Source organism: Lotus japonicus, chromosome 4, assembly GCF_012489685.1.
Source record: "Lotus japonicus ecotype B-129 chromosome 4, LjGifu_v1.2".
Taxonomy (NCBI): Eukaryota; Viridiplantae; Streptophyta; class Magnoliopsida; order Fabales; family Fabaceae; genus Lotus; species Lotus japonicus.
Window position 1 is genome coordinate 12,994,677 of NC_080044.1, and position 72,089 is coordinate 13,066,765.

Below are 72,089 nucleotides of genomic sequence, written 5' to 3' on the forward strand. Positions count from 1 at the left end.
TCAAAGCAAGTGACTTCCTTGATTGATGACTTCTTCTGACCTGAGGATTCAGACTTTCCTCTTGCCTTTCCAGAGCCTTTGAACTTGCTCTGCCTGTGCTTCCAGATGCGGTTGAGTCTCTTGGAGATCAGAGTCAGCTCATCTTCATCAGAATCTTCTGATGCTTCTTCAGATTCTTCTTCTTCAGCTTGAAGAGCCTTTGACTTCTCAACCTTAGCCTTTTCAGATTTGGATTTCAAGGCTATGGACTTTTTCCTCAGATCTTGCATCTCTGAGCGCTTCAGCTCATGGCATTTCAAAATGCTGATGAGTTCTTCTAAACTCATATTCTCAACATCTCTCGTGAGCTCTATTGAAGTCACCAAAGGCATCCAACTTTCAGGAAGACACCTGATGACCCTTATGACGTGATCTTTTGTTGTGTAGCTCTTGTTGAGAGGACGTATGCCAGCTACAAGCAGTTGAAATCTGGAGAACATTTCTTCAATGGACTCATTTGGCTCCATGATGAAGGATTCATACTTTTGGATCAAAGACAATGCCTTTGATTCTTTGACTTTCTTGTTTCCTTCATGAGACATCTTCAGAGAATCAAAAATGCCTTTAGCAAACTCACGATCTGTAATCTTCTGGTACTCCTCATAGGAGATAGCACTTAGAAGAATTGCTCTTGCTTTATGATGTTGTGAGTACAGCTTCTTTTGATCTGCAGACATCTCTGACCTTGGGATCTTTTTGCCATCTGCATCAACTGGACGCTCATAGCCATCCACAATAATATCCCAGAGATCTGCATCGAAACCCAGAAAGAAACTTTCCAGTCTATCTTTCCAATATTCGAACCTTTGACCATCGAACATAGGAGGCTTTGCGTTGTAACCATCTCTTTGAGTTTCACTGGTGGTGGCAGCCATTGTTTTTCACACCGGCCCGGATCACTGAACACTGTTAGGTGTGGTAATCAGAACTTGCGCTCTGATACCAATTGAAGGTATGAAAAACGGTAGAAAGGGGGGTTTGAATAACGTTTTCAGTACAAAACTACCACCTTAAAGATTTTAACAAATCTTTTCGAGAACTAAGTGCAAAGGATAGAGATAGAAAAGCACACAAGGATTTTATCCTGGTTCACTTGATAAATCACTCAAGCTACTCCAGTCCACCCGTTAAGGTGATTTCTTCCTTCTTAGAATGAAGGCAATCCACTAATCAGGTAAGAGTTACAACTGCACTTGAAACCTACAAGTGACTAACAATTACACTGACTTAGCTCACACTAAGATTCACTCTCTTAGTCTTCTCTAGGATCCGATCAACCTTGATCTCCTAAAGGAAAAATCAAACAACTGTTTGAGGTTGGTGTTTACAAGGGTTTGCTTCTGAATAAGCTGAGTGTAAACTAAAATAAATTACAAGATGAAAGAAAGCTTAGAATATGTCTTGCGCGTGTGTATTGCTTCTTGTATATTTTTTCTTCTTCTAGCCGCTTCTTTCAATCTTCAGCCTCTATATATACTCCAAGGATTAGGGTTGAGCGTTGCATGGGAAATGCTACCGTTGGAGGGCAGTTCTGGAAAATCCAGCTTCTGCTGTGGCTGAGAACGTTAGGTAGGTCGTCAGGAAGGTACACTTGCTTTTGTACTTGGATAGCGACTTGACCTTTTAACCTAGGAGACTTCTGATCAGAGGAATGCTTCGTATTGGAACTTGTGAAGCCGGTTGATCAGAGTCAGAGGGATAGCACAGATCCTCTGACCATTGTATCTTCTGATTCTGAACTCAGAGGGAAGAACATGGCCTTCAGAGTTTCTTGCTTCTGGACTTCAGAGTATCCACTATTCAGCTTCTGGATCTTCAGAGTCTTCTACACCATCAGAACATCTGAACCTTCAGTGTTTCTTGGTTGTCAGAGCTTCTGGATCTTCAGAGCTTCTAGCGACTGAGTCCTCATCAGAGTTTGTATAGCTTCAGATCTTCTGAAGCTTTTCCACTGTTCATACTGAACATGGTGAATGCGAAAGCGTTGCTTGGGTTACCCTTTATACACAGTGCTTCTGATTTGTGTGAAATTGAGTCAGGGTCAGAGCCTGTAAATAGCACACTCAGAAAAGCACGTTAGAGTACCACAATTGTTCATATCAAAAGGTTAACTTGTAATCATCAAAACATAGAGTTGTACTACTAGATCAAAACTTGATCTTACACATAGTTGATAAGCGTATAATTGATGCACTTTACGTGTGTCTTTCTAAGCTTCATTATGTACATTCTTGTGCTTAATTGTTATGACTTAGCCATATTTTGACCATTAGTGTTTATTTGGATTATTCATGGAAAAGTGCTTAATTCTACACTTTTAGTTTCTGTGACTGTTTTCCTAGAACAGGTTGAATCTAGAGCTACAAATATCCAAATAGGGCTAATAATATGTCGTTGGAAAGCTAACTCGAAGCCCTACAACTTTCATGTTCAGCATAATTCAAGAATCAGCCTCAAACTTGGTCAGAATGTCCTTCCAAAGTTGCTGTCGCTAATCCTGCGAGTCTGGAACAGTCTGCACTAAAATGATCATATCTTGGGCTATAGAATTCCGAATTAGGATCCGATTGAAGGCCCGCGAAGCTGACTTAAAGAGCTACAACTCTCATGTTCACCTCAATTGAAGATTCAGACTTCTTGTGGGACCCGCAAATGCCTGATTGTTCAGCAGCTTACTCCTTTATGTGGGCCCGATTTTGTGAAGATTTAGAAAAGATTTAGATAACAAAGATTGTTACTTGATGAACAAGTTTATTTATTAGTATAAATAAGTGAATTTAGGCTTTTGTTAGACCTCACCACCTCACCACCTCACCATCAAACCACCATCACACCACCTCACATTCTCCTCCTCCTATCTCTCCCTCTTTTCTAATATGAGTTGCTAAACTCTCTAGTTAGTCTTAGGATTATTAATATTCTTGTGTTTGCAAACTTGAGGTTCTGTTCTTAATGCAAATTTCTTCTTTATTAATTATCTTCATCTCTATTTCCGATCTAGGGTTTGCTTAATTCCTTAGTTTTAGAAATAAGAGTTGATGCATGTTCGCTTAGTTCATGTTAGTTCGTAACTGTTTCTTAATCGCTTAGTTTAGGAAACTGTGAATTAATTTCCGCTTAGTTAAATAGTTCTCACGAATTAGGGAATTGATAAGGAAGAATTAATCTTTTGTAACCAATGAAGGTTTGTTGCACTTGAATGTTATAATCCGATGACTAACGTTTTCTCTCTTCTGTCTAGTCTATTTAGTTATTGCTTTGTTACTTTTCAATCCAATCAATCAACCCCCCTTTTAGGTTTTTTGTTTTACTCTAATATCAATTAATAATTTATCAAGTCTTTGTGAGAATGATCCTGGTGTTCAACACCTTGTACTGCATTCAAAAAAAAATACTTTGACACGCACCCGCGACAGTGCGTTCGTCAATAGTGTTTGAAATTTCAGGAACAAATCATTCAAAGATTATATTGTCTATAAAGAAAAGAAAATTGTTTGGGTTAATGGATCTTGGTAGGCGACTAAGAACTAGACGTATCCCAAGCATTAAAGGTGAACCGAAATAAGTTCTCTTCTATCCTTTCTTTTTACTATTATCTCTTTGTTATTTACTCTTATCATATTTCCGCTGCTACTAACAAAAGATTTTTTTATAGAAAGAATTTTTCAAAAGAGTTAGAGTTATTGATTTAGTTTGTGGAAATTTTTAAAACACAATTCAACCCTTTCTCGTGTTTCTTTATTCTGTTCGAGTTGGCACTAGAACACATTTTGTTGCTTTTCGCAACAGTTAAAAAGTGTACCCAAAGATATGGAAAATGTTTCCTAAACTTTACGCAAAAGTTTCTGACTGTCTCATGTTCTAGTGTTACTTATTCCTCTTAGTAACAATTTCTCGTACTATATAATAGTGCGAGAAAATGTAATCCATTGTATGGAAAATGAAACAATTTTCACGTAATAACTGATCCTTATTCCTTATTGTTAAATACAAAACACTTATTTAGTCTTGTTCAAAATGTGTTGCCTAACACAAACTCTTTATGGCAACAATCACGAATTGACTCCTAATGCATTTTAGAAAACACTTTTTGCATGTTGCATAAACCAATGTTACTAACAACAAAAAATATTGGCATCTGAGCTTCCCACTCGATTGAGCACTCTACCAATTAAAGAAGGGATGCACGCAGAGCACGCCGCCCTCCAACACAGAGTGACAGTGACCGTCAACGACGTCCTCAACTATACAAGCAGACAAAAAATTACGACGTTAACTCAACCTCTATAGAGCTAATGCACAAACCTAGGCGCCCCTAACCGCATGGTCATCTGAGCACATGAAAGGTCGAACAACCCATAGTGGAAGGCGATGCAAGAGGGATAGGAAGAGACAGCGACCCAACCTTAATCCTACCCCCGAAGAGGAGCCAAGGTATCTTGATGACCCTATTTTAGTAGTGTTTTTAGGGTCATTTCTTTGTGTGTTTTGAGTCTTTTTGTTGAGTCTCATGTAGTGTTTCATGCATTCTCATGCATTTTTATCTTTTCTTTAGTCTTTATTTTGTTTTGGTAATTTAGTAGTTTTATAGGGAGTTTTCTTGCATTTTAAGTAAAGTTTAGGACTTGCATGGTTTTGTTGTGTTTTATGAAGGACCTTTTGTGCTAATGAGCTCTTGGAGCTTCTAGAATCTTCCTTGACTTGTTGGTTAGGTTTGGAGAGCAGAAACTGAAGGAGAAAGAAGGCCAAGAAGCATGGAATTGATGGAGAACTTAAAGAGGATTGAAAAGAGGAGTTTCAGAAGCCAAAAGGTCCTTTTCAGGCGAGCTTAAGCGCCTAGGCGCTGGGAATGGGCGCCTAGGCGCCAATTAGGTCCAGAGGCATGTTTTTCAACATGCAATTGGCGCTCAGACGCTCTGAATTGGCGCCTGAGCGCCCAGCCTCGTTTATTTTGCCTATAAATAAGGCTTAGGCCAATTTCTTTGGGAGTTAGACATTTTTTACTCATTTTTGATCAAGTTTGAGAGCTGAGGAGAAGTTTGGGGCCAAGGGAGGCTTCCAACTTGTATTTTTCTCAGGTTTTCATTACATTTTCTGCATGAATTCTCTAGCCATGAGTGGCTAGTTTACTTTTTTGCTTTGGGTTAAGAGATTCTATGAAATTTTAGTTTGTTAAATCCTATCTCTATGCATGAGTCTTGATTCAATCTTGTATTTCAATTCCTTATTGCATGCTTAGCTTTGGTGCACCTTTGCTATAGGCTAGATTATAATCAAATGGAAATTTGTTATGATTTAGGGACATGAATTGGAATAGATCCTTCTATACTTGCTTCTAGGCATAGAGTGAGGGTAGGGTTTTGTTGGCCTGAACATACATGCTTATTTACCTCTTATGAATGTTTAAGTACACAAGGAATTGGGCTTAACTTTCAATTTGAGAGAATTACTTTTGTGAGGAATCAACTAGTAAGTACATAGGCTATAACAACAAGAGTTAAATCAAGGTTTCACATGCATAGGATAGGTGGACTAAAATGGATTAGATGATCAACAACCCAAGGCAATTTTCCATCAATTGTTATTTCAAACTTTACCAACATTGCTCTTTTGCAAATCTTTTGTCACAAACAACCAACACCAATCTTTGAAATTTACTGCTTTAAGAACTTGCAAACTTTAGGCTTAAATCAACAATTCTCACTCACAATCCCTGTGGTTCGATATTTTAAAACCCGGAGGTATTCGTACACTTGCGAATTGACCAACATATCTCTTATTTTCTCTTTCTCCATACTCCACGCCACTCCTTCATGCATTGACTTGGGTGTCAGAGTCTCTTTGTAGGTGTCACTCTTGGCGGGTTGCGACTGCGAAAGGAGAGCGACTAGGGTTCGACACAAGGCACAACGGAAAGTTCCACCATTGTTGGTTCTCAAAATTAAAGAGTAGAAACACTCCATTGGGGTGATTGGTCGAAGAAGTTTCGATCAAATACATACACCTTATATATCTTATTTTTCTCTTTATCTCCAACTTCTTATCAAATCACATCATAAATCATATCCATAATTTTTCTCTCTACTCTTCTTCTTCTTCTCCTCTCTTTTCAAACATTTTTCTTTGCTGATTATGTGTTGGCACGTTGGAGCTTAGAGTGAGCCAAAAAAGGGTTAACTGCCTCAAATCCCTCCCACTGCCCACCATTACATGACAAAATCCCAACTCCCAGATACAAACAACTTGCTGGCCGGCTACTTCACATGCCACCAAAATCCAACACGAGCAGTGCTCCGAAGCCTACAGGTACTCACTCTCTCTTCTCCATCTTCTTATATCATCACACCCATCTCTCTCATCGATCCCTTCTCTTTCTCTCTCTCAACAGCGTGCGCGATCAATTACAAGGAGAACCACCTTTTGTAGCCATGAAAGTGATGTTGATACCCTCAAACCCCTATCTGCCTCTGGTTGTTAATATAGACATCTGAAAAGCCTGAAACTTTGCCAAGAAGGGTCTATTTTGCCCAATTTGACTTCAAATATGTTTCTTGGGATGAGAGTTTCATTTTCCCCCTTCACTGATCAGTCTCTCTTTTGGGTAGAACCATAATATACATATACCCCCACAATAAAGCTGAAATGTCTATTTTCCTTTGATTCATGTGCACAATTCTCCCTATCTCACCACAAATTGGATTTCAAAGGTACCACCCACTGCTCCTACATAGTCAGGTCACTTTCTCTTTTCCTCTGCTCCTTTTTCTGATTTCTCTGATCAGTCTTTCAAATTTAAACCTTGTTCTCTCCATATTTGCTTTTGCTTCTTAATTTTTTTTGTCTTTCTAATCTCTTTCAAACTTTTTGTCAATGATGCAATTCACACCCCCATTACCCCCTTTGCACCAAATCACACCCATTTTTTCAAACCCATCTTCCATGAACAAAAATAACCAAATTCCTAGGAATACTAGGCCATGGCCTGCAGGGTTCCCTACTTCCAAATCCCTAAGTAGCTTCGGAGACGCCAACTGCATGGAGCAGTTACTTGTTCACTGCGCCAACGCCATCGAAACCAACGATGTAACCCTCGCCCAGCAGATCCTCTGGGTCCTCAACAACATAGCTCCCCCAGATGGTGACTCCAACCAGCGCCTAGCTCACAGCTTCCTCAGAGCCCTAACTGCCCGAGCAGCCAAGACCGGAAGCTGCAAAATGCTTGTAGAAACTGTAGCTGTCCCTCCCAACAATAACAACTTCACTGTAGACACGCACAAATTCTCAGTCATTGAACTAGCCAACTTCGTTGACTTGACCCCTTGGCATCGCTTCGGCTTCACTGCCGCCAACGCCGCTATACTTGAAGCAACGGAAGGATACTCAGTCATCCACATCGTGGACTTAAGCTTGACACATTGCATGCAGATTCCTACTCTCATAGACGCCATTGCCAGCCGCCACGACGGCGCGCCGCCGGTAATCAAGCTCACCGTACCCGGCTGTAATTATAGCCGTGAAATCCCGCCGGTTCTCGACCTTACTCACGATGAGCTTGGCGCTAAGCTGGTGAATTTTGCTAGGTCAAGGAACGTGATCTTGGAATTTAGAGTGGTTTCTTCAAGTTACACTGATGGTTTCGCAGGTTTGATTGAACACTTGAGAGTGCAGCGCTTGATTCACGCGGCGGAAGCTCGTGCTGCTGAAGCTTTGGTTGTGAACTGTCACATGATGCTTCATTACATCCCTGAAGAAACCCTATCAACCTCTTATAATGCTTATGATTCTTCTTGTGCTAGTTCAAGCATGTCTTTGAGATCATTATTCCTTAAAGCATTGAGGGGTTTGGATCCAACGATTGTCGTTTTGGTGGATGAAGATGCAGACTTAACATCCAGCAACTTGGTTTGCAGATTGAGGTCTGCTTTTAATTACCTCTGGATCCCTTACGACACTGTGGACACGTTTCTTCCAAGAGGGAGCAAGCAAAGGCAGTGGTATGAAGCTGACATTTGCTGGAAGATTGAGAATGTGATAGCGCATGAAGGGGTGAATAGGGTTGAGAGGGTGGAGCGTAGGACTGTGTGGGAACAAAGAATGAGGAATGCGAGCTTTCAAGGGATTGGTTTTAGTGAGGACTCTGTGGTTGAGGTGAAGGCTATGCTGGATGAACATGCTGCTGGGTGGGGATTGAAGAAGGAAGATGAGCATGTTGTGCTCACTTGGAAAGGGCACAATGTTGTTTTTGCTTCTGCTTGGTTGCCTGCTTGATCATTTTTGCACTCTTTGTATTCTGAATAATAAAACATATTTTCTTATTTAGTGTTTTTGGTCATCAATCTCATGAATAGTTTTATTGTATTTTCAAGAGTAAATAAGTAGATGAGAAGTTGTTTGTATGGTCTTTACTCTTTACTAGAAATATTGGGTAGACACACAAAGTGAGAAAGAAAAGAGAAGATGAAATAATAAATTTGATATATGATGTAATGTGATAAAAAAAGAACATAAGAATAAAAATATGATATATGTGAGATTTATGTAGTGTTTGAGTGTCTAAAGTATCATAACTATCTAATTTTATCTTATGGTGTAATTCTTATTTATAAGCACAATGTCTATAAAAGGTTGTAGAAAAACTAAAAGAATAGTAGTAATGAAAATAAAACCTTGTTGAAGATATTTGGATGTTTTATATATCAAGTTTAATTGTGTCTTCAAATATGAAAATGATTTTGAGTTGATTGGCGAGAAGCTCACGAGTAAAGTAATAATCAACAAACAAGTGTTTCATTCAAGAGTGGAAGATAGGATTGACACAAAGATAAGCGGGAGTTTTGTGGAGCTTGAATAAGGTTGAGCATAAGTCTAATTGTCCACACCTGGTGTTCTAAGGTTTTAAATTACGGTTGCGGTTGCGGTTGCACATGTTGCGGTTGCGAATTGCGCTGTTGCGGCGTGAATAACCTATTGCAATGGAAAATATGTCTCATTCTCAATAAACACCCAACTCAAACATATAGGTACAATCCATAATTACCTGGTTTGTCATACGCTCCAGTACGTGGGACGTGTACGAGTACGCGACTTATAAAGTATTCGGTACAAAGAGGGTATACAGAGTCGGTTGTATATATAATTTGATTTAAAATTTACTTTAAAAATTCAAAGATGGTGGTGTGTAGCAGAGGGATGCCAGAGAGAGTTTTATCACACTAAAAAAATTATATATTTGGGAAAAGTTGAAACCAATATAACATTTTATCAGTATTAAATATATTAAATCTGATCAAAAGTTAAAAATACGATAAGAATGAGTGAGGTTATTAAAAGGCTGACAAAGAAAGCATATGCGATCAAACAATCATCACGTTCTAGCAAGTGACTCTATTTTCTTTCATTAGCGTCTTCTTTTCTTACAAATAGGGGCGGAGCTTGAGCCAAAATATTGGGGGAGCCATGAACATAAATATAATGGTTTAGACTTTAGAGTATGGTTTGCTGCCAATTCCCTTCTATCATTATACCTACAATATTCATACCCCACACAAAAGAATATAAACATCCTTCTCATAAAATGTAATATCATATTTTAAGAGTATACACCAAGGCAGTGCATTTTTTTTTACTATGCATACATTTTTTTTTACCGTATACGAGTATAAATTTACTCACAAAATGTATGTATAATATCAATTGTTTGCTTGGGTCCAGCCCATAAAGTATGCCTTCTACTTCTAGGCCGTAAAAAGTGGCCAAGGGCCTTAATTTTTTTTCTTCAAAAAATTTCAAAACCCTAAATATTCTATTTTATCCTTTTTCTTACTTCATCTTCTTCCAGCGTCGTACTTCTTCTTCCAACACCGTCTCTTCCTATTTTCTAGCAATTTCTAAATATTCACCCACACCACAAATCATCTTTTCCCATGGCCCCTTCTTCCCCGCGCCCTCTCTAACCCAAAATGCCCATGAGACCCTCTAAAGTGCTCTTCCGGATATGTGGCCCTGTCCATGTTTGAAGACGGAGCCAGAACAGGGAGCCTGGGCAAGTGCCCAGAGTTGTCGGGCGGTGGCTCTGCCACTAACGCAAATATTGTTTTCACACTCTCATTTATTTTGTTCTAATCAAAACCTCGTTTTTAAACTACTCTTTCTCTTTATTAACATTTGGTTCTTTTTCAAGGTGATAAAATTCAAACTTGCACCAACAATCCAGTTATGACATGTTTCTACAAACAACTGCATCATCTTCCTTACATGGTTTGTCTTCCCTTCGAAACACAGCCAATTGCAAGCTTTCCAAACATAATATGACAGCTAACACAACAGCTCTGCAACTTCATTTGGACCCTGCAATATCAGATCAGAGAGCCGAGACGAGAAACTCACCTCAGCAGGAAAAACTTCCCAGTTTAGACCTAGAGGCGATAAGAACCAATGCTCCTTACTCCATTGATACAGGCGGAATAAATGCTCAAGCAATTCTTCCACTTATGGGCAACGCAGACACCAAAGGGGGCAAGAAATTCCACGGTTCCACAACTTCCTTCTAGTGGGAATAGTATCCTTAAGAATTCTCCAAGAAAAATGTGAAACCCGCGGGGGAATATACAACTTCCAAAGCTTCCTCCAAACCTAAGAACTTTGAGGAACAACAGAAGAACCCGCCAACCTTGTTTCGCAAGAAGCACATCATTGAAAGCCCTAAAACTTCGAAAACCCATTCCTCCATCTCCCTTTGCTTTGCAAAGGGCATTCCAATTGACCCAATGAATTTTCTGTTCCCCATTCTTACTTCCGCACCAAAATTTGCTAATCATGCTCTCTATATGATTGCACAAGCCCACCTGTAACACAAAACAACCCATAACATAAGTGGGAATTGATTGAGCCACCGGTTTAATAAGAACTTCTCTAGCAGCAATATAAAAGAATTTCTCATTCCACCCCTTCAGCTTTTTCCAAACTCTCTCCTGAACAAAATTGAACACATTTTGTTTAGAACGTCTCACAAATGTAGGGAGACCAAGATACTTGGAATGACTCTCAACTGCCTTAATTTGTAATCTGTCCTGAATGACATCTTTCCTCTCTTCTAGCACATTTCGGCTGAATGAAAGTTCTGACTTCTCTAAGTTAATCAATTGACCCGAAACAAGATGATATTCCTCAGGAATCTGTTTCATAACAATTTCTTCCTAAAGGTTTGATCGGAAAAAAACAATACTATCATTTGCAAAAAAAAAGATAAGAAATATCTGGCGCTCGTTTTGCAATATGGATACCATGAATTGCTCCCCACTCCTGTGCTTTTGAAATAAGCCCTGAAAAAACTTCAGCACGTAAAATAAACAGATAAGGATATAAGGGATCTCCTTGCCTCAACCCCCTTGAGGATTTAAACGATCTCCTTGGGCACCCATTAAGAAAAACAGAGAAACTTGTAGTGGACACACAAGCCATAATAGTAGAGATCAATCTCATAGGGAAACCCATCGAAGATAGCACACCAGCAAGAAAGCTTCATTCTATGCGATCATAGACTTTTGCCATATCAAGCTTCAACCCCACCACACCGTGCTTCCCTTTCCTCTTCTTCTTCATATAATGAAAGGAATCAAAAGCAATGAGCTCATTATTTGTAATTATTCTGCCCGCGCTAGGATCCATTCCATGATTAAGCACACCCAAATACACATCAGCAACCTCCAGACCCACCACATGCCAATACCTCTGATACAACAAGGCAGGAAGGCCATCAGGCCCAGGTGCAGCAAGCGGCTTCATTTGTTTAAGAGTCATCCAAACCTCCTCTCGAGTAAAATCTTCCTCTAAAATTCTTTTCATCTCATTCGTCACTCTCCCCCACACCACGTCATCATATAGACTACCCATATCTCCAGGAACAGATGAAGAAAATAGGTTCTGATAAAACAAAGCCAAAACTTATGCAATATCCTCTTCTTTATCAACCTCTCTCCCAGACTGATCTTTAAATTATACCACTTTTAATAACTTCAAATCATTACTAACCATTATAAACATTATAAATTGGATTTATTGATTTACAGAATTGGTTCCTTTTTATATCCTATCAAAATTTATTACTAATAAAGGATTTATACATTACGAATAATTCATTACTAATTATGAATATAGTATTATTAGTTTAATTGAGTTAAGGAAAATTCTTTCTCATGTTGGCATATACCTTCAAAGGTCATAAGTCATCTTTGAATTTGTCTCCACCATGATCACAGGTTGAGAAAGGGTGGAGGCCAACCTAATGCCTTTTAGATCACCCCAGAGTTCAACACTAAACACTTACCGAGTTACATAAGTCTAAACAAGAATAAAACTCAGCAAGCACCTTCCCTAAGCAACACAAATCAAGCCTCCACACGTAGCTCGAAGATCCGGTTGGAATACTGATCCATCAACATTTAATTTGAAAACATCAGGTTTAGGGAACTTCCAGACTATCAACTCTCCAATCAGTCTCTTTTTAGCTTAATTGGCTTATCTCACAGAGATTGAAACTTAAAATAAAGTTGAATCAAATCATAATAACCAATAACCATAAAATCCGCAGCCAAATTTACCTTCATGCAAACATGCAACAAATCAACCCTAAGGAAAAAAAACCTTGCAAGGTGAACACACTCTTTGACTAATGTCTCTAGTTCCATTGAATTGGAAGTACTTTTGGCATCTTCTATCTTAAATACAAGTACACACCAAAAAAATTTAAAAAATTCTGATTTTAAGTAGGCATGGTGGCATGAGATTCTTCAAAACCTTTTTATATTAGTTAGCTAGTACTACCACCATTTCCTTTCCTATGATTGGCAGAAAGAGTCCTAGACGAAAGTTAACCATGTTAGAAATTGACAAAAAAAAAAAAACATGTTAGAAAGCATTTCAAAAGCCACGTGCCTTTGACCAAAACGACTTCCAACTTCGAAGCTTCGGAAAGGTCAAGGTTCCATCGTATCAAACCCTAATCTTCCGCTTCAGAACCAAAGCTTCTACTCTAGTCTTCCAATTATTGCAATCGAATCAACCGGATCAATCTCAATTTCCACTTTAAGGTTGTTCCTCATTCTCCTTTTACTCCATTTCTCTGTTTTTCCAGCTTCATACTGTGTTGTCAATTTTCGTGTTTTGATCAATTTTAGGTATTGAATTTTATTCAATTTGCGATTTGAGTTAGCTTAGCCACTGTTTTGATGTATAAATCGTAAATTATTGCTTGTTTTTACTTCCTGCTGTGAAAAACAGCGCATTTTGTAGTTCAATTTGTGATCTGTGATTTTCAATTGTGAACATAAACAGTGATGATTTGACCATTAAGTTATTGGATTTTCAATTTTTTTTAGCTTTGAAAATATTGAAATCTGGGTTTTGGCTAATTTGCTGTTTTCAATTCAATAGCTGCTTGCCTGCTTGTATCGGTTGTATGATTTGTTTTTATTAATATTTGGTCAAGTAGGATGCCGGCAGCGCGGTATTTTTCTCCCGTAGACACGTTAGAGCAGAAGTTGCAGATTGAAAGGAAGCTTGGAACTGTGAAAGCGTGCAAGTACTTCAATCTTCTCACGAGATTTCTCAGTGTCAAGATAAGCAAACATGAATTTGATAGACAGTGCAGGGCGACTATTGGTAGGGAAAATATCCATCTTCATAACCATTTCATAAGGTCAATCTTGAAGAAGGCAAGTCTCTCCAAGAGAGGCAACATAATAGGAAGTTCTTTGAATGTGAAAATTCCAAATGGGTGTAATGATCTTCAGTTTCTGTGCAAGGATTTTCTTCAATCTCCTCGAAAAGTCAGGACTCCGAGTTTGCGTGACCGTAGATTCAAGGATCGTCCCAGCCCTCTTGGTCCTAATGGGAAGAACGTGAACATTGGGTTTGAGGATTCAGTTCGTGAAATTCATGAGCAGCAAAGTAATAAGGAACTAGATTCTGCAGCTAGCAGGATTCCCCTCTGCGTGGAAGATGGGGAGGAGGTTGATCAAGATTCTGAGAAGGTGAACATTTATATGAGGAGTCCTATTCAGCCACCTCTTGCAATTCCTACCTACAATAAAGGAACTCGTACACTGTTACATAATGGATTACCATCTGGCACTGATACCTGCCAAAGTATTGGCGAGCTACCTGATACGCCCTCTTTGACAAAAAGGTTGGAGCAGAAATTGGAAATGGAAGGATTTAAGATCTCTGCTGATGCAGCGGCCTTGATGAATAAAGCACTTGACACCTACCTCAAAAGATTGATAAAACCATGTTTAGATTTAGCCGCTTCAAAGGCTGTAAACAGATCTAATGGTCCAATACAACCTGGCTTGAATGAGCAAATTGGATCTGTTTCTGTCTCTGACTTTAGAACAGCAACAGAGTTGAATCCTAACATACTAGGGAAAGATTGGTCCCTACATTTAGAGAAGGTTACAGGCTCAATATTGTATTGAACAAAGCTTTATGAGTTTTCCTCCAAGTAATAATTAATAATATTGGAATGGGTTAATTTACTCTGATATTGATTTTTAACTCTAAACATTGCTGACGTACAGTGGAAATAAGTTTTGAATGTTTATTGAATTGGTGGGAATGTCTTTTTGGTGTCATAGCTCTTGATTTTATTAAGATTTTTTAATAAATCACATATTCAGGTTTTCTGGGCTTAACTTGTGTTCCTTGGCGTTCTGTATTTTAGGTATCATTGATGAGGTTGTGTGAGAAATTGTAGTTTCTTTCAATTACATGGTTTTTATATGTAAACACTATACTTCTGTTTCTCCTCTATGTTTAGTTTATGTATTTTTTAGAGGTCTGAAATCTGAATAACATAATAAAAGAAAAAAGAGGACCTTAAATAAACAATAGTTTCTCAATAATGCATATTTAAACAGTAACAACAAGTTTTCTGATTTTAGCTGTGCTAGTTAGGTCTCTACAGATGTGAATGTAATAGTGTTCTAATTTAAGTTTTTATCACAAGAGATATTTAAGTAATATAACTATTGTAGGGGAGACATGTTTCCTTTTCACCTGTAGAATTTCCTCTTACAAAATTGCATTTTTTGCTGTTGGTATAGAAGACATGAATGATTACATACTTTGACTTAGAATACAAGCTCTTGGTTTCTGGTCTTCTGCACTCTTTATTTGCATTGGATATGGTATCAGCATGTTTATTTTAATTTTTTTTCCTTAAACTGTCTATTTTTTATTTATGAATGTTCAAGTTTACCTCAGGTTGAAATTAAATCTAACATTATAGTCTAATAGATTCTAACCTAAAGCTCCACTCATCTATTGAGTTTTATTTTAGTGGTTGGGACATGATTATCATTTTGAGATGCCTATGTGATTGCAATCTTATATAATTAAGAATCTTGAAGGTTAACTAAACGTTGGCACTATGCTTGAAAAACACATTAATTTTAGATATTGTTACCTTTTCTATCATATATCACTTATGTCTACTTGAATGTAAATTCTTTATTGGATTCTGATTATTAGTGTATGAATTAGTTGTTTGATTATTTTTCTTCCTTTTTATATGTGATGTTTTATGAGTATATAATTGCTTCCTGCATGCTTTTGTGCTTGTCTAGTCTTTGTAATTGCCCTACATATCACATTGAAAGGTCTGCCTTGTGATGTAGAATTTGGCCTTTAAGTCAGAAGAATAGGGTATCCTAGCCTTTCTCAATGAATTTATGAACTTGATTTGTGGAGAATTGATTAGAGGTAGTGATTTTATCTTTTTAAGGGTTATTTACCAAGTAAATGATATGTCTCTTCCCTAGTTGCAGAGTGTGCCCTTCAACAAATTTAGAGCATTCCTTGCAGATTGTTTATGTTAAGTGATGATGTTTATTTTTGTTATGGGTATGTCATTTCAACATTGTCTTTTGAGTGTGTTGATTCTTGGTCACGCCAGGCATCAGCCTAACTGTGGCTTCTTAAATTATTTTGTTGAAGAGTCTTAACTCACAATGAAGTTGCATAGGGAGCATGGTAATTGAGAAGGTAAGCTTGTTGAAGAGTCTAGACTTCTTTCTCTTCAACCTGAGTTGGCTCAACTAATTGAAGGGATATATAAACAGATCATCTTATGTTTATTTTACCTGAACTTTTCATGCGGAAATTGTGGATATCTTCCTGTGCTGTTCACAAAATTATGATGAGGTGCCACTTATTTATTATCTATGAAGAAAATCCATTCTCTTGTACACCCTATGTGCATGAGACAAAGCCCCATTGTACCACTATCACGTGTATGCAACTCTAATTCTGTAAGCACTGAAAACTTTGTATACTGATTTAGAACTTAGCTTGTGTTTCTTCTTTCTTTCTGCTCCAGGGTTTCTTCTTTCTGCTCCAGTATTTGACAATAGGGATTGTACCAGTAAAGCTTCCTAGACCTTGCATTGGTTCAATGTATCTCTCCATGCTCATGCACTTCAATGATTTGAAGGAAATTTCAGGTGCTCTTTACCTGTTAAGAAGCTTACCGAATCTACAAGAACTAGAAACTTTGATGAGTACTCATTACAAGTTCTGTTTAACTTGACTCTGCTTACTGATTTGCAGTTTGAAACATTCTAATCTTGTTATTATTGAGTTATTAAGCCCTAAAAATTTCCATGTGGTTTTGTTTTGAGAATTTGTCGACTGGTTTTCAAGTTCTGGATCTAGTGTTTTGAGTTTTTCTAAGGCTTTCACACTATTACATTATGATTGCTTGTAGGCTCGACTGAAAAGCAAAAAACTCTCAATAAAATGAGTTGAAAAATAATTCCACTTGCTTATACAATGACTAGGACCTATTCAGTTGGACTCTGTCTAAACAATTTCACTTATTCATGACAATTTTAGTTACCTATGTTGAACGCACTAGTTCATTTGTTTTTGGATACATTATATCAGCTTTATTAGCTGAGATGAAAGAGTTGGACCAAACTGTCTTAGGATATTTGGTACGCACTCTTTGTTTCTTCTCTTGTCTTTGTCATTTCAAATGGTGGTGTCTAGTTCTTAATTCAATTAATTGTATAAATTGACTTCAATTAGTTGCATTTTGAATTCAATTGTATAATTGGTGACGAAATCTGTCATTTCAATTAATTCAAGATGCCTTAGGAAACAATAAATTGGTTGTATCAAAAGACTTTTCTTCAAAATGGACCCATTTCAATTAGTGAACACCCTTATCTTAATAGACTTAAAAAGGAAATTGGATATGCTCAAACAATAAATCCATTCATTCATTCATATATATTTCTGGTAACACTCTCTTATTCATTTTTTATGAACAATTCAGGGAGAGTTCATAAATTCAGAGGACTTCTAATTATTTGAAACGTCACACCAAAGAGAAACTAAAGCTTATTCTCCCATCCCATTAAATCCAAACAAGCCACCTCAATATCCCTCACCGATTAATAACATCAAATAATAATCTAACTACCACTTGCAAATTTTTCTCCATCACTCACATTCCTCCACAAAATACATGCTATTTAAAGCACTGAACAATCAGTACGAATCTTCCCATTTCTGGCGGTCTTAACTCCGACGCGACCCAATTTGATCATGGCCGCCGCGAAGTTGGCATTGAAGGTGTTGCTGTTAGAAGCAAATGAATTAACGGTGGCCTTGGACCGTTGATCCGTGAAGAGGATCTGATCAGAGGTGAAGAGACCCTTCCCTTGCTGAAGGTTCTTGTAGTAAATGTTGTCGAATGTTCGAGGAGTCGTAGGGTCCATGTTGATGGCGATCTGGGGGTTCACATTCTTGGGGCACATTTGTTGCAACTGGGTTGCGTAGTTCCTGTTGAGTGTTGGGTCCACTGGGGTGCTGTATATTCTATTCGAGAACCTGTTGCAGTGGGAGAATCCGAGGGTATGTGCACCTGTAAAATAGTTGCAATTAGCATGTTGATAGAGAAAGAAAATTCGCAAGAGTACAAAAGTTACAGCAATGTTTGGTTCTGATTTTTTCAGAATGAATCTTCGTTTTCTTGCTTTTGCATGTGCATTGTGCATGTACCTAATGAGCTTGAAGTTCGGCTTTAACACTGATAAGTTTACACAGTATTTCCAATTCCATTTTATTTTCACTTGCATTTTCTTCTCATGTTACTCTTTTTCTTTTTTTTTTTATCGCATCACTTGTTATCTTTTAGTTTTCTTACTCCTCTTCCTGTTATCTTTTTATTAAATAAAGATAGATTGATGTGAACAAGTCATTTTCCATTTTCCATTTAGATTGGAATATTCTCAGGAGTTAGGACATCTTAGTTCTCGATAAATTTAATATAGATATACATATTATAATGTGTACACCAAACTCATAAATTAATCATGACTCACTTGATAAGATTTCAATTCAAAATTGACAAATAATTGTGTTTTTTTTTTATATTCAATGCACAAATAATTTATCAGATGGTGTCGAACAGAATAGTCAAGCTAGTGATATTTCAAAAAGTCACAAGATATTTTGTGTTTGCACTTACTAATTTTCTACATCACACATTTATAAATTTATGTTGTAGGATTAGGATTAATTCGAGTCATATTTCTTACCAAAATCAAATAGTAGAAATATCTTATAATTTTAGTCGTCTCATTAAAAGATCGGATAATTAAAAAAATTTGGACTTATTAACAACGCACAATCTAAATTCGAACATAATAGAGTAGAGCATGTTTTATTGAGATTTACAATACAAACTTGGTTAATATTTAGTATCAATAGTGTTACTAACACTTAATTAGTTTAGTTTGCTATTTTTTATTAGTTGAAATCCATATCAGATCAATTAAATTATATAGAGTTCATAGTAATTTGATGAGACCTGACTCATAATAATAAATATTTTGCTAGAAAATTTCTTATTGAGTGTTGGTCGTATTAGGTATATATAACACATTATGAGTTTGTTGGCATAGTTAAACTTTGAAATAATTTGCTAGTGATACTAATGTCAAGTTTATTTCCTTCTATATATAGTGAATTGAAATAGAATTTTAACTTTAATGTATTATTAGTGGGGATAAATCATACTTAATAAATTCAATGGTGTTGTCACATCATTTAATTGATTTGACATTTCGTTAGAGTAACTAAACTAAACTACTTATGTAAGTGAAATTTTAATGGAACAAAAGAATAGTAATTATATTAAAATTAAACTCTAAAACTAAACTCGCAGCTTGTTCGGTTTAGATGTTCCCAAAAGCAAATACAAAAACAAAAATCACATATCTCAATGCCTATTGGATATTGTAATAATGCATAACAATATGAAAAAAATGGCCTGATCTCATGAACGTCGGTGGAGAATAATGTACACAAACTCTATCAAAAGTTGAAATTAAGCTTGTTTAGTGTATGTCACTAATGTTAGTTAGATGTATGACGCATTAGCCCATCATTAATTAATTTCTTTCATAGTACAATTTAACATAAACAAATTGTGGTAGTAGATAGATGGTTATATTCTCATTTAGCAGGTGGAATATTTTCTTACGTGTCATAACTTAAATATGCACAATTTCATTGTGTGAATCATCATCATTTTCTTTTTTGATTATCATAAGTTAGATGATAAATATCCAAGATAAACACCTAATTAATTAAGAACTTCTATATGTCAATGGTACACATTTAATAAATAGAAGCAAACGCAATACCTGAGAGTGCAATCATGTCTGTTTGGGTGAGCCCTTGTGACGCAAATAGGGAATTAAGCTGGTTCAAGTTGAAGTTTGGCTCAGGAAGCCTCCCATTTACATCAGAAGCTCTTGAAACTAGCCCATCAAATCTCCCCAATTCAACAGTGTAGGAAGGTCCACCAGCCTGTAGATGAAATTTAATTTACTAATTAATCAATTAATTAACTAAAGGTCCTCACTAAACTCCAAAATCACAGGAATCTCTTATTTGGGTTTTGGTTCTATGCTCCCAAACAGAAAAGCTTGTTTGGAAAAAAAAGAATTTGGTTGTATAAATGTGCATAACATTTTTCTATCAATGGAAGTACAAACAAGATTAAAAAATTAAATATTTATATGCATGTTTACAAACTCATTCGAAAGTCATGGTGAAATTAAAATTATAGTAAAAAAAATATATATCTTCTTAACGTTTGCTTCTATCCAATGTGATTTTATTTTCACTGCGATTTTAAAATGAGTTTCCAAACATGCACTATAAGTCTCTAAACATAAAAGTAACATTTTCAATGTAAACCTTTTGCGAAGAAAATCTAATTTGTGTATACGAAAATAAAAGGTTTTAAAATTTAATATATATTAATAATTTATGTTTATTATATTACTATTCAAATAAGATTTGTTTTGTTCAATGTTAAATTACCTTTTTCTAATTAATAATTCTAAAATCAAATTCACTTTAACCAAAACAAATCAAATTCAAACATGTTCGCGACAAAATCACAATGCACAGAAGTAATTCTCCTCAGCTTTAGTTCATGTCAACTGCAATATTTTTGGCTTCACTATGGTTTTCCACCTTACATCCGAAGATGCTGTCACATAAATTTCTTGTCATAAGTGATTTTTAGCTCTAGAATTAATTATGAAAGTCTTTGCAAACATGTGTTTCATTTATGTCCTCAAGTACAAAAACAGAGTAGTGAGTGATTGAAGTACAAACCAGAACAACAACATCCCGGGTAGCCAAGGCGAGAATATCAGCACACGAAACCTTGTTCCTGCACTGCGGAACAGCGTCCACGGCGGCTTTCGCTTTGATCACGGTGTCGAACCCATCACCCGCCAGTGACAGATTATCAGGGTGATCCTTCTCTGCTTTGTTATTCCCACTAGACGCCACCATAACAGAAGCATCACAACCCTGCAAACCAAAAGCCAAACAGAGCAACATTAGAATTAAATTTCAATTAGCATTAATTAATCACATTCACATTATTACTTAATCAATTGATTGTTGATCTAGTTACCTGAACAAAGCAATCGTGAAAGAAGAGACGAAGGGTAGCAGGAACTGTAACAAATGTTTGTTGAAATTTCTTCTGAACAACACCTTTAACGATGCTTTGAAGATTGGGGCAGGTACTAGCATAGTGGTTTGGGCTAAGCTGAGCAAAACAAGTGTAAAAACACAGCGTTAATGAGAGTGACAGCACAAGTACACGATTAATCTGACCCATTTTGCTGGTTTTTTTGCAGGAAGACAAGAAAACACAGAGCAGAGAACTAATGAGGATGGTGTTTAAGTGGAAAAGTATGAGGGAATATATATATGTGTTGTGAGCTAGCTACACATAGAGGACGTGGTCACGACTCACCAGCCAGTTGTCATTAGAAGCTTTTTATTTTTACAGAAGGGAAAGTTAATTATTTGAATGATAATTGAAAAGGATGGTTGGCTCTGAAAGGGACATGGTTGAGCTTTGGCTATGTCTATAGCCGCCTTCGTCTCATTCAAATGTTTGCTTTAATTTTTGTCAAATTAATGCTTCAGGTTAGGACCACGGGTGGGGGCTCATTTACATCACAAATTCCCAATTTCTAAAATTGAGTGACTATTGACTATATCCAAATTTAGATGAGAAAGAAAGGATGGGAATAGAGATATTTTAAGGAATAGAGATGTAATTGTTGAGTATAGCTCATGCGTAATTTCAGGTGGGCACGAAATGTCTCTGCTTCGCCCTCGCGGTATGGTTTAGGAGTATTATTGTAAACTGGATCATTAATATCCATATATATATGCTAATAACACTGTAACCCACAAAACTATAGCTGCTATATAGTCGCAGACGTAGGCAATTTATCTGAACTGCGTGACTAAAGTCTTGTGTGTTTCTCTCTGCTCCGAATCTATATTCGCGTTACTGATCTAACATAGATGTAATATATATGTATGTAATCAAGAAAATTTACATTAAAAAAAAGGTATATGTAAGGTATGTACATTATTTATTTATCTTCAAGTTAGTTGATTTATCCGTCAACAATATATGAAATTCCTTCTTAAATCACACATAAATTGCTTTTGTGTCATCAAAGTCATTTCAAATAACGAAGGAATCGATTAATGTCCAAATATCTCGATTCGAATCAAGCAATTATTGTTACTAGACCTTAATTAAAGTGAAGCAAATGCTACAAGAGAGTCCTAACCTATTTCTATATAAACACATGTAATTTCAAAGGTAAAACATACGAACTACAAAACTAGCAAGAAGAGAAGGCGAGTTCAACCGGTCAACCTTGTCTCCTAGAACTTTTAGTGAACAGTTACTAAGAACACTTTCAAGTAGAAAAGAATTTACAAAGAGGTACTAAAAAGTTGTTGAACAAGTTGATAAAAAACGAAATAGAGAGCAAAAGTGAGGCTGCTAAATTTAGCACAATAACAAGACTGTTTTTCACTTTAAGGTTAGTTTACCTGAGCTAAGGTAGTCCCTGGTAGAAATAATGTACTTCATTACTATATATCAAAGTTGTTTGGAATTTTCCATAAACTCAAATACATGTGCGCTCCCAGTTTTAACGAATAATCAAAGGGGTCGAATACTCATTTCACACTCCTTTTGTTTTTTCCCAATACCCTTTTTCCCTTTTCCTTTGGATCACATGTTTAAAGATTCCTGTAAATTTAATTGAGTTATCCCCTGCAACCTACCGAATTAAACCCAATTTGACCAGTTACAAGCTTGATTTTGACCAATTCCATTTAACTATTAGGTTGTGTTTGGATGGCGGAATATTTGAGGGGAATATAATTTTAGAGGGTATTTCAAATCCCTTCAATTAAAATACCTGTTTAGATATCTAATGTGGGGAATTCTCAAATTACTAGTAATTAAATGAGTTATTTTACTCCATAGGATTTATAGTTATTGAAATCACCTCAAAATATGAAGGAATTTCAAATTCTCAATCTCTCCCTTAACCCTATCTAAATTCAGTCAAAAAAATTAATCTCGGCTTAAAACCCTAAAATCGGCCATAAACTCGAAAGTCGGCAAAAAACTAAAAAATCGGCCCAAAACCCTAAAAATTGGTCTGACTCTCAAAAATCGGGTGAAAACTCGAAAGTCAGCACAAAACCCTAAAAATTGGCCGATAACCCTAAGAATTGGCCGAAAACGTGAAAGTCGGCCCGAAACTCAAAAATCAACCCAAAACCCTAAAATCAGCCGAAAACTAAAAAATCGGCACAAAAGCCTAAAAATCGGTCGACAATCTTAAAAATCAAGAGAAAACGTGAAAGTCGGCCCGAAACTCAAAAATCGACCCAAAACACTAAATCGGCTGAAAACCTGAAAGTCGGTACAAAACCCTAAAAATCGGTCGATAACCTTAAAAATCGGCCGAAAACGTGAAAGTCGGCCCCAAACTAAAAAAATCTACCCAAAACCCTAAAATCAGCCGAAAACTCAAAAATCAGTCGAAAACTCGAAATTCTGCTGAAAACTCAAAATCGTCCCGAAACCCTAAAAATTGGCCCAAAACCCGAAAGGTCAGGTTTTAGGTTTTTCGGTTAATTTTTGAGTTTCGGATCGATTTCTAGGGTTTTGTGCCGACTTTTAATTTTTCGGCCGATTTTTTAGAGTCGGGCCGATTTTTAGGGTTATGGGCTGATTTTTGAGTTTCGAGCCGACTTTCACGTTTTCGGCCTATTTTTAGGGTTCTATGACCATTTTAGGGTTTTGAGCCACTTTTTAGGGTTTTGTGTCGACTTTTGAGTTTTCGCCCGATTTTTTAGAGTCGGGCTGATTTTTGGATTTTCGGGCGACTTTCGATTTTGCGGCCACTTTTTAGTGTTTTGTGTCAACTTTTAAGTTTTCCGTCGATTTTTTAGAGTCAGGCTGATTTTTAGGGTTTTCGACCGACTTTCGGGTTTTCGGCCGATTATATTAAGATAAAAAAAAAAATTAAATGAAGGAAACTCAATTATATTATCCAAACAAAAAAATTTTACAATTGAGGGAATTTCACCATTTTATCCAAACAAGAAAATTTGAAATTCAAGGGAATCAATTGAATTTCCTAGCATTTAAAATCGCTTGAATTTCTACAATCCCTCATCCAAATACAACCTTATTGACGAATCTCATAACTAAGTTGACCTATTGCAAGTGACTTGCTGAAAACGTAAATGCAGCAACTCAAGATTCTAGAAGAGTACTCTAGCACATATACATGCGGTATCGGAAACTCGAACTTGGAGTTGATCACTTGGTTTGTATTTGAACAATTAAACAGATTTTCATTTTAATTTATATGAAGAATTGCGTTTACTTTTAAATTTAAGGTGTTTGTGAACTTGTTCTTCAAATATATCATAAACACAAATGAAAATGGAGAACTTATGATAATTATGATGAACCTTGTTTAGAATTTACTGACAGTGACAGGTTTAATTGTTGGAGACAATGGTTGATTCCATTCCATACAGCTGGTTACCGAATTATTGTATACAAAAATAATTGGTGCCACACTACAATAAAAAATATTTGGGACACCGGAGACCGCACCAAAACACATTTTATCGGTTTTCTTTTAATTTTTTAACGTTGTGACTGTCTGAAACCACCACAAAATGAGTATTTAGACACCTTTTGGTGGTTCACAAATCACCATAATGCCTTCTCTTAAATTTAAGAATCCCCACGTTATAAGAGAAAAGACATTCATCCTTAGTTTTTTTATGAAGACATTCATCCATTCACCATCAATAGGTTTAGACATACTCCAGAATCATATGTCGCTTCACACCCTTTGCAAATCATCCACCAACACATTTTTTAAACCACTTTATTAGGGAAAGTGTTAAGTCCTATCAAGTGAGTTATATGTGTTGGCGTTAAGTCTAAATGTAAATACCTAAAAATCTCTTTATTTAGTTTAACAATAACAGTGATAGAGTTATAAGTATATCACACAAGCAAATGACTAACTACGATGTTTTGAAATTTCAGAACACTAAGAACTAAGTCTTTGAGAAATCTCAACATCGTCAGATAAAAAAACATCTTCATACTCTCACAAGTGAAAACACATCTGACAAACTGATGCAATATCGTCTGACCAAGTCAGCATGATCGTCTAGTCATGTGTGCCACATTGTCTTACCCATATGTAAGATTATCACATGACAACATTGTCTGATCAAGTACACTGCACACCAAAGTGAAGCAAGTCTAACCCTATTTTTCCAAGAGTCATTCACCTTGGGGTTCTAAACTGAATCGGTCTGAATCGAACTCGAGAAAACCAAACTCATTTTTGTCGGACCGAAAAATTGGTATGACGGATGAAGAGAATTGGTTTTAATGGTTTGGTTCGGTTGGTTCCGATTTGGACTTTAGCCCGACTAAGCCAGTTCTTATAAAAAACATACTTCGCCCAGCCCATTATATGCAGTCCAACCCTAGTTTATAAATAATCATGCTAACTCAGTCTTCAACCTTTGTCGCACTACAAACCCTAGCCACCAACCCCACCTGGCTACACCTACCTTTCTAAGCAAACCCTAAGCGTTGCACCAGCCATCGCTTCTCCTTTCTTCTTTATCGTCACGATGGACATTAGGAGCCTCCGCCATCACCACTAGTCCATCACCACCACTTCTCCTCGTCGCTACAGACCCTAGAAATCACAGCCACCACCACCACTTCTCCTCTCTTCTCCAAATATGAAATTACCTCTCATCTTGAAACATATACCCTAGAAATTACCACCGCCCTTGGATATTGGTTGGATGTTCAACCTTCAAGAACACACCCATCGAACCCGTAAACCTTCAAAACTGAGCCCGAACATCCCGTAGTTATTGGACGATCATGGTGGGCCTGGTGGCTGGTTGTTTTTAAACCGACAATATCGACGTTCTCTGCAAGATTATAACTAGAGGACTTGAAGAAAGTTGAAGAAACAAATGAATGAATAAATTATAAAATTGGATTCAAATTATATAGGGGTTGTCTAAATGACTCATGTGAGTTATTAACTCACAACTCAATGGACCAATATGATTTCTGTATAAATAAATTAATAAATAAAATATAAAAATTCTAATCTACTTATCTTCAATGTGATTGGACGATGAGTTATTTAACTCAAACTTTCTTATATGTCATTTAATTAGATACCCCAATATTATATAATTATATAATGTTCGTGTTTAGAGACTAAGTTAGTGTCTGGAGACTCACTGAGATATATATATATATATATAGGATGTATCTTATGAGAAAGGTGATCTTACATAAGAAAATGAGAATAAATCACGACCGTTAGATCTAATCATGAATGGTCTGGATTAAAACATGAAGTCATGTGACTTTTTTAAAAAGTCACATGACTTTTTTAAATGATCACATGACCATTAATTTGATTTAATCTGAACCATTCAAAATTAGATCTAACGGTCGTGATTTATTCTCATTTTCCCACATAAGATCACCTTTCTCATAAGATATATATATATATATATATATATATATATATATATATATATATATATATACACACACTTTTTGAGAACAAAGTGGTATCTGTAATCCAACACATTACAATTTCTAGGACTCCTTGTGATCAAATGATAAAAAAAAATATCAATTGGACATCGAATGCGACTGATCAATAAAATATCAAATAAGTATGTGGATATATAGTACTATAACTTTCCTTTTAATTTCAAATTTACAGTTGTACCCGTACAATTATTAGGCATCAAATTAAAGGAAAGGACAAATACTAAATGTAGAATATATCATTTTCCAACAAAGGAAGTAGTAGTGTGGAAGGAAATATCCTTAGTTTTATGGATTACATTGTCATATTTCGATTTATTTCTCAAACTAGGTTAAAAAAATAGACTTATAATTTCAAACAGATCAAAGACTATATATCTTAGAGTTAGCTCGGATGTTGTCGGCAAGGACAGGATTGCCTCTAAAGTATGACACATTTCTCACGCAAAAAAAAGGCGATTATATATCTACGTTAGGACTAGAGAGAATTTACTAAGAGATTTCTGGTAGCCTAACTAATTAATAGCTTGATTCGGATTCAAAATTGTAATCTCTATTATTCGCAGCAGACTTTTTCATAATTACATGATTTTATAGGGTTTCTAGGTGGTTTCCTTTTTTCTTTTCTTTTTTGTAGTTTTCTAATGAGAATGTCTTATCCCTCTAACTTCTTACTTTTGTTTCCTAAATATTAAAGAATGTCCTTTCAGGTCAACTATATTGCCACTTGAAGCAAAAATTTCCACACATTATTTTTTCTTGAAAATAATCATTGTAGATTGTCTCATTCTTTTAATTAGAGAATTTAAAATTGAGAGGATTCCAATGATGATTTTGATTAAATTGTAAATTCTCATGCATTGTAGTACATATTTATCTTTTTCTATAGGCTTAAATATGTTGGAGGTCCCTCTAAAATAGGGGTCCTTTGGTTAAGGCCCTTACAAAAGTTTTTGGGTGGAATAAGCCCATAATATGAAAATAATATAAAGTGATAAGCCTCTGCCGTGAGGTTCCGTTTAATTTCTGATGATTCTGCAAACGGCGCTGTCATGAATTATATTTTGTGAAAATTATTCAATTAAAAAGGGTGGCCACGTAAGTAAATGAGGGTTAATAAAATAAAAATAAAATCTAAACCCAAAGTAAAAAACCCAAGTACGTTTGGGGATTTTACTTAGGTTTTTTACTTTGGGTTTTTATTTTTTTTTTATTTTTTCAACCCTAATTTACTTACGTGGAACCCTAATAATTTTCATAAAATATAATCCATTTCAGCGACGTTTGCAGAATCATCAGAAATTTAACGAAACCTCACGGCAGGAGCTTATCACTATATATTATTTTCACATTAGGGGCTTATTCCACCCAAAAAAATTTGTAAGGGCCTTAACCAAAGGACCCCTATTTTAGAGGGACCTCCAACATATTTAAGCCTTTTCTATAATCTAATTTCACTTTTGGTTTCAAGTTTTGATTATGAGTGATTTGAGTTCCTTAAGATTTTTTGAGCATCCCTTAATTTTTAAATTATTTGAAATCAAGTCTCTATTTTTATTATTCTATTTAAAACTCTCCAATTCACATTTCTTTATGAAAAAACTTCACATATTAGGACCTACTTAATCATTCGGGTTTTATTCTCATCCAAACTCGCTAATTAAAATATTAAATTTTAATCAAAAATTAAAATTATTAATTTCCCACCACTTTTAACTCTAATCTGATCTGTTTCAAAATCCTTTTAAATTTAACAAGTTGACACAATTTTTTTAATTTTTTACTTTTAAAGTTGCACCATATATCAAATCCAATTTTTTTATTTTTATTTTGGTATATTGGAAAGATAAGTTGCACCTTATGAATTGATTCTTGGACCTCCCCAACTCAACCCACATGTCTCTTAGCTCTTACCACTAAAATATTTGAAAAGAAAATGAGTATTTAATATAAATTTAGAGATAGATCGACTTGATTAGCTCGAAAAAACTAGAGGAACCAAACATTGTCTCAACTAAGGGACAAAAAATGCAATTAAGGCGAAAAGTTAAAAAAATTAAAACAATAGCACCACCATCGCAATGCCGCCACCGTTTGGTACTCTCTCACAGTGTTGTTGCCTAGTACCTTGTACCGCTACCAGAAGTGTTATTGTCATTTGGCACCCTCAACCACATCCACTTTCCTCCATCATTGCCACCCTCCACCACCGTCAAAGCCTCTCAACCGTCATTGTTGTCCAACACCCTCAATGTGACCATTGTTAGGCACCCATCCATACCTAATAGCCTCCATTGGCCCATCGTCACTATTTAGTACTATGCACCACTTCTATCACCACCCTTAGGCACTGATAGCCACCAAGAACTCTTGCTTGGAGCCACCATTGGTATGCCCTACTATTACCATCACCCTTCACCACTATTCACGCAATTAAGTGCAAGGCAGCTGTAAATGATAATGTTGGTAGATATATCTTACGATGGTGAAGACAACCATAAATTTATAAAGTTCATAATAACTTTTGGGCTTAAATATGTTTTTGGTCCCTCTAAAATTATGGTCTTTTGGTTTAGACTCCTTTAATTTTTTTTTGGTAAATACCCCTAAATGCAAAATAATACTGAGGTTTCAGCCTCTACCGTCACTTTACGTTGATTAGAAAGACCTAAACCAATGAACCTTGATTTTAGAGAGACGTAAGACATGATAAAAATTGAGTTTTAGGTCCTCTAAAATCATGGTTCTTTGGTTTAGGTCCCTCTAAAATCATGGTTCCTTGGTTTAGGTCCCTCTAAAATATGTCACGTCAGCGTCCGTTAGGTAAAGGTAATGGCAGGGGCTTATCCCTCCATATTATTTTTAAAATAAGGGTGTATACAAAAATAAAATATTTAGAAGGGTCTAAACCAAAAAGCCTAACTTTAGAGCGACTAAAAACATATTCAAGCCTAACATTTTTAAGTTAAAACTAAAAGAATTTAAAACCGAAGTTATAAAACTAAAACTTATTTTAATTTTTAAAAATTAGAAGTTTTTTTTGAACGTAACTGTAAGTTATATATATATATATATATATATATATATATATATATATATATATATATATATATATACACATTATATTGTTATCAAATCGCCAGAAGATGGAATATATGTTTTTTTAGATACCTTACAAGTTACAACTTATGTCAGTTGAGCAGTGTATGTATAACAAATATCGTCCTAGTAAAATTACCTTCTCTTAACCACTTGCGAGGATTAAAATCAAATTATCTTGCAAAATTGAACACTTAAACTAAAATTTACTTTATATGACTGAAACCAGACGATAAAACAGAGCTAGAAACATAATTTTTTTTTCGATGAAGCTAGAAACATATTCAACCATTAAAAAAAAACTATCATGGAAGTTTTGGATTAAACAATATTGATATAATGAACTGTCGGTGATTCTTATCTTAGACAAGATTTGATTTAATATTTTAAGCGCTTTTGACACAGTTATTATAATTTATTAAGCTTACGACTCATAACCGTTAGCACAGCAATGGCGTGGTCTAAACATTGCACGTGGTAATCACGCTAGTCGCTACCAACCGAAAACAGAAAGGATTCCTTGAACAATACCAAGAAGTTGAAAGAAAAAACATAAGAAATGTGTCAAGTAAAGGCTGCTAGTGATTCACAAGATGTGACGAACTATCACAGCAGAATTTGCCTCGTTGGTTAATGATTCGGGTAATAGTGACTCGAAAAAAGGAAGTTAGCTAGAAACTGATGCAAGTGGTAAATAATGGAAAATGTTTGACAAAAAGGAAAAAGAGTTGTTCTTGTTTAAGGTATAACAATAGGAATAAAGTACTCTTGATAAACCTTAGCAGAGCTAAAATAGTGTAAGCAATATGTATATAAGGAAATTATCTCATAAATAGTAAAAAAGGTCTCTAGTACAAGGTGAGGACACCCCTTTTTATAGTAGAAGTGATCTTTATCTAGAATGTTCATGGATTTAGGCCTTACATGCATGGCTCAAATCCCTATGTTGAATAAGACAAATACATATGTGTACAATATAACAAGACAAAATAACTCGGACCCACATCTTCTAGCTAGGACCTACGTCCTTATCTGCCAAGTGTTGGCCTTACCGGGCGGGTCAACGGGCTTGTAATGACCCGCCCGGTCCACAAGCCCACAAGACATGAAGCTCCATTTTTTCTGGAGCTGAAATGTCTTGTAGTCGGAGCAAAAATAATCTTGCCGCCCTTTACACGATCGATCCGCCTTATCAGAGGAAGCCCACAAGCCCACAAGACAAGAGACTTCACTTCTTTTGCAGTCTGCTTGTTTTATGAGATTCACGCCAGGTCGCCCAAACTGTTTGACTTGTGCCGTTTCATCTAATGTTGCACCGTTACCGAAAAGTTGCCAACATTAGCATTCAACTGTCGCAGTCTTTTCACGCGGGATTCGAGGGATTGCCTCGGTTTGCGAAAACGTTCAAAATGGTCACGCCTTTTCCACTTTCCTTCTCTCTCCTCACTTGACTTTCCTATAAAACCCCAAATCCTCACTTTTCATTCTCTTTTACTGCTCCTTACTTTCAACCCTTGTCTTTCTGTTGAGGTTCCCTGTTCTCGACGGCCGCTTGCTATTCCGGTGACTTTCCAGTGCTCCGACCACCATTGCTCGTTGCATTCCTATTACTTCACTCATCCTCGGTTAGTTCCTCTCTTTTCTCTTTATTTTTCTTGTTTTTCCATTCATCTTCTTTCCATGAAGCTTCCCAAAATGTCTGCAAAATGACAATCCTACTATTCTCTTTCCCTTAATTCTGATTCTGACGATGGTGACAAAACCACCGTTAGCCAAGAGGTTATTACGGTTGACTCTGATTCGGAGTCCCACAACTCGCCCTCTTCTTCAGACCCCACCCAAAAAAGAACGGTCTCTATAACCTCTCACCTTTCCACTGGTAACCCCTCGACCTCTGAAGATTGGCGCACTAGTGACAAGTGCATAGATGACAAGTGCCTCTTTCGTTCCGTTTGGAACAGTGTTCAATCGTTGAAGAATAATCGCCTTACCGCCCGGGGTTTCACCAGGGTGAACGCCGAAACCGGCCATAACGACGACCTATCCCTGAACATCGCCCCTTGCGATGACAATGAAGTCGTAACCCTTAAACCTTCTGGGGCCGATGGAGAGCCCGCCTGGTTCTATCTTCATGGTTATATTTTTAACGAGCTTTTCATGAAGCTTCCATTTTCCACCTTTGTCTGCGACGTACTTACTTTCTTAAATGTCGCCCCATGTCAGCTTCTACCGAACGCCTGGGGCTTCACTCGTTGCTTTGAGTTGTTGTGTGAGCCGCTAAACTTTGGCCCCCCTTACCCTTTATTTTTATTTTTCTATAAGATTAGCATCGCCAAACCTTCTTGTGTGTCTTTTGTTCCTTTGTCAACCCGCCCCAATATGGCCATTTTCAAACTGTTAAAGAGCAACTTTAAACACTGGCAAAAGAAGTTTTTTAAGATCGTTCACTCGCCTGAAATTCCCAATCTCATACTTGACAAAAAGGATCACCCCTTGTTTCCTCTACACTGGACCGTGAACCCTCGGCGGGATATTACTGTCGTGCTTGAGGCGTTGACCGAGGAGGAGAAACAGGTCGCCTTATACATCTTTACCCTTCCTCAAATTTCCTGTTCCGACCTTTTTCGGGCCACCAAAGATGAGAAACTTCAGGAATTTTTTTGTAAGTTTGGATTTATTGTGTATGCCTTATAATGAGTCTTCCTTGATCGCCTGTTATTAACTTGTGCATTCTTTACTGTTCGCAGCTGAAATGGGCAAGTCCAAAGGCGGCGTCAATGCTGACAGCATGCAAGCCTTAATCGCCAGCCAGGTCGATGCTGCTAAGGGACACAGGAAGAACGAGAAAAAAGATTTGAAGGGTGACAGGAAGAACAAGTCGCCCTTGGTTGATGAGCGTGACCCCAAACGTCAAAAACCTGGTAGTTCTTCCAAGAATGACCCCAAGCAAACAACTCTGAATGATACTTTATCCAGGGCTTCAAAAGACAAGAGAACCTCAAGCAATATTTTCCTGCCCCCAACTCACACTCCTGGCGCTTTTGCCAACTTGATAGCTGTAACACCCCGATTTCGGTGGCGTCACTTTAGTAACCAAAAAGAAAATAAAAGCGGAAAAACGTGAATAATTTTTTTTCGATCGATAATCGTTTTAAATAAATAAAGACTTGTCGAATCAATGAAACATCGACAGAATATAAACAAGACTAATGTACAATATATATGCACACCCCACTGTAACAGCAGCCACGTCACGAGTAACCTCCAGTGACGGAAAGTAGTGCCTGACGGCAAATATGTACAACACAAAACAGCCCGAAGACCTCCTAATCCGACCAACTCCCTGTGACTCCCGTAAAGGGAACCACACAAAAAGCTAAAGGTCGGGGACCTACCCTGCCCCAAAATGAGAAAAGCTGAAGATCAGAGCCTCGACGCTACTCCTACCCTAATCCCTACTAAAGGAATACTACACACCACCCTCAACTACGCACCACCGTGATCGTCGTCTGAATCCGAATCCAAGACGATCAGGTCGATGACTGCATCGGTCCTCACAGTGGGGACTACGGGTACTGTACCCGATCCCAAGGCAGCAGCAGCCGCGACTGTGGGTGAGCTAGACTCAGATGAAGCCCCTCCTACAGGCAACTCCTCTGAAGGGTCCTCCTCGTCCTCAGGTGATGGTGGCGGTACCTCAACTCCAGGGCCATAGTGCACGCCCGGTGGTAGGTTAAAGCTAATCGTGTGGCGTCTCAGGACTCCTTGCGTCAGGTTCCCCATTCGGTCCACGTGGTCCTCCATTATTCGCCCCGTGTAGATGGCTCGGTGAGTGGCGGGGTCAACCACCCACGCACCCGGGGTGCCGGTATCCAGTAACTCAAACCTGGTCCCCCCCGAAGGGACGACCATCTCGAACCAATCGGCCATGGACATCTGACAAAAAGGGCATACATAGCCCCCCATACACAGGTAGCACGCGCAAGGGTCAACTCAAAGAATTACATAATAATACATCCAATAGGCAAAACTTAAATAATAGCCACATAGGCTTAATTATGAATGACCACATTATAACTGGTATATTCTGTCCAATAAATAAATAACAGTTGCAAACAGTTAACATGTCTCAAACATCGATAGCAGATAGCAAACACATCTAGCAACTAAATCAGCATGAATGGTGCATGAAATGCATATGCAAAGGAACAAGATGCATTCCGGAGGGATGGGCACCAACGAGTCAGCCCTAACACCAGCCACGGTGGGACCATTTCTGCTCAGGTGTCTCTTATACCAAACAAAGTGTAGTCAGATCAGCAGTAAACCCGCAGGTCTGCCATTTCCGTCTGCTACCAAGAATAACCGCAGTGTTCTTACATGGAAATCCGGGTCTTATGACCATTTTTGGAATCCAACGAGGTCCGACATCCCACCGTGTATCAACCTCAATGAGTGCATGAATGCAAGTGGTTAGCCAAACAACGTCTCCGACCTCACTCGTCACGTGTTCTAGCTAACTAATTGTCTCTAAAAAGAATACCCTAAGGTAAATGTCGATTCTGCGACAAAAGACAATTAATTATAAAAAGTAACTCATGATGATTTCTCGAATCATCCGACTCATCTCCATCCGATGGTCAAAAACTGCTCAGCGAGCGAAAAGTACCAATGTACTTGGAAACTACCTGTTTCCTGGCTTATCTTTCCGATAGCCCAACAACAAATCAGCTCATCGAGCGAAAGAGTATCAACATACTCGGAAACTTAATAATTTTCCCGACTTATCCTTTAGATAGTCAAACAACAAAACTGCTCATCGAGCAAAGAGTATCAACATACTCGGAAACTTATTGGCTTCCCCAAAACTTGGACTCGGCGACACTTCTCATTTTCCAAAAAACTAATATTCATGTCTTAAGCTCTTAATTGCATTTGTAATCATTAATTAAAGGTTTAGAGGTTATTTAATGTCTTATGAATTTTCCTTGTGAAATAGCTCCCATTTAGTTTTATCTCAAATCTTACAAGTTTCAAAAGATCCCATAATCCCAAGTAATTCCCAAAGAAGGTCTCGATCCATCAAAACAACGACAAGGCCCGAAACTCTGTTCGTCCCGTCAAACTTCCTCAAAATCTCACGATAAAAGTTGGCATAACTGCCCGTTATCCTCACTCTAACGAATAACAGATATATGTGTATTTGCATAATCAAGCAACACAATCCAACAGTCATGGCACATATATCAACACATTGAAGAATAACCATGTAGCACTTAGCATATAGGGCAATTATCACACCTCCTAGATTAACCAGGTAGCATTTAGCATGTGAATCAACCTCAACAACAATCAAGCAACAAAAGATTATAAATTGTCAGTCGTAGCCTCAGAAAACGTTTTTCCCAATCAAACACAATCAAGTGCATAAACAATAAATCAAGTCGAAATCGTCGACACCTAATTCATTATCTAGTATTCAGTGAGTAGCCCTCACCTGTAGGTTCTCCAGGGTGTTCTTCAAAGTTTCCTTCACAATCCTCCTCTTGAACTTCACAAAGTTCTTCCCACGAACCTTAGGACAAATCACAGAAATCAATCACAATGAGTCAGAAACTCAGCAAACAATACGCACTAGGGTTACACGAAACATTACAAACTTCAAAGTACGACAATCTAACGCGTTAAGACAAGTTTTCGAAAAAACGAAATTCCCTCCCCCCTTGATGGAGCTCTCGGCCACTTTTCATAAATAGGGGGGTCGATTTTTCTTCGATCAAACTTGGTTCCTAGGTTATCATTAGTCGTAACTAAGACGGTTCTAAGCTCAGAAAAATTTTCGGATAAAAAATTGCCGCAGGGGTATTTTGGTCATTATTTTCAGCTCAGAATTTCAAAACTGGATTTTCGAAAATCAAATTGGATGGGGACGTCAAAAACGACGTTTAAGACGACTAATCCTACTAGCACGAAGCTAAGTCGTGAATTTTTAACGTAAAGAACGGAACTTTGCCCAGAAATGGGTTTTTCCGACAAAAATGGATTCCGGCGGCATTTCGGCGATATTCAGCAAAATGTAATCCGCTAAACACGCTCAGGAGCATGCAGGGAATAAGCTTAGACACTGAAATCAGCTTATTTGGACAGTTTTACAAAAAGCTCAAAACTTTGAGCACAGAAAGACATAGAAAAAGTCGACAGAAACGACGATCAAAAGAGAGATATGGTAATCCTACCTCGAGGTCTTCGATTAGCAACGATCGGTGCGACAAACGGGCAAGAAACGGAGAAAATCAAATCCTCCTCCTCTCCTTGGGGTTGCTCGCGGGTTTGGGAAGAAATGGGGTGGGGTTTTTTGAAAATTTTTCATTTTCCCGCTATTTATAGGTTTCGGAAAATTTGGAAAAATGAAAATTTCGCAATTCCGATTTTTCCTGCATAATCCTTGGACAATTCTAAGATAGGTTCTGGCGACAGAATTCCAGAACTCAAAACAGGTTTCTTGGAATTCAATCAAACGATCAAAAGTCGGTGTAAATCGGTTTACCCGAAAAACTTCTTTTTGCAGTTGATGTCGGATGAGAAAACTTTGTTCTGAAGAAAGATTCAAAACATCGAGAGAAATGGGTGTACACGGGTGGAATCTTCGTTTGAAGCTCCGAATAGAAAAAGTCTTCATCGTCCGTTGATGTTAGGGTTTTGAACTATCAGTGATTCGGTTTCGGCAAACTTCAGAGTATTGGAATTTGATGTTCGTACATTCCATGGTTTTGTATCGAAACGCTTGTTTATAGGAGGATAAGAGAAGTTCTAACATTTCTCTGAAGATTTTTGGAATTAATTTCCATCGTGTCTAAAAATATTAATTAGTTATTTACTAGCGTTCTTAACCTAGGTTTAATGCGAAAATTAGTCGGCTATAACTTTTATCGACTTTGATAAAATCCTTAGCTTTTTCCTGAACTTTCTCCTTCACAAATTGATTCCATCCAATAACCACTTGTTCAGATTTTCCTTCACGTTACATCAAATTAATCGTGAAAAGAAATTTTATTCGGTTTATTCCAAACTTAAAAACTTGGGTCTCACAATAGCCGCCGCTAGCCTTGTTCCTCAATCGTCTCGGGACGCGGTACCTGGTAGTGACACTGGCGCTCTTCACGGCGTCTTTGATCCCAAATTCAATGGCCTTAACTTCACGGAGAGGAATTTCAATACTCAAATTCCTCATGACGTGGCCTCTAAGGGCGTTCGAGCCGCTGTGACCCTCGCAGTAAACCAAGCGCTCGCCACTGCCAGCTGTGTCGCCGGTCTTCTTGCTCACTTGAAGAATATTGAATCGGATAAGGTTCGCGCCCAGCAAAAACTTGAGGATGCTAAGGCGGCCTATTCGTAGTTGAAAACTGAGTCAGACACCGCCGCCAAGCGTGCTAATACTGCCAAGAAGCAAACTGAAGATGCTTTGGCCGGCGTCCGCCGTCAGCTTCAGGGGGCGACGGAAGATCTTGCTAAAGAGAGGGCTGCTAAGGGGAATCTTGAAACCAAACTTGATGCTGCTGAAGAAAAAATCAAGAAGCTGGAGACCGAGCTGAAGAAATCCAACGAGACTCTTTTAGAGAAGAGCTCTTGTCAATATGTTTTAGGTAATCTCAACGCCAAATAGCAACTTCGGATTCTTTATCCAAAGCTTGATTTTTCCATGTTTGGTTTCATGAAGAAGATCATGGATGGAAAGGTTATAGGCGATCCTGATCCTGAAGTGAGTAGCCTTCCTTTCATGCAAGAGTCTGACGATGAAGATGAATGAGTAACTCTGGGCGAGGGCGAGGGTGTGGAGAAAGCTGCCGCAAGTTAAACAACTCAAGACGAGGGCGTGGAGAAGACTGTCCCCACTGCAAACGCAGATAATCAAGCATAGGATATTTTAAAAATATTCTCCATGTTTGTAATTTGACTTTTTGTTGCTTTCATTTGGATTCTGGGCCCCGCCCTATGTTTTGTAATGTCGTATGACTTTGGGCGCTTGTCCCCTTTTCATTTTTAAGCATGTTTTGCTCGTGATTATTTTAATTTCGTTATGGCTTTTTTACTGAGACTTTGCTCGCCATTTGGCGAGGCTTTTCATGCTTGTTATGATAACCAAGGCTTAGGCACATTTTACTGGCCTTAGTCGTTTTACGGACGGGGCTTGGTTTCTAGTGGCCACTAGAATTGCCAAGGCTATGTTTGCTCAGTGATGACACTTTCTGATTGCGAAAGTTTTTTGTCATATCAGATCATCGCCATAGGAAGTTTGTTTAAGGAAGTTTATGAGTTAGATCTTGTCAGTTGTGACGAATATCAAACTGTAAAACATTTTTCATTTCTTTTAATCAAGAACTAGGGTCTATAGACCTGTACATGAGAGTTTCCCCCCTTCTTTTCATTGGTCGCCTCATTAAAAACCTTTTTCAAGGAAAAAAGAGTGCGACTTTCTTCTTCTTAACTATAGTATTGCCTCAAACTGGAGGCATTCCACGTACGGCGCATCGCCCCACCATCCAACTATTCAAGCTTGTACGTCCCCGCACCCACTTCAGCTTTAACCCTAAAAGGGCCTTCCCAATTGGGTGTCAGTTTGTTCTTCCCTGAAGTTAGCGTCATTTCTCGCAACACTAGGTCTCCCGTCTTCATCTTTCTAGGGACGACCTTAGTTGCGTATTTTCGGGCGACCCTTAGCTTTCCAGTTTCATTACGCAAGTGTTCCTCTCTTTGCAATTCTTGGAGCATGATCAAGTTTGCGATTAAGTTATCATTGTTTTCTTCTTCATTCCTGTTTGCAACCCTCCAGCTTTGATTTTCTACCTCCACGGGTAACATAGCGTCTGAACCATAGGTTAGCATGTACGACGTTTCTCCAGTGCTGGTTTGGACCGTGGTATTGTACGCCCACAAAACACCGGGAAATTCCTCCGCCCACCATCCTTTCGCCTCATCAAGCTTCTTCTTCAATCTATTTAATATGACCTTGTTAGCCGTCTCAGCCTGACTGTTTGTTTGAGGATGTTCAACTGAAGCGAATCGCATGTCAATCCCAAGGTCAGCACAAAAGTCCCTTGTTAATGCGCTGGTAAATTGAGTGCCATTATCCATAACCAATGCCATTGGTACTCCGAAACGACACACAACACGCCTCCACAAAAAGTTTCGCACCTTGGCAGCAGTGATTGTGGCGAGTGCCTCTGCCTCTATCCACTTGGTGAAATAATCTACCGCCACCACGATGAACTTCATTTGAGCCTTTGCCTTTGGAAAGGGTCCCAATATGTCCGTTCCCCACATGGCGAAGGGCCATGGGGCGGTCATTGTTGTGAGTTGCTCTGGTGGTTCCCTGTGTATATCGGAAAAAACATGACACTTTGAACACTTCTTCACATATTCGAGGCAATCTTTCTTGATAGTTGGCCAATAGAATCCCGCCCTGAGGACTGTCACAGCTAAAGACCGCCCTCCAATGTGGCTTGAGCAGACTCCTTCATGAACTTCAGCCATTATTTCTTGAGATTTGGCGGCATCCACACATTTAAGCATTGGAGACATAATTTCCCGCCTATACAGTTGTCCACCAACCAAGGTGTAAAAGCTAGCCTCTCGCCTCTTTTCTTTAGTGTTTTTGCTTTCATCTTGAGGTTGCCAATTTAAGAACTCGATGATTGGGTCCATCCAAGATGCTTCCCCATTTTCTATAGCCTTTGCCACTTTGAACTCTATCATGTTAGTACTTGGATGGGGCAGGATTTCTTGTATTACAGTTTGGTAGTTTCCGAGTCGCCTAGTGCTAGCCAGTTTAGCCAATGAATTCGCACGCTTGTTTTGGCTTATTGGTATGTGCTCGATCCTGACATGTCTGATCGCCTGCAAAAGCCTTTGAAAAATTTCGAGGTACTTGGACAATTGTGGGTCCTTCACTTGATATTCACCGCGCACTTGCTTTACTACCAACTGGGAGTCGCCCTTTATATATAGTTTTTGCACTCCCAATTCAATGGCGAGTCTCAAACCAGCTATTAATGCTTCATATTCAGACTGATTGTTGCTCGCCCTGAATCCAAACTTTAGTGATTGCTCAATCAGCATTTTGTCCGGGCTTTCGATTGACACGCCAGCCCCACTCCCTGATTCATTGGACGAACCATCAACTGAAAGTACCCATTCTGCCTTTTCTTTGTCACCCTCCGTGGGTGTTAACTCTGCTACAAAGTCAATCAGACTCTGAATTGTGACTTGTCCTCTCGGTTCATAGCTGATGTCATATTCCGACAGTTCGACCGACCAACTAACCAGTCGCCCTGATAAATCAGGCTTTTGCAAAACTTGTCTCAAAGGAATGTCAGTCTTGACCTTTATTTGAAAACTCTGAAAGTATGGCCGAAGTCGCCTGGCCGTCTTTAGTATTGCCAGAGCTGCCTTTTCTATTTTATGGTAACACACTGCTGCCCCTTGTAGTGTGTGACTAACAAAGTATATGATTTTATATTGCTTGTTTTCTTCATGAAGCAAAACTGTACTAACCGCCGCATCAGTGACCGCCAAGTAAAGAATTAAAGGAATCCTTGGCGTAGGCTTAGCTAGCATAGGCGGCGAGGCCAACAACTCCTTAAGCTGCTGGAAGGCCTCTTCACACGCCCCTGTCCATTGAAAAGTTGTATTCTTTTTTAAGCACGCAAAAAATGGTGCCGCCCTATCACCTGCTTTTGGCAAAAAGCGAGATAAGGCCGCCAACCGTCCTGTTAACCTCTGGACCTCTCGAATATTGGACGGGCTTTTCATGTCTACTATAGATTTGCATTTGTCAGGATTAACCTCGATCCCCCTTGAAGTGATCGTGAATCCTAAGAACTTGCCACCCAAAATTCCAAATGAACATTTTTCTGGATTCAGTCTCATGTTGTATTTCTGGATCTGTGCAAATTCCTCAGCCAAGTCTTCGTGATGCTCGCCCCCTTTAACAGTTTTAATATTCATGTCATCCACGTACACTTCCATGTTTCTTCCCACTTGACTTGCAAAAACCTTGTCCATCAATCGTTGGTAGGTTGCTCCTGCGTTCTTCAAACCAAAAGGCATCGTCTTGTAACAATAGTTCGCCTGACTTGTCATGAACGTCGTTTTCTCCTCATCAGGGCGATACATCATAATTTGGTTGTACCCTGAATATGCATCCATCAAACTGAGCATTTCATTCCCAGAAGCCCCATCTACCAACTTGTCCACATTTGGGAGTGGATAAGAATCTTTTGGGCAAACTTTGTTTAAACTTGTGTTATCTGTACACATTCTCCATTTCCCATTTGCCTTTCGCACCATAATAACGTTTGCCAACCATGTTGGGTATTGAACTTCTCTAATAAACTTTCCTGCAAGTAACTTTTGAGTCTCTATTTGCACCGCCTTGTCCTTTTCCTCGCCATGCGCCTACGAGCCTGTACAACAGGCTTGGCCCCTTGCTGGATTGACAAATGATGAGATATAACGTTGGGATTAATACCTGGAACATCCTTAATTGTCCATGCAAATAAGTCCAAATTGTTTTTGAGTAGTTGGACCAATCGGTCCACTTGTTCCTTTGACAAGGTGCTCCCAATTTTCAAAGCACGCCCAGATAAGTGAACAGATTTGGTTTCTTCCGCCGACTGAGGTCTTAACTCCTCCGAATTATCACGAGGATCCAAATTAAAATCTTCATGTGGAAAGATTTCCGTGACGCGATGTGCTTCCTTGGCCGCCTTCTTACCATAAAGTTCCAAACTTTGTGCGTAACATGCTCGGGCGACCTCTTGATCCACCCTCAAAATCCCCACTTTTCCGTTGCAAGCTGGATACTTTACTGTTAAGTGGGAGGTTGAGATTATTGCACATATTTTGTTCAAATTATCGCGCCCAAGAAGCACATTATACGTCGCCTTACATGGAAGAACTAAATACTTTACTTGAAATTTCTTCACATACTCCCCCTCGCCAAAAGCAGTGTCCAATTCCACATAGCCTCGGACCTTGGCCCGATCGCCTGTGAATCCGACCAAACACCCCGTATATGGCTTTAAGTCTGACTCCTTTAAGCCCAATCTTTCAAATGCATCGCCATATATGATGTCTGCAGAACTGCCTTGGTCCAGAAAAACTTTCTTAGTAACATAGTTATTCACGCGCAAAGTCACAACTATTGGATCATTATCATGCGGAATCACATGATCAAAATATTTTGGCGAGAAAGTAATAGGAGTGTGGTTCAGCCAACATTCCCCCTCGTTAGCATGGTGCACCTAGTTTACTGCCTCGACATATCTTTTCCTTCCTTTGCCAGATAAACGCCCGCCGCCAAGTCCTCCGGCGATTGATGAGCAAGACCCAGCGGGTGCTCCCAACTCCTCAACTACCTCCTGGCCCTTTGTCAAATCACCGCCAATGTTTTTGACTGCTTCTGGCTGCGTATTTTCTCCTGAGACAAAGTTGGACAAATGCCTCGCCTTGATCAGTCGTTCAATCTCCTTGCGCAGGGTCCAGCAATTATCAGTATTGTGTCACATGACTTTGTGGAATTCACACCACTTTGTTGTGTCCACGTTCGCAGGATGTCGCCTGGGTGGCCTTGGGCATTGGACTACGTTGGTTTGCCCTACTGCTCGCAGGATTGCGCTGAGAGGGGCGTTCAATTTGGTTTGGGCTGGAGCATTTCCTCCCTGAGCCGCCGGATTCACCGAAGCAGGTTGAGTATTTCGATGCCAAGTGTTACTTTGTGGCCCCTGTCTGCCAGAAGGATAGGGCGCCGGCCTTGGATGGCGCGGTGTTTGAGCAGGGCGTTGTTCTTTAGGAGCGCGCCCCTTTTCCACGGAAACGTCTGGTTGAGCCCGCCAATTGTCCCTATCTTTCTTAGTTTGCTCATCCTGCTCAACCAAGATAAATTCTTGTACCCGTGCACGCAAATCCATCATATCTTTGGCGGGTCTTCTGGTTAAATCTTTGTTCAACGAGCCGCACCTGAGCCCACTTTTGAAGGCTGCCACACATACCTCCGGACTGGCGTCTTCTAACTGCACTGAAACTCTGCTAAATCGAGCCATGTATGTTTTGATACGCTCGCCCACCTGTTGGCGAATATTGAATAAATCAGCCGGGGTTGCCTTTTGTGCTTGATTGGCCGAAAATTGTGTTAAAAACTTAGTTGACAAATCAGTGAAGTTTGAAATGGAATATGGAGGTTGTTTGATAAACCAAGTCATAGCCACGCCCTTAAACGTTGAAGGTAACAATCTGCACTTCACAGCGTCGGTCGCCCCGCCAATGACCATTTTAGTATTAAAATACCGTAAATGGTCTATTGGGTCAGTATCTCCCCCATACATGTCCAAAGTCAGAGTTTGCAAATACTCTAGAATCTCAACTGCAGCCAATATGGCCGCGAAGGGCTGAAAATCCACCACGTCCTCAGCATCCACGCGTTGTCCACGCCTTAAGTCACGCATTTGATTAAGGTACTCCACCTGAGTCAGTAAGTGTTCATTCTGACGTTGAACCGCCTGAATAGTATCCAAAACTTGCCTTAGCTCCGCAGATGAGGCTCCGGGTGCATGGTCCTTCGCTTGCACTGGTGTTTCAACACGTGGCTCCACTCTCTCCGAAGTGGGGAGCTTTGCCTTAAGATCTAGTCCTGATCTGACCGCCGCGGCCGGCCGTTCTGGGTTGTCCGGCGTCGTGGTGGCGTGAGATCGCACCGCCACTGACGCCCCATCGGAGGAAGCATCATCCTCTATTTCATGCTGAAGCGCATGTGCCTGGCTTCTGCCTCCACTGTGACGACCACCACCACGACGGCGTGGTGCCCGCCCACCACAAGAACGTGTCTCCATCAAAGAATAAACTGCCTCTCACGTCAGCAGAAGAACATTCACTGAGTAAGAGCCACAGACGGCGCCCATGTTCTTGTCTAAGGTATAACAATAGGAATAAAGTACCCTTGATAAACCCTAGCAGAGCTAAAATAGTGTAAGCAATATGTATATAAGGAAATTATCTCATAAATGGTAAAAAAGGTCCCTAGTACAAGGTGAGAATACCCCTTTTTATAGTAGGAGTGGTCTTTATCTAGAATGTTCATGGATTTGAGCCTTACATGCAGGGCCCAAATCTCTATGTTGAATAAGACAAATACATATGTGTATAATATAACAAGACAAAATAACTCGGACCCACATCTTCCAGCTAGGACCTACGTCCTTATCTGCCAAGTGTTGGCCTTACCGGGCGGGTCAACGGGCTTGTAATGACCTGCCCGGTCCACAAGCCCACAAGACATGAAGTTAAGAACAAGAACAAGAGTGAATACTCAAGATGGTTTCTGAAATTGTTGAGTGCTCTGTGCTCGTAAGCTTCATGAAGTTAGAAAATAACTCATGTGGTTTATTATTGTATAAGTTGTTAGTCATGGATTTAGAAAATACTCCATGCAGCAGTGTATAATTATGTAAAATGCCGGCTAAATTATATTTAGTCCATGGGTTCAGATTAAACGTCAATTAAAAATTAACTTGAACCGTCATTTACACAATTAAGATCGTGCGAGGATTTCTTTCTATTAAGGATGAAATTGATAGTGCCCACCACTTTAAAAAAAAAAATCATTCACTCAATTAGAGGAGTTGAGAGTATCAATTAATTTTCATTTTAACATTCAATTCCGATCACTTATTTATTTATTGATTAAAACTTATCAAGCTTCATTAAAATATGATATTGATCATCTCTTATTAGAAGTTAGGAAGTGTAACCCAATCTAAAAGTTAACTCAAGAGCTGAGGGTTATTCTACCATTTATAAGTTTTCATCTTGTAACCAAAAAAAAAAATTCTACCATTTATAAAGGCTATTTGTGTCATATCTTTAGTCAACGTGAGACTTCTAACATAGCCCCTCACGCTCAGTGTTGGACATCTGCAGGCCCAAAATATGAGGTCTAGCTCCACCAACAAACAGATTTAGGATAAACTCTGATAACATATTATAATTTGGAAGACTTAACTCAACCAAAACCTAAAAGCTAGTTCAAGAGTTGAGGTTTTCTCTACTATGTATACAGACTATATATATCATATCTCTAACCAACAAGAGACTTCTAACACAGCCCCTCACACTCAAGGCAGAACATCTGCAAGATGGAAGTTGCTGGACTGGACATATGCAGGGCCCAAATATGAGAGGTCTCCGTCAACAAGCAGATTAGGATAAACTCTGATATCATATTAGAATTTGGAAGACTTAACTCAATCCAAACCCAAAATCTAGTTCAAGAGTTGAAGGTTTCTCTTATGTATAAAGACTATCTATGTCATATCTATAATTAACCGACGTGAGACTTCTAACACACCGCCTCACGCTCAAGGCAGAACATTTGAAGGATGGACGTTGTTGGACTAGACATATGCAGGGCCCAAATATGAGATCGAGGTCTCTGTCAACAAACATATTAGCTAGGATAAACTCTGATATCATATTTGAATTTAAGAGGTCTAACTCAACCCAAAAGTTAGTTGATCAAGAGTTGAGGTTGTTGTGTCCTTTAGGCTTTATCTATGTCATATCTCATTTAGTATCTTGTCTCATATATCTTTGTAGCACCTCTTTTATATGAGTTAAAGCACCCCTTGTACTTCCATAAATTCAAACTAGGTTTATACAAAAATAATGTTATATAACTTTAACTAATTTAAGACTTCTAACACTTGTAAATTAATAGTACCTAAATAAATTTTAACCAATAAATAATAGAGTCTCAATAAAATAGTATTAAAATGAGTATTGTTACTTGTTAGACCGGCAAAATTAACACTCGAATTACTAGCTAGGTTAAATATGATATGCATTTTCCACGCTCAAACAAAATTTAGAGATATTTATATTAAAAAAAATAAAAAAGTTAGTCAAACAATTCAAATTCTATACGCTTCTTCATGTGCAACTAACTTCCAATAATTGGCAGCTCATGCAAGTAATCTTATTCTTAACTTTATCTTTGAGTCTTTGACTTTTCCAGCCCTCATGCTTGCTCCCTTTTTCATCTCTTGCAAGTGGAATCCCGTGTTTAATTTGGTGCAAGTTCTTATCCTAAGCAGGACAAGTAGTCCTCGCCACGAAGATCTTGCTTCTTCACTTTCTTGAAACATTGTGCTTAATTTTTTTCCCATAAACTTTACAGCGCAACAATTTTATTGGTGAGCAATAATACGTAGAAATACACTTTTTGGTAGATATCAATTGGGTATAAGTTTTTGTGATGGTTTTTAACTCATAGAACTTGGTGTGATGATTAACCCTTAACTATATGCCTCTATATATGTTCATAGAATGTGAATTTCTATCCATCATTTTCATTTGTTGATGCTGGGCTCCATCCAATATACAACAAAGATATCGTTGAAAATAGATTGGGCATTTGCTATAATGTCATAATCATACAGGCTCTTATTTAATAAAATTTGTATGTAAGGCAACTAGGCACTTATTATCAGTATAATTCTACTTAAGCATAATAGTATCGCTTGTCTTCTTGCGTATTAATTATACAATGACTAATATTTTATGCCTATTGTTTGATTGTATATGTCTCATCAATATCAATATCAATATCAATATCAATATATATTAGAAAAGAAGAACTTCCATAGTGACGTGTCAGCACCAGATTAATTCTTAGTGACATGTCAGCACTAGATTAATTCTCATAAAAATTATTTCACGTGTCAATTTGTTAGAGGATATAATTTTCAATTGATATATGTTTTAATTTTATATATTCTAACCTAATTAATTGATATTATTTATTGATATATGTTTTAATTTTATATATTCTAAAATAATTGATTGATATTATTTTAAAAGATAAAATTTGGTCTTTTAATTTATTTTAAATTTATTATTAGAATATATTGATTAATTTTTATTGAATTTTTGAATTTTTTTATTAATTCGAGATTTTAAGAGTTTTTATTGTGATTTTCTAGATTTTGTTAGTTTTTATCTATCTTTATTTAATACCATTTTTAATATTAGATTTGATTGGGATTTAGGTTGTTTATTTCTTAATTTTATTTTAATTTATCTTATTATTTATTTTAAATCCATAAAATACTTTATTTTATTTTAGATTTACTTTTAGAGTATATTAATTAAATTTTCTTAAATTTTCGGATTTTTAATTAATTCGGGATTTTATGAGTTTTTGTTGTGATTTGCTAGACTTGGTAGTTTTTATCTATCTTTATTTAGTACCTTTTTAAATTTTAGATTTGATTAGAATTTAGGCTGTTTATTTCTTAATTTTATCTTATTATTTATTTAATTTTACTTCCGGGAAATATTTTATTTTATTTTACATTTATTTATAGAGTATAATAATTAATTTTTATTGAATTTTCAAATTTTTAATTAATGCAGGATTTTATGAGTTTTTATTGTGATTTGCTAGATTTTGATAGTTTTTATCTATCCTTATTTATTATTTATTTAATTTTAGTTTCATGAAATATTTTATTTTATTTTTGAGTTACATTTAGAGTATAAATGAATTTTTATGGTATTTTTATTGAATTTTCATATTTTTATTTAATTCAGGATTTTATGAGTTTTTTATTGTGATTTGCTAGATTTTGGTAGTTTTTATCTATCTTTATTTAGTACCTTTTTAAAGTTTAGATTTGATTAGGATTTAGGTTGTTTATTTCTTGATTTTATCTTAATTTATCTTATTATTTATTTAATGCTAATTCTAAGAAAAGGAGTTGATTTGGTGCTGAGGGTCCACAAAGCTACCATGGACACGCAGAGATTTGATAGCTGTTATTTCTACCTCTGTCACATGTCGCGATCAGGACAGAGGTATGCCGTAAGATGATGTTACGTGAAGAAGAGTTTATTATGTTGTGATTGATGGTTTGTGCCATTTCAGTTTATCCTTTGTTCGTAATTCAATCATGGATTCTTAAATTTCACATATTTTGTGTGTTTGGATTCAAAAGTTTACAAATTTTTGCATAGACCCTTTAACGAATCATTGTTGAAGACGTAATGTTTTGATTCTGATGTAATATTTTTTCTATTGTTCTTCTTCCGCTTTTGTATGTTTTTAAACCAGATTTTAGTATAGTTTGTAGAAATCCATGTGTGTGAAGCCATTCTAAACCAGATTTTGGTATAATTTATAGAAATTTACGAAACTTAGGATAGCATCTGAATTTATATTCATTTCTCAAATTTTGCACGTTTTTATTCATCATGTTTGAGCTGTGTGTATAAGCATACTATTTGCACTGTATGTGAATGATGCACAACTTACTAATTTTTTTTAATGATGCACAGGTCAGTCAAATTGATGAAAGCATATGAAGAGCTCACATTTAATCTTCATGAGTATGTTTAGCCCATTCTTAAGGTTGGTTCATGTTTTCCTCAAACTCATTAGTTTTGCATATACTCATGTTTTAGTATGCCAATTGGGTGACTTATCTTACTTTGCTCTATATATTTCCCTAAGTTCAATTTAAATTGAGGTTGAGTATAGATAATTACCCGCAAAAAATAGTGGGTATGGGTGCGGGTATGGGCACTATAGTACCCAACCGGCCCATATCCGCACACATATGTTATTATTATTATTATTATTATTATTATTATTTGGGAATATATTAAAAAATTAACTTAAGCTATAGCTTTCAAACTCACTCTTTTTAAAAAAAAGTTTGGGATATATTAATTAATACTCTAAAAATAAATAATAAATAAATTAAGATAAAATCAAGAAATAAACCACCTAAATCCTAATCAAATCTAAAATTTAAAAATGTATTTTTTTTACTCTAAAAATAAATCAAAAATAAATTAAGATAAAATCAATAAATATACAATATAAATCCTAATCAAATCTAAAATTTTAAAATATATTTTTTTATGAGAATTAATCTGAGAATGACACGTGTTATTTTTTTTTCCAATTAGTGAATATTCTGCACCCTATAAGATTTTCTTTTCCTCAATCTTTTGCTTTTGATTAAGAAGAGAAAAGCAGGAATCCTTGAACCATATGACATCTTACAATTAGTTAAAGAACAAAATCAATTCATGAAGAAGATTGAAACAGAAACCCAAAATGAAGTCTTGAAGAATAAAATACCCTCATTCACAAATTTGAAAGGACAATGGTGAAAGAATTGTATTTAGTGTATTTGTGAATCTTGGGGTGGAACCCTTGTGAAACCAAAAATCAAAGGCACATTTCAGTCAAGAGAAACAAAAAATGGTGTATTGCCCCATATGTGCGCACCCCAACAAATTATCTATATATGTGAGAAAAAAACAAAATAATTCTCCCACCCAAAATAATTGTGGTTACTTCACCAATAAACTTATACTAACAATCAATTTAAATTGAACTTAAGGAAATATATAGAGTAAAGTAAGATAAGTCACCCAATTGGCATACTAAAACATGAGTATATGCAAGACTAATGAGTTTGAGGAAAACATGAACCAACCTTAAGAATGAGCTAAACATACTCATGAAGATTAAATGTTAGCTCTTCATATGCTTTCATCAATTTGACTGACATGTGCATCATTAAAAAAAAATAGTAAGTTGTGCATCATTCACATACAGTGCAAATAGTATGCTTATACACACAACTCAAACATGAAGAATAAAAACGGGCAAAATTTGAGAAATGAATATAAATTCAGGCTATCCTAAGTTTCGTAAATTTCTATAAATTATACCAAAATCTGGTTTAGAATGGTTTCACACGCATGGATTTCTACAAACTATACTAAAATCTGGTTTAAAAAAAATATAAAAGCGGAAGAAGAACAATAGAAAAAACATTACATCAGAATCAAAACATTACGTCTTCAACAATGATTCGTCAAAGGGTCTATGCAAAAATTTGTAAACTTTTGGATCAAAACACACAAAATATGTGAAATTTAAGAATCCAGGATTGAATTACGAACAAAGGATAAACTGAAATGGCACAAACCATAAATCACAACATGATAAACTCTTCTTCACGTAACATCATCTTACGGCATACCTCTGTCCTGATCGCGACATGTGGCAGAGGTAGAAATAGCAGCTATCAAATCTCTGCGTGTCCATGGTAGCTTTGTGGACCTTCAACACCAAATCAACTCCCTTTTCTTAGAATTAACATTAAATAAATAATAAGATAAATTAAGATAAAATCAAGAAATAAACAACCTAAATCCTAATCAAATCTAAACTTTAAAAAGGTACTAAATAAAGATAGATAAAAACTACCAAAATCTAGCAAATCACAATAAAAAACTCATAAAATCCTGAATTAAATAAAAATATGAAAATTCAATAAAAATACCATAAAAATTGGTTTATTTCTTGATTTTATCTTAATTTATTTATTATTTATTTTTAGAGTATTAATTAATATATCTCAAACTTTTTTTAAAAAAGAGTGAGTTTGAAAGCTATAGCTTAAGTTAATTTGTTAATATATTCCCAAATAATAATAATAATAATAATAATAATAATAATAATAATAATAATAACAATGATGATGATGATAACATGTGGGTGCGGATATGGGCCGGTTGGGTACTTTAATGCCCATAACCGCACTCATACTCTCTATTTTTTGCGGGTAATTATCTATACTCAACCTCATACCCATTTAGCGGTTTTTTACCCTACCCATAGTGGGTATTTTTTGCGGGTACCCTATGATTTTGAGACCCATTGTCATCTATAGATTTATATTTTGGCAAAGATGGATAGCTTCCTGTAATGACATTGAATTGTCTAAAGGTGGAGAGCTTCCAGTTGCTACCGACGTGAGTATGGAGACGGGTACATGTAATTTTTAAAAACGCGGGTATGGAGATGGTACTATAGTACCTACCCATTGTCATCCCTACTTAGTTGGAATAAACACAATAATGTTATACTTTATGATATATCTTACACAATCCTGATTTGTGCTACTATCACATTATTTTTTTTAAGATTAATATGTTGATAATTCCTTATATCTATGATTTGTGTTATCGTCTTCATATTTACGAAGAATGTGAAACGAGTTCCTCTTGGTCTCAATCGGGCTTAGAAGAGAAGTATTTATGTCTATTTTACTCATCAACTCTGACTTTTCTATTTCATTCGTTGTTTAATATATTTTTAATAATCAAAGTATTAATTAATGTATCAAATACAATAGACATATTTCCCGTGCAACGCGCGAGTAAAAAACACTAGTTTGTATAAATGAATATGATCTTCGACAATTCATATTAAAATTAGGTCAAACTTATTAATTAAGTGTGTGTTGTTTGAGAGTTTGGAGGGAAAAAACGGAGAGGCGAACTCCACTCTTTTGATAGAGACTTATTTTTGAACATGATAGAGACAATTAGGAAGGAAGGAAGGAGGATGGAGAGACATGTATAATTAAAATGACGTGCAGTGGCTACAATACGAGTATACTTATTATAATATAAATAATGTAAAAATTCATCAAACATTTTTTTCAATCACGATCTCTTATCACATTTATCATATATCACACGCATTATCTTTCCCTGATATACAAAGAACTCTTGCTTTGCAAAAAGCAGCAAGAGCCTCTATGATCTCCTTCGCGCATTAACTTGGGCCGCAATTTGGTTGAGGCCAACAACATATGTACAATCGTACACCATGTCCAAATGTTTCGACATCAAAAGGGTATCGGGTACTTTGCACCCCTAGTCTCTCACCCAACTCATATGTCCCCTAGCTCTTACCACTTGAGTTATCATTCGGGGACACTTACAAAAGTTCTTTCAATTGCTAAGTCTAGCTACTTTTTAACTCAATAGGATTTTTTTTAAAGCATTAGCCTTCTATATTTGACCTCATCTGATATGGGCTTGATGTAGGTTAGACTATCATAAGCATATGTTACATACTAGTGTGATCTATTTTCATCCCTAGTTACATCAAACTTTTTATGGTACATATTTAGAAGTAATTATTATTTTTAATTAGATTAAAAATAGAATTTGTGTTTACACTGGTTTTTGGTAAACAAATATCCTCTTAGTTCGACTAAAGGAAGTTTAGATTCAGGGCCCTTTTGAGAAAACGCTTTGTCAAAGTGTTGTGTGTGGTTAGGTGTTTTTCGACAACAATAAGCAATTCAGGAAACACTGGATTTCATTAAACACGGATCAATTACAAGAAAGTCAAAACGAAATGAAAGTGACGAGAAACGTAGATTTCGACAGGAAACTACACAAAAGAACTGGGAATTGACAAGCTTAATGCAAGAAAACTAAAAATCTGGTTCTGCAACATACTCCTCCATCATCACGTCTTGCTCCTTGAGTCTCATTGATGCGAACATTAGAGCTTCTTGTTGAGTTTTTCAGAGTTGAGTTGGGAACCCCTTTTCTGATGCTGCTTCTTCTATTTATAGCGTTGTTTCCTCCTCCACGTTCTTGGCGGTTTTTCTTCAACGCATGATGGCTTCGTGGGTTTGAATTTTGGCGCCTTGCCCCACGTTCAGCCGGTAGCTTTGAGCACGTGACTTTAATTTGTTTGTTTGCGACGTGGGTGGCCTTGAGTCGTGGGTAACCGCCGCCATTTGTGGCATCGTGGGTATGCACACGTGCTGATAATTGCCCACCACTTGGTAACTGCCTCCTTCGCCGAGTTTATCGATTTGTCGAATTTTCCTTTACTTCCTTGACTTTGGGGGAGTGTTACCTGACGAGCCTCAAGCTTCACCATGGTCCTTTCTGTCGAGAAATCACCTTCCTGACACCGGTGTCGAGGATCTTGGTGTTAAGGATTTTAGCTCAACAGTTGCCCCCCAAAAATGTTGGTTGTCGACTGCCTTAGCTGGAAGACACCAAGCGTTTTTTATCGCGTCCGTGCAATCTCATCAATTCAAATGTTTTTCACCCTTGACCGTCCGATCCTTAAGTCCAATCAGTGGCCATAACGTCTGATGACTCTCCACTAACTGATAGTTATAGCCTTTTTAGGGCCATGATTTCGTCTATGTCAAAAAGCTGGGCAATGACATGATTTAATTAATAAAATATCATTTGGACTCCAAATTTTATAAATTGAGGCATAATGCGGCCTGGGTTCCGTTTGCATTTCTGCTTATAAATACTCCATTGACATTCCTTTTCAAGCTTTACTTCCTTCACGACGCAAAGCTTTCAACTTTCTTCACAATGCAAAGCTTTCAGCTTTCTTCTTCCAAAGTTCTCACTTCGTCTTCCTCAGTCTTCTTCAGAACATCCATCATTTTCTTCAATGGCTTCCGACCCTGAGCAGACCATTCCGTTGGCCACCGAGCTCAAGCTGGATGAATCCAAGCGTGTGGCAATCCCAGAACCCCCCAACGAAGCAGAGAATAGAGCTATCTGGAAATCCCAGGTACTCATTCCTTTCTCTGTTAATGGTACTTTACGCGCCATTTTGGGTCCTTTGAAAGTAGTGAAGCATGATAGGCTCAATAGTCTTCCTGAGGAACATGAATCATTCCACCCTAGTGTTAGGGGAGAGGAGCTTATTTTGGCCTTCCAAACTTCTTACCGCATGCCATTTCTTAATGACCCAAAACGGGCTTTTCGTTCAGCTCCTCCTAACCCCTCTGCTAATGACAAAGCCTATCTCAAATGGTTAGATAGGGTTGAGGAGCACAAGAGGCAACACTGGAAGAATGTTGGGATTCTCGATTTGATCCAGCTGTCGAGATCCCAAATCTCGTATAACCCTGCCATGCTATTGAGTGCGCTTTACTTCTGGGAGAGGTCTACTAATTGCCTTCATGTCCCCTTTGGCATGATTACCCCAACCCTCCTGGATGTTGCTGCCATTACTGGATTATGGCCTATTGGCGATGATTATCACTCCGTGCCTGCGGCCGTTAAACCCATCTCGATTCCTACTGATAACATCTCGTTTGGCCGGTTTATCAAGGACCATTATGTCGAGAGTGGTGAGGTATCTGATGCTGAACATGTTGCTTTCCTGTTGTATTGGCTTTCGGCTTATGTTTTCTGCACTAAGTCCTTGCGCATACCCGCTAAGCTTTTGCCTTTAGCCAACCTGCTTCACGAGGGTCGACAACTCGCTATGGCTAGGCTTGTTCTCGGCAACCTCTATCAAATGCTGAATGAAGCTGTCGAGGACGTCCGGAGCACCAATGTCTTTGAATGCGGCTGGACCTCTATGGTTATTTCAACTTTGGTTGAATGCGGTTTTCGAATCTCTCTTGCCGGTGCGAGACAATCCTTCAACTGGTTTTAGCACTAGGATTGATGCTCATAGGCTTGAAACCTTGACCCCGGCCTATGACTCGTCGAGTTTTGAAGCTGACTTTAGGAGATATTTTACCATGTTTCTTGAGCTGAAGCATTATCGGTCTAGTTTTTCTCCTTATAGCAAAGCTAGCCGTGGCCCTTTCTGGTTGAGGAACTCTTACCCTAACGCATGTGATCCCACATCACCCAAGGAACACCACGTTACTCTCTGGAGGACAATCCTTTCGCCTAGGGTTTTGACTGTAGGCTTTGCTATTAATGACTATACTTTGTGTGGCTATAACCCTCAATTGGTATCTCGACAATTCGGGCTTAGTCAGGCTTTGCCCAACACCCTGTTCGACAAGAGCCTTGTCCTATACCCTGGGACCGTCAAAAAGGCTTATGCTTTCGACACGACAATTCATTTTTACAACAAGAAGCTTCTCAACTTGAGCCCTTTCAACTATGCTCCTTCGTATTATGCCACTAACGCTTTCAAAACCTGGTGGTCTGAGTATTGGGCCCAAATTTCGAAGCCCCTGGTAGATTGTCTTCAATGCATGACAGATGCTTTTCTTATGCAGAGCAGGATCTCAAGAAGACCAAAGGTATGCACCTGGCAGAAATCCGATCCTTTCAAGAGTTCTTTGGTGTGGTATATTATCCAACTCTTCGCCTTCGAGATACAGTTGCGAAAGCAGCTCAAGTATTAAGGCAAAAATGGGAATCCAAAGCCAAAAAATCCAAGTTAGTTATTCCTCCTGGTGAGGAAGGTCTATCTTTTGTTATTCGAAAAACTGGCTTTAGGTTCCCATCTTTGCCTACGAGTAGGTTTGCATTGGCCTTTCCACCGGTCTTGCCCAAATGGGTTGACCATGTAAATATAAATGTGTTGGCCAATCAAGCTCTTCCTCCTCGAAAGCGAGTGACTTGGACTAAGTACCACTTATGGAACTTTCTGTATCATGTGCCCGTCGAAATCTTCAACCACATATCGCTGAACATGCGTATTGGTCAAGGTAATATTTCGACTTGGCCTTGTCTTTGCTGTTTTACTTCTTAACTTTTCTTTCAATTTGCAGCTGAAATCATCACTCAACCGGCCCCTCGAATTATTTCCCCAGTTGCCCACTCCTCTAAAGACAAGCCGATCGAGGTCGAGGATGATGATGACGAGGACGATAATGTCAGCCTTGCTGACAAACTCAAGGTATTTTCCTTTTAGCTTTCCCTTTTCTTCTCAACCTCTTTGGAATATTGACTAATATATTTTTTTTTTCGACAGGGCCGAAAAAGGAAAGCTAAGCCTGCTGCTTCGGTTAGCCAGAAGAAGGCCAAAGGGGCTGGTGCTTCTACAACTAGCAAGGCTTCTACATTGGTGTCTGATGTTCAGCCTGAAGGCGGTGGCAAAGAAGGTGGTGGCGACACCGCTATTCAGGTATGTTTCTTATTTTCAAGGGTACCTTGCGACATTTTAATTTGTGATTTCTTGGTCAGATCGAGTTTTGCTTTTTTCCTCAGGCTGATGTTCATGAACATTCCATTTCCAATCCTCCATCCCGTGAAAATTCTCCAACTCCCAACCCTGCAAAATCCAAAGCTGGGGGCATCGAAAAGCCTCCTAAGGCTGCATCCTCGGTTAAAAAGACCTCGACATCTGAGGGAATGAGGAAGATTAGGAGCAAATCTGGTCACAAATCTCCTCACCGTTCCAAGAGCTCTACCAACTCAAGCCCTTCCAAAGGGTCTACCCGCCAGGTAATCATCCATCCTTATAACTTTTCCATGTTCTGGTGGTTTCTTGGATGTGCATCTTATTTTACCAGAGGGGCCACTAAAGAGACCTGAGCTTACTTTTCTGATTTTCTCCTGTAGGAAACTCAAGGTGCAACCTCTCCCATTCGTGAAACAGAAACTCTTCCTGACCAGGATGCTAACCCCATGCCTCCTCCAAAGTCGACTGCTCTTGTGCAACTTTCGCCTCAAGCCAAGGGTGGCTCTTCATCTCATGTGTCTAGTGAGAAGCTTGATACCTTATTTGAGGAAGACCCACTGGCGGCTTTGGATGGCTTTCTCGATGGCACCTTGGAATGGGATTCTCCACCCCATCAAGCTGATGTTACTGCTGAGACTGCTCAGTCTAGTGGAGTTGCCAACCTTCAGCAAATTGAAGAGAGCATGGGTCGGCTGAAGGTTATCGTTTTCGACAGTGGATTCCTCGACCAGATTCGAGCTGACTCTCAAACGAGTCACACTGCTAAAGAATTGCTTGTCTTCCTGCTTGGTCAAAAGCTTGATTCTCATCAGGCTGCTGCTTTGGCCAACCTTCAATCTTTTTTGATGGATGCTTTAGCCACTTTTCATCAAGCCAAGGACGTGGGCCAAGCTGTTAGCCTCAAGGAAGCTAAAGTCTCTTCTGGTAAAGCTCAGGTTGCGGCGATGAAAGAAGACTTCAAGAAATTCACTGCTAGGAAGGTTTTAATTGCAAATGAAGTTTCTGATGTCGACACCAAACTTGAGGAGCTGCGTCGAGAGATTGCCAAGTTGGAGAAGAAACGAGCTGATTTGGTCGAGGAAGGCCCTGCTGTGAAGACTCAGTTAGATGCGCTAACTAAGGAATCCAAGGCTCTGATCATCTCGACAAAGGAGATTATCAAGGATTTGGAAGTTGATCAGGCTGTCAAGAGGGATCTCGAAGCCAAGATTGCCACCTTTGCTGACCGCTTGAGTTCTTTCAAGTCTCAACTCTAGGATTTCTCTTTTCACTTATCAGTTTGTAATGGTGACATTATTTTGACCATGGCTTTCGATGCCAAATTTCATGTACTTATTCGACAATGTTTTGGCACTTGGGCCATCTAATTTGACATTTAATTTGCCAAGTCTTTTCAGTTTCCACTACGCATTTATGTTTCATTTTCTGATGGCTATTTACTATTGTTGCGCCGTTCTAACTCCATCGCACTCTTCATGTAGTCGTCGCTTGATTTTTGGGAAATAGGCCAATTTATTGCAGTCTTCCACCACGTTTTCTTGATTCAGTGAAAGTCTTTGTCCATTAAAGGCTAAAGTTATTTACGATGGTAGTGGTAATCTACGTGGCCTGTAACCATAAGATGAAGAGTTGGCAACTGATCGCCATTAATTAATGTAATCCTTTGTTGTTATACTATAAATAGAGCATTCTTTGTTACTTCTCTTCAGTAACTTCTTCAAACTCCTTCTTTGCTGAACACCAAATTAATGAGAAGATGGAGGAGTTCGACGAGTTGAGGGCTGCTCTGAATCAAGTAGGCCCTGAGGGGAGTGTGGGAGCTCTGAAAGCCTTGGTTGACAAGCTTTCTACTACCGCCTGCGAGGAACTGGATCTTCGACAGGAGAAATCGCGACTGGAATCCCAACAAGAAGATGTACTGAGGCGCATGGAGCCTCTAAGGGCTAGATATAATAGTTATAGGGCCAACCCTCCCTTTTAGAGTTTGTGCCATATTTGTAATGTTTCACTTCAATTAATAAAACATTCGATTTTGGCAAATTATTTCCTATTCCTTATTCGATGTTTATTTCGTGCAACATTGGCTTATACGCTTTTAAGTACTTGCCATTTATTGTCATTTGTCGATTCCGACCTCCTAATTCCTTGATCGAATAAGCGTTACTTAAAAGCACTTTCTCGACTGTGAAAAGGCCTTCCCAGTTTGGAGCCCACTTTCCGTAACGTTTATCCTTTTTATCGACTGGTAGGACAACCTTCCATACGTACTCACCGGGCATAAAAGATTTAACTCTAACCTTTTTATTGTAAGCTCTAGCAATGCGATCCTTTTGCCTGGTTAGGGTATCCAATGCCAATAATCTTTCTTCGTCGAGATTGACTAACTCATCAAGCATCATATTCCAATAGTCTTCACTTGGAATTTCTTCTTGCCTTTGGATTCTACATGACTGCAAATACACTTCTGCTGGCAGCACCGCTTCTTGGCCATACGCTAGTCGAAATGGTGTTGCCCCGGTAGCTTCCTTAGGTGAATTCCTGTAAGCCCAAAGCACTTGGCCCAAAGTTTGATGCCAGCTTTTAGGTTTTCGACCAACGTGTTTCTTAATCAAGGAGATTAATGTTTTGTTGGCCGCTTCTACCTGGCCATTCGCTTGAGCATAATAAGGAGTCGAGGTTAGGAGTTTTATACCCCAAGATTCCGCGAATGATGCCACTTTTTGACCTACAAATATTGTGCCTTGGTCTGTAGTGAGTGATTCAGGTAACCCAAAGCGGTACACTATGTGATTCTGAATGAAATCGATCACCGTGTCTTGGGTAACGTTTTGTAGGGGGATTGCTTCTACCTACTTGGTAAAGTAGTCTATGGCCACTATTATATACTTATGCTGCTTAGAAGAGGATGGGTTAATCTCACCGATTAGGTCTAAAGCCCAACCCCTGAATGGCCATGGTTTGATGATTGAATGCAGTTCACTTGCTGGCACATGTTGTATCCCTGCATGCCTCTGGCAATCTTGGCATCCTTTAGCATACTCCATGCAATCCTTCATGATAGTAGGCTAATACATCCCTTGTCGAAATAAGATCCATTTCATCTTGATTCCTGCCTGGTGGGAACCGCATAATCCATCATGGACAGCCAAGGTTGCTATGAATGCCTCATCTTCGCTTAAACATTTTAGTAGTGTTCCGTCGACATTTTTCTTGAATAGTTCGTTGCCCATGATGACATAATTCATAGCCCTATACTTGACTTTTCTATCAGTGGTACCCACAGGGTTTTGCAAATACTCGACAATTGGCTTTCTCCAATCATTAGGTGCCATATTGTTGATGACTAAGATGTCGAGATCAGAGTGATTTAGTTTTTCTTTGACTTCAATGAGTTCTTTCAGCCTAAATTTATCAACCATGTACCCCGATGCAATCTGCGCCAATTCATTGGCTTCTTGGTTGTCTATCCTAGGAACATGACCTATTCCAACATCGTCGAATTTAGCCAACAAATTATTCGCTTTTACATAATATCTGGCTAGATTTTCGCTAAAACACTTGTATTCCTTGGTGAGTTGCTTTATCACCAACTCAGAATCCCCTTTTACGACCACGTTCTTTGCCCCAAGGGCTATCAAGATCTCGAGGCCTGATATTAACGCCTCATACTCAGCCTCATTGTTCGAGCAATTACTCTTAATCCTAAATTTGAATTTTGTGGGGATGCCCCCTGGGGACACTATGAACATCCCGATTCCGGTTCCATTTTTATGGCTGGAACCATCGAAGAATAGCTTCCACGGTTGGATGCCCACGTAAGTTACGATTTCTTTAGGCAAAGTGTGATCTGCCAAGAAATCAGCAACTTCCTGCCCCTTAATTGCTTTTAATGGGGCATAAGTTAGTGAATATTCGGTTAGGGCCAAAGCCCATTTACCAATTCGACTGTGCAAGATAGGTTTGGATAACATGTGCTTTATTATATCATAATGAGACAAAACCATTACATCGATTGACTTTATATAATATTTCAGCTTTACACAAGAGAAGTACAAGCATAAGCACAGTTTCTCGATCATGGGGTATCGAGTTTCTGCATCATTCAACACCCTACTTAAGTAAAATATGGCTCTTTCTTTGCCACCTTCATCTTCTTGAGCTAACATACTTCCAATGGTTTCATCTGTGGCAGAGATATACAGCTTCATTGGCCTTCCTCCTATGGGTGGTGCCATCACAGGTGGGTTGGACAAGTACTTTTTTATTTCATCAAATGCTTTTTGATGTTCTGCCTCCCAGCGGAACACATCTTCTTTCTTAAGTCGAAGAAGTGGGGAAAATGATTTGGTCTTCTCGCTGAGGTTGGCAATGAATCTCCTTAGGAAGTTAATCTTTCCCAATAACGGCTGCAGTTGTTTCTTGTTAGTTGGTGGACTTGTGTCGAGAATGGCTTTGGCTTTGTTTTTGTTGATCTCGATGCCCTTTTTATGTGCCACAAACCCCAAAAAGTCACCTGCAATAACACCAAAGGCACATTTAAGGGGATTCATCTTTAAGCCATATTTTCTCATCCTCTCAAAGGATTTCCTTAGATGCAATAAATGGTCATCCCTTGATGGGGATTTCACCACAATATCGTCAATGTAAACCTGCATGAAAGTTTCAATAAAATCATGAAAGATGGTATTCATTACCCTTTGGTAGGTCGCGCCAGCGTTTTTCAACCCAAATGGCATGACCACCCACTCATATGTCCCCAAGGCACCAGGACATCGAAAAGCTGTCTTCGACACATCCTCTTCTGCTATGAAGATCTGGTTGTAGCCTGAATAACCATCCAGCAAGCTTAAATATTCGTGACCCGCAGCTGAATCCACCATCATCTCAGCAATGGGCATGTGATACTCGTCTTTTGGAGTGGCAGCGTTAAGATCTCGAAAGTCAATGCAAACCCTCATCTTTCCATTCTTTTTTATCACTGGGACCACGTTGGCTAACCAATCCACATATCGAGCTGTTCTGATAAATTTGCACCTGAGGAGCCTTTCGATTTCTTCCTTGATTTTTACCAACACATCTGGATGGAACCTCCTGGGTAACTGCTTGACTGGTTTCTTGTCTTCTTTGATGGGTAACTGCAATTCCACCAGTTCTCGACTAAGTCCTGGCATCTCATCATAATCCCAAGCGAAACAGTCTTTGAATTCTTTGAGTAGTTTCACCATCCTATCCTTTAACTTTGGGTCAATAAGAGCACTGATGTATGTTGGCCTCTTCTCTGAGCCATCACCCAAGTCCACTTCTTCCAACGGGTCCTGTGCTTCCATTTTCTTGGAAATGTCGACCGCTGGCTTCTCGAAACCCAATGGGCTATCGTCATAGATGCAATCCAGCCTCAAATTGCGGAGATCGTCGAATTCTTTGACACTCTGCTCGTCTTCTTCCAAGCACGTGTTATCCTTATTTGTTGTTGCCTCCTCTTGAGGTGTCACTTCGACAGGCAGAATTGAGACATTAGCTTCATCAATAGCCATTTCTTTGGCCATTCTTTTGGCCTCTAAGGTCGTTCTTATTTTGTTTTCGGCTGCGTAAGCCGAAATTCGAGCTATGCTCGAATTAATCATCTTTACCGTTATTTTGCCACTCAGTAGTGACATCCTTTTCTTCATCGCTGTGCCATCCACTCATGGCATCAGGTTTACATGTTTCATTGAGGTTTAGCCCCCGAATGGGATCCAATGTCACTGAATACTCTGAGTATGGATTGAAATATTGATTGGCCACTTTGTCCAAAGGAGCAATTGTGGCTAAGCTTTTCTCGAAATTCTTCTTGCCAACGTAACCTGTCTCCGCCAAGTAGTAGCTTTGGTCTGCTTGCACATTTTCGACGACCCCATCTGATTTCCAAATGGATATACGTTGTGCAAAGTCGAGGGCACTGCTCCCACGCCATGAATCCATTCTCTCCCTAGCAGCAAATTGTAATTGGCCTTTGAAGGGACCACGATGAACAATGTGGAGCGGGCCACCGTACCTACAGTTATGTTTAGCATAATTGCCCCCAAGGAAGAGCCCGTCTTTCCTTCATAATCGGAAAGTACCATATCATGGGGAATTAGGTCTGCTTCAGTTTTGCCCAACTTTTTGAGCATAAACCTAGGCATCAGATTGATTGCAGCTCCTCCATCGACAAGGACTTTGTTAACTCCTTTCTCTTCGACTTTAGCACAAACGAAAAGTGGCTTCAAGTGGCTCTTCATCTGTTCTGTTGGCCTTTGGAAAATAGCTCTCTCATCTTCGACAGACCCTTTTTGCATTACGTAGTAACACAAAGGGTTATCATCTGGCTCTTCTTCGACGTAGTAGTGTTCCTCGCTTTCTGTAACCTCTGAGATCCTATCGAATTCAGCAGGCAAGATAGACACTATGCAGATGATGTTGAGGTCTTCTCCATCACTGTCATCGAAATCTTCGAGCATGTCTTCATCTTCGTCTTCAACAACATCCTTCCCCTTCTCCTTGGCCGGGTTTGGTGGCACAGTTGTTCCCTGTTTGATAGCATGGTCCAGCTGATTGATAATCGACGCCACGCTAGGTTCATTGCTAGGGTTGTCTTCTGGCTTTATGTCCCATAGTGAACGGAACTTGCCACCTCTTTCCCTTTCAGCTTTCCTTTTCCTCAAGAAACGTCTAAACTGAGTTCTGGTCATTTGCTCAGGAGCATAGTAGTTCCCAGAGCCATAGGAATAGCTTCGCGACACGCGAGAGTTATTGATGTAAGAAGATCCCTGGCCCAAGTCGATTTTCTGCCACTTGTGGTGCTGTTTTGGCCTTGGAGGTGCTGGCTTGAACCATTGGTTTTTTGGTAATCCAGCATCAGGAACGTAAGTCTTGTCTTTACTTCTCGACTTCTGGCCTTTATGGCCATCGAGTTCCTGGCCTCTCTCAACCCACTCCTCATGGGGATATTTCAGCCTTCTAGACACAGGCACTTTGTTCTGATAATGTCTTTTCATTTCAGAATCTTGGTAGGCTTTGGCTGCAGACTTGTCGAAGACTGCGCTGCATCGAGGGCACAGCATGACTTCTTTCTCGCCATCTTTGCTCCGGGATAAAAACTCAACAAGAGTTTCTCCGGCCTTGGGGTAAACTTCCTCTAAGCTCACTTCTTTCTCGACCTCTAGTTCTTCGTCAGCAATGTTTTCCTCCTTTGCCTCCCCGAGTGTCAGGCCCAGATCTAACTTTTAAGAAATGTCGACCATGCCAATGTAGAAAGGTTCCACATAGTTGGCCTCAGCTACCTGCAACGGATCAGATTCAATCTTCATTTGGCCTTTGGCTTTTTCATCATACTTGAGTCTTCCTGAATCCAATGCCCCCTGCACAAGATCCCTGAAACGAACACACTGTGAGGTCCAATGACCAAAAAAGTTGTGATATTTGCAATATTTCTTCCCTTTCCTTTGTTCAGGAGAAGGAAGCTTTTGGTCTTTAGGGACCACAAGTAAACCATCAGACACAAGTATATCATAAATTGCATCACATTTGGTCACATCAAAAGTATAAGTTTTCACAGCAGGAATCGTGTTCTTGGGGTTTTCTTCCCCAAGTTTGTTTTCATGTGGTCTCAATGCTTTACAAATGTAAGGGTCGCCTGGCTGGAGCTCAGCCAAGTTGACGTCATTTAAATCGACGTCCGCAGGGACTTCTCGATAAACACATGGACTTTGACACACTGGATCAGCGTCTATGTACGCTACTTTTTCCTTCTTTGGCCACTTAGTAGTTTTGGCCCTTTCTTCAGACTTTTCAGCCTTTAGTAATTCGATGTGCCTCACTCTGTCTGCGAGCAGAGACATATCTCGAATATATTGAGTATCGATTTTCTTTCTAATAGAATACTCTAGACCACCAGCGGCTAAGACAACTAGCTCGTGTTCAGGGACATGAGTGAAACATCGAGATTTAAGCATCCTAAACCTGTTTAGATAATCATCAATCGACTCTGCTGGCTTTCTTTTGACACTAGTCAAATCTTTCAAACTCACCTTGCACTCTCCCCTAAAGAATTGTTCATGGAAAATTCTTTCCAATTGGGCCCATGTATGGACTGACCTCGGGGTGAGGGTGGTAAACCAGGTAAATGCATTCTTAGTTAAAGAACTTGGGAAGTATTTCATTTTCAAGTTTTCGTTGATGGCTAAATCCCCTGCTTCGATTTGGTACCTGGCTATGTGTTCCACAGTAGATTCTCCTGAATCCCCAGAGAACTTAGTGAATTTGGGGACTTTCCAGCCTCGAGGAAGTTCGGATTCGAGAACTTCTTCTGTAAAGGCCGACACAAAATGGGGTCTATTCGCGAAACCCATGTTGAAGCCATGTTGGTTCAACAATTGTTCCACTACAGCAGCAACATTTTGTTGCCCCCCAGCGTTTTGGTGTCGAATTCTTTCTAGCACACCATCAGCATGTTCTTCCCTGTTCACCATATACACATTTTGCAATGGTGGTTGCGCTGCCTCGTTCCCCCTAAACAAAGGGTTTTCCCCCATATCTTGGTGTTGTGGCGCTTGATAGCGCACAGGAGCAGAGACATGGTTAGGCAATGGGATTTGGTTAACCCATGGTGCTGGTTGAATTTCGACTGGTGCCCCCAGGGCTGTAGCCAAGCGATCCATCTGACGTGCCAAATGCTGATTATTGGCATTATTGTTTTGGAGCACAGGGTTAATTATTTCGCCTATCTGACGAGATAGCATGTTAACCATTTCATGGTTACTATCATCGACTTGCTGCCTAATGGCTTGAAGTGAACCAGTATTCATACCTGTAGACAAATAAATTTGTGAACTAGACCCAGGAATAGGGCCAGGAGGACTAACTCAACTTCCTAAGTTCAGCATTGTTCCATTTGCCCCAAAGGGGGGTATGCTAAATGGGGGAACATTCTCAGGGAACGTCGAATACGTGCCTTGTATGCCCTGCATTACAGATGTAGGCATACCATAAGGCATGTCTCCTCTTGTAACTGTTGGAACAATTTGTGCCTGTACTGATGTAGATACAGGCATTTCGGCAACTGCAGAAATTGCCACGTTCTGGGTTGGCATAGTGGTGCCAGGTCCCATCCTTGTAGACACTTCTTCATTATTGTTACCGCTACTTCCCCCGGGGCTGTTCTGATTGCCCATGTTAGACCCTTGGGGAGAGGTCCTTCCTCGATTGCTTGCCATACTTACAGTCTTACCACTTCTCAAGTGCATATAAAATGTAAATCACAATCAAGGCAAGTAACCAATACCAGATATCATGCAATGAACCAAACACACAAAACGCTTCTGTAAAACTTAGTTTTCACAAAAACGGTCCCACTGGGCGTGCCAATTTGTTTACACTGGTTTTTGGTAAACAAATATCCTCTTAGTTTGACTAAAGGAAGTTTAGATTCAGGGCCCTTTTGAGAAAACGCTTTGCCAAAGTGTTGTGTGTGGTTAGGTGTTTTTCGACAACAATAAGCAATTCAGGAAACACTGGATTTCATTAAACACGGATCAATTACAAGAAAGTCAAAACGAAATGAAAGTGACGAGAAACGTAGATTTCGACAGGAAACTACACAAAAGAACTGGGAATTGACAAGCTTAATGCAAGAAAACTAAAAATCTGGTTCTGCAACATACTCCTCCATCATCACGTCTTGCTCCTTGAGTCTCATTGATGCGGACATTAGAGCTTCTTGGTGAGTTTTTCAGAGTTGAGTTGGGAACCCCTTTTCTGATGCTGCTTCTTCTATTTATAGCGTTGTTTCCTCCTCCACGTTCTTGGCGGTTTTTCTTCAACGCATGATGGCTTCGTGGGTTTGAATTTTGGCGCCTTGCCCCACGTTCAGCCGGTAGCTTTGAGCACGTGACTTTAATTTGTTTGTTTGCGACGTGGGTGGCCTTGAGTCGTGGGTAACCGCCGCCATTTGTGGCATCGTGGGTATGCACACGTGCTGATAATTGCCCATCACTTGGTAACTGCCTCCTTCGCCGAGTTTATCGATTTGTCGAATTTTCCTTTACTTCCTTGACTTTGGGGGAGTGTTACCTGACGAGCCTCAAGCTTCACCATGGTCCTTTCTGTCGAGAAATCACCTTCCTGACACCGGTGTCGAGGATCGTAGTGTTAAGGATTTTAGCTCAACAATTTGACATTTAATCTGATATCGGACAATGCGTACAAATTAAATCTTATTTTCTTTTTATTTTTGAAATAAAATGATCTGTTGACAATGTAATAATATAATAGATCGATAAATGTTTCAATAAAGAATAAAAATGTAAGAGAAATGTGAACTGCGCACTATTTTGCCAGCTCTATGTGTTTGACTCTTTTAGTTGTCGTATTGATTTTGGCAAATCCATCTTCCCACAATAATTAAGCGTTATCATCATCTATTATGAATTGAAGTGTATTATATTCTTGCATACCCTTAAACTGAAAGGAACACAAGAACTTCCTTCTTATTTAAAGAAGTTATTTGTTTGGTTGAATGTAGGCTTTTCAAAAGGTTCCAGTACAAAGTAGCAAAAAAAAAGGTTCCAGTACCTGTATATCTGATCTGCATATTTATAGTAACATCCGAGTCATATTTATAGTAATAGGATTTAAGGTGGCTTCTACCGTGAAGATCACTATGAGTCATTCACCGGTGAATAAGCGTTTTTTACCTTACAAAAACATGACCTGATAGATTAAAAGATGAGTTTTAAATATTATGTCCCCGTATGTCACGGCGCTGTCTAAGATGCAATACGTGTTAAGTATGACACCGGTGCAACACAAGTTTCAACCGTTGGATGAGACTATGTCGGTGAGATCAGGAACTGGAGACCAACTCATCCTGTCTAAGTGTTTTTTATTTTATTTGAATTTTATTTTTGATATGACACGAAAGCCCCTCAACTTTCTGGGCCCAAACTGGGACACGGAAGATCACATCACCTCTCCTTGACGGCGGGGAGGGAATAGAGACGGTGCCACCACCGCCACCGCGCCGCGCCGGAACCACACCTTGGAACTCGGTATCCATGGCTTGAAATTGTCAATGATTTCACGGATCAAAGCGAATCGTTCCATACCTCCCTGATTTGAACTGAATCCTTATTGGCGTTTCCAATTCGAAATCGGAATGAAGATTTCAAAACGAACCCCCAGATCTGCAAGCAAAGGACGCTGAAATCATACCACCCACAACAACCCTGTTTTTTTCCCTTTCTGGTTTTGTGAGAAGTCAGATCGTAGAGAGTGCAGTGGCTGGCGTCGGTCGTTTCCGGCGATGGGAAAGAGATGTCGTCGGTAGGGAAGGATATCTGACTTCTCCTTTTCGCACTGAACCACCAACATCAAGACTTCTCCGAACCTGCGTCAAAATCATCAACACTAGATCTAGATTTGATCTATATCAAGGTCAAAAACACCAGATCTCTGGTGGTTCCCTTCGCCGGTGGTGGCGGCGCTGGTGAGCAGGCATTGGAGGGTGCAATTGCACTCAAGGATTCCGGCAGGGAGGAGGCCGGGCTCCGGCGGCATGGTGGTGTACAAGGCCATGGTGGGGGAGAGAGGTTCAGTGCATGGTGGGGGAGAGAAGGGTAGAGAGGAGAATATTAAAGGATACTTTTGTAAACTTCCTTTTTGTTTTTTTTTTCAATTTTTTTACAGTAGGTAGACAAACCTGTTATAGCAAGTAATTTACTCTCTTGTATGGTGCAAGACCCAGTCCGTAGTTGCACCAGAGACGCCACCGTATGTCACATCCAGAACCTCAAACCGATTTTTAAGAAAACTCCAATGAAGGAAATTGAATATTACATACCATTACCTTCATGCATTTAATTGGTCGTACTTGCTACATTTTGAATACTAAGGACAATGTGAGTAACTTTGATTCCAAGGTTGATAAAAGGTATATTTCTCGATTACTCTAATAATTCTAAAATTTATAGAATTTATAAATTCAAGAACTTTAGTTGTTTGAAAAATATATTCATGTTAAATTTGATGATATATAAGATTACTACAAATTAAAGATCTAGGCAGATTGGATGATGAATTTGCAGATTTAAAAAAGTAAAAAAATCTAACGAAGATGATAATGTATCTAGATTGGCGAATCAATTGAGATTGTCTGATCAACATGCATCGTCTGATGAACATCTTCTAGACACATTCCTTTAATTACCCAAAGAGTATAAATACAAAGTACATCATCCATCTGAGCAAATCATAGAGACTTCATCTGATCGAACGTGTCAAAGATTAAATCATGTTAATTTCAAAGCGTTCAACAATATCATGCATTGATTTTTAAAGTAGAGCCTACATATTTTACACAAGCTCGATCTAAAGAATGAAAGCTGGATCATAGCCGTGCAAGAAGAGTTGAACTTGTTTGAAAGAAGCAACATCTAGAGCTTAGTACCTATACCTAAGGATAATAAGACGATAAATTTTTAGCCCGATCCATTGGTCAATGAATCTTCACGAGTCATTCTACGATGAGTGCTCAGAGTCGACAACTTGTAGAATTCACCATGTGTTCATCTTTGCCCTTTTTTCCTTGTTTTTCTTCTCTTTTCAATTTTAGACTGCCTATTGCAGATTTATTATATAACATGCGAGTTTTTTTAAAGACAATTCAATATTTAGACATAAAAAATATATGAAAACCATAGTAAAAATCTTGCATTTTAGAAGCACATCAACTATCTCTTGGATATGCCTATGGATGACTGCATTGTCCGGCTAAACATGTGGATGTTGCATTGGAACGACAAGAGAAAAGGTTGTGTCTTGGAACGATACAGTTTGTGCAGAGACATTGTTGACTGGCAGTGGTACCAAATTGAGTCTGATTGTGCTGCCTCTCGGGTCGCAATTGCTCCTCTAGCACTAAGATGAGTTCATCACTTAGGGTTATGGCGTTATGCGCGACGTCGTTCTCCAGGGGTGAATGAGGCTTTGGCCGGGGTAGCAACTCTCATTAACCTCTTTCACGTGGTCAATGCTTTCCTGGATTGATTCCTCATCGATCGAGAAAGTTACTTATGCTATAGAGGGAGTACAGTTTCATTGATTTCCTTCTCGTGTTTACCATATTAAAGATGAATATGAGAGTGACTTTGTCTTCTCGTATCTGGTGATTAGGTTGGCAAACCAGCAAAGTTGGGGAGAAATAAAGATTATGGTTAGAAGGTAGTGTGTTCCTGAAGAATGTCTCCTTAACATGTATTTATATATACTAGTGGTGTAACAAACCTGAAGAAAATCATGTGAAGATATGATAAAAATGTGTTGATATATATTAGATATTCTCGGATAGTATCAACTATTATCTTAATTACAAAATTTTATTCTCATATGGACATGTCAATGTTGGGTCAAATTACTTACAAGAAACTCTTATTCTAGCTATGAGACAATTTATTTTCTTCAACTCGTTAAATACATTTAAAAATCTAAGACATGGGCATAACATACTCCACAGATCGCCCTTCATAGGGTGGATTGGTTCCAATCCAAGCACTCATGCATGTTCCTATTTAATTAAGGCTGAACTCAATTTTTAGTGCTAGAATTATCTCCATCAGTACAAATTTAATAAGCTTCCAAATTTTGAAATATTTCTCTAATGTTTTACTTAGGGCTCGTTTGGCACGCCGTATTAGGCATGACAGTATAAGCTTATACAATACATTATGAGTTTATCCATTGTTTGGTGATGACATTGTATTGTATAAGCTTATCCATCAAAGTCCCCTTATACGTTAAAATGACGTATTATTTAATCCATCATGTGAGTGATGGATAAGACATGATAAGGTTGTGACGTATAAGTCACCATCACTACCACCTCCATTGCTGCCAACTTACACCACCATTGGCACCACCACCGGGTGTTGCCGCCACCACCCGATCACCACCGCCGCCCAACCGTCACCACCACCACCGCCGCCCTACCGCCACCACCGACACCACAACCACCACCATATCGCCACCACCACCATAATCGCCGCCACCACTCTATTGCCGCCACCAACACCACAACCACCACCCTATCGCCACCACTATCACTATTGCCTCCACCCTCCACCGTTGCCGCCACGCTACTGCAGCCGCCACCGCCACCCTATCGTCGCCAACACCACCGCCACCCTATCGTCGCCAACACCACAACCACCATCGCTGCCACCACCGCCGCCGCCACCACCGGTGTTGCCGCCACCACCACCGACACCACAACCACCACCCTATCGCCACCACCACCATAATGTCGCCACCACCGACACCACAACCGCCACCCTATCGCCACCACCACCACCATTGCCTCCACCCTCCACTGTCGTCGCCGCGCTACTGCAGCCGCCACCGCCTTATCACCACCACCACACTATCGTCGCCAACACCACAACCACCATCGCTGCCACCGCCGCCACCACCGCCCTACCGTCACCACCGACACCACCACCACCATAATCGTCGCCACCACCGACACCACAACCACCACCCTATCACCACCACCACCACCATTGCGTCCACCCTCCACCGTAGCCGCCACCGCCTTACCACCACCATCACCACCCTATCATCGCCACCACCACAACCACCATCGCTGCCACCACCACCACCAACTTATCTCCACTGTCACCACCACCGCCACCAACACCAATCTACCACCATTGCCACCACCACCACCAACCTACCACCACTTCCATCACCACCGCCACCACCGTTATAATCACCTCCATATTTGATTTTTATTATATCATTATTCAATATTTCACTAAACATAAAATTGCATTAATTTAAATGATATTGTAAATTATACAGAGTATGGCCAAACGCTGGATAGTATAAGAAAGTTATCAGGGCTTATACTATCAGGCCTAATACTATCAGGTCTTATACTATCAGGCCTTATACTATACGTCGCACCAAACGGGCCCTTATAGTATACGTGTGTGTGGGTTCCAAAACTCAATCTTCTTATTTAATCCGCACCCTTTCATCACTATAGTGAGCGGTCGCTCACATATAATTCACATCTCGAATTGAAATCTAAGTATAACTTGTCAGAGAAAACATTTGCTAGTTAATTATTTGGGAGACATTATTTTAGATTGTAATTTCACTTTCCTCCCTAAACAACTACATGCAACAATGAAACTTTTGCATCCTTTATTCTCAACAAAATTAAAAGGAAGTTCATCAATAACAATCATCTTAGCTAGCTCCTTCATTTTCTTTTTCTTTGTTGGTTTCAACAAATTAAGTTTTTAAGAGAATTTTCACCCTTAACTTGCATTCCAATTGCAACTGTCCTTTGCTTCTTATCAACTTTGTTTTTTTCTTGGTTGTATTCTTTTTTTGAACCCAAATCGACCCACAACTAGCAAGATGTGGTCATTGACCCATTCAAGTCAAAGCCATTTGTGTGTCGTGTACCTATGGAAGGTGTGTGGACTGTGGAGATGTACCTGGAAATGGACAAATTAAGTAACACGGTTTCGTGCAATCGTGCCTTTCATTGTCTTAGGGATTGCAACCAATGGGCCCAACTTTCATTATTGTCAACACAAAGACCCTTGCTGCTAGTACAGAAACTCATGTAATGGGCTTTTTTATTTCCACGTTTCTGGGTTTTACCTACCGTGGGCCAGTCCCAAAACTGGTCCACGGTGGTCCAGTTTTACACACACTGTTGATTTAATAATTTTTAAATTTTAATGGTTGAGATTAATTAGAATTAAAAAAAATCATTTTAATAAATATATATTAAGTTACTAAAATACCCATATCACTTCTCCTCTGCCCACTCACACCATTATTTCCGGTGACATGTTCACTCCGGCGACCCACTATTATTTCCGACGGCACTCACCAGCACCGCCCCACCACAACTCCGACAGGAACCCTGCTCCTCGGTTCTTCCTTCTCTCCCTTCCCTCCCCCTCCACCGCCGCCCCACCCACTTGCCGGAGAAGCCATGGATTAAATCCTACCATCATAACAGAAACCCACCCCAGAAACCCAACCAAACCCACCCCACACTCACCCCCCAACATCACCCAGAAACCCACCCCCACTCAGAAGCCCAACCGCAACCCACCCCACCGTCACCGCTAACCCCACCCGGAAACCCATCCCCACCGATCGAAAACCCATCGCACCCAGATCGCAACTCACCCCACCCTCACCCCCAACCCTACCCAAAAACCCACCCCACCCTCACCCCCATCCAGAACCAAAGAGAAGATGAAGAAGAGGAAGAGGAGAAAGGGGGCGAGAAATCCTTCACCGTTTGAAGACGACACTGCAACAAGATTTAATAGTCTAAAGTGTGAGTTACCAGATCTGATGGAAGAAGAACCAGATCTGGAAATCCAGAGGGTGGAAGAACTCAGATCTGTTTGTGAATGGTGATGGTAGAAGGAGAAAAGAGGAAAAAATTGAGAATGGGAGGATATTTTTGTCTTATCACACAACAAATGAAACTGGTCCATGGTG

At 38.9% G+C, this 72,089-nt stretch overlaps 3 protein-coding genes across 3 annotated transcripts; 2 read left to right on the forward strand and 1 right to left on the reverse strand.

Moving 5' to 3' along the window:
• The first annotated feature begins 6,199 nt into the window (after positions 1-6,199).
• On the forward strand, positions 6,200-8,435 carry LOC130715356 (scarecrow-like protein 32). The gene is made up of 2 exons (XM_057565442.1): positions 6,200-6,345; positions 6,428-8,435. Exon 2 carries the CDS (start codon positions 6,910-6,912, stop codon positions 8,305-8,307), a length of 1,398 nt encoding a protein of 465 aa, XP_057421425.1. The 5' UTR covers positions 6,200-6,345; positions 6,428-6,909; the 3' UTR covers positions 8,308-8,435.
• A 4,463-nt stretch (positions 8,436-12,898) lies between these two features.
• On the forward strand, positions 12,899-14,573 carry LOC130710249 (uncharacterized). The gene is made up of 2 exons (XM_057559450.1): positions 12,899-13,127; positions 13,529-14,573. Exon 2 carries the CDS (start codon positions 13,530-13,532, stop codon positions 14,511-14,513), a length of 984 nt encoding a protein of 327 aa, XP_057415433.1. The 5' UTR covers positions 12,899-13,127; position 13,529; the 3' UTR covers positions 14,514-14,573.
• A 2,721-nt stretch (positions 14,574-17,294) lies between these two features.
• On the reverse strand, positions 17,295-21,324 carry LOC130710250 (peroxidase 73-like). The gene is made up of 4 exons (XM_057559451.1): positions 21,044-21,324; positions 20,737-20,937; positions 19,752-19,917; positions 17,295-17,965 (listed from the first exon to the last, which is right to left on the reverse strand). The coding sequence occupies exons 1-4, from the start codon at positions 21,251-21,253 to the stop codon at positions 17,574-17,576; spliced, it is 969 nt and encodes a 322-aa protein (XP_057415434.1). The 5' UTR covers positions 21,254-21,324; the 3' UTR covers positions 17,295-17,573.
• Positions 21,325-72,089: the final 50,765 nt, after the last annotated feature.

Coding starts and splice junctions, on each gene's coding strand:
- LOC130710250 (XM_057559451.1), bottom strand. CDS start 21,253: ATGGGTCAGATTAATCGTGTACTTGTGCTGTCACTCTCATTAACGCTG. Junction 20,938..21,043: donor TTCACGATTGCTTTGTTCAG/GTAACTAGATCA, acceptor TTTGGTTTGCAG/GGTTGTGATGCTTCTGTTAT. Junction 17,966..19,751: donor AGACATGATTGCACTCTCAG/GTATTGCGTTTG, acceptor ACTATTTTACAG/GTGCACATACCCTCGGATTC.
- LOC130710249 (XM_057559450.1), top strand. CDS start 13,530: ATGCCGGCAGCGCGGTATTTTTCTCCCGTAGACACGTTAGAGCAGAAG.
- LOC130715356 (XM_057565442.1), top strand. CDS start 6,910: ATGATGCAATTCACACCCCCATTACCCCCTTTGCACCAAATCACACCC.